The following is a 72,089-nucleotide window of genomic DNA, read 5'->3' on the forward strand; positions in this document are numbered from 1 at the left end:
CATGCATAATGCATGAACATATAATCTAATTACTAATAGTGGATGAAATGAAAATATTTTCTATGGTATGGGGTTCTACTAATGTTATCAATGAGTGGTGGTGGTGGTACATTTACATTTTTGCAAAATTGTTAAAATAGTTATCTCTCTTATGTAGAAAGTTGTTTTTGAAATTGGCATGTTATTGTTATTGACTTATTGATGACTTTTTAATACTTCTTTACATCTTCTCCCATGATTAAATTACAAAATTTTCAATGTTATTTACATGATTTTGGATTTAGATAAGCATGAAGACTGAGAGTGTTGTTATTTGACTAGGTGGTGCTGGTCTATTACGTACACAAGGTCTTATAGACGGGAAATCGATTGATACATATCATAGGAAGAAAATTCAGGTATACTAAACCCCTTTATTGTATATGAGCCAGTTTCTATGTTAAACAAATTTAAGCACGTGCCTGTTGCCTGATGCCCATGTGTAAATGTTTTTTTTTGGCTCGTGTGCTAGAATTACTTAAAGTTATTGATGAATGCAAATTATCAGGAAAAAATAAAAGAGTTTCCAGTGTATGAGAAATGAGAAAAGGTATGAAAGCAACAACAACTTGTGATATAATCATGTATGTTATTCTGTTAAAAATTTGGTTAGGTGAGTTCTTTTTTATTTTTTGCTGATTTCAACATTTGGCAAAATTTCAGTGCAGTCCTATCGAGTTGAGCATTGATCGAGTCGAGCTCGAATAGTTTGCGAACTACCAAGGCTCATTAACACCCCTAGCCATAGCTAATAAAATGTCCACCAATTCTCTTCAAGGTTATGGATTATATCAAATTGAAACTTCACAACTATTTCTCCATATTTGTTTGGTTGTTTCAATCTATTTCTCTATATTTGGCTTTTCTGTTTCTATCCACATTAACACTAGAAATAAAATCTTAAGAAGGTTATGGATTATATCATGAAGAACTATGTGACTATTTCTTAATATTTTAAGCATGTATCCACAACTACGTTTTATATCCTCGTATAGAGATGTTTGTTCTTTTAACAATTGTTAATTTATATTCAGAATATATGTATTCATTCGCCATGCTAATTAATTTCATCATCTGTATCGTCTGCACCACAATATGATTTCCCTGTGCTGAATTTACACACATAGTACCTTCCAAGATTACGGGAAATGTGTTCCGCTGTGATATTTGAGAGGACAAAAAGATGTTGCATTTTTGTTTGTAGGCAGTAAAAGAGTTAAACATCATGACATGTGAGCCATTCAGTAAAGATGACTTGATAACAATTCAGGTATGTTGTCAAATTCATTTCCTAGCCTGCAACGTGCTACTAATTTCAAGTTATTTTTGTCCACTACCATAATATATATGACTGGTTATTATATTACTAACTTGTTATATTGTTTGTGGTGAAGCTCTTAGCCTGTTGGTTGAGAGTTTACCTATGATCCTAGAGGTCATGGGTTCGAATCACATTGGTGGGGTGTTTTTCTTTGTCTTTAATGTAATTCTCATTTGTTTAATGTAAGTGCATTACGCACAACTTTTAAAAAAAAAACTTGTTATATTGTTTATTTAAATTTATTGTAGGAAACTTTTGAACATGTTATCCAAGTTGAAGTTGAATAAACTTTGAGGAAATTATTGTTTCCATTGATGAATTATGAACAACAAGAACGTTTGGCTGAAGAGGTAGACATATCTAGAGACACAAATCGGTCCATCTATGTTTTTTACTTAACTTATTAGGTTAACTTAGGTTTGAATGTGATATTTATATATTTTGATATATTCAAATTTTATATATAAATTTATATTTATAGTTTCAGGAACATAATTATGTTAATTTTTGTGTAGTTTATTTGTAATTGTAATTATAGTCGTAACTGTTATTATAAAATAAAAAATTTGGTCCATTGCATTCTTGATGGAATTTATAATTTGGCAATAATATTTTTTTTATAAATTACAACAGAATATAGTATCGCAGCCCGTAGGTATATCTAATTTCAACAATTATCCAAAATATTACCGACAACAATTCTGTTTAAAGTCCGTCAGTATATTGGCCAGAGCATTGCTCTAGTTTTCTTCTTAGCAATGGAAAGTGGTCGCAAAAAATGATCGCTAAAAATGGTCAAAAAAATCCGATTGGTGAATTTACCAACATGCTACTTAGAGACCAAACGTGTTCGGTCGCTAAATGGCAAATTTCGGGCGCTAAACAGAGTTAGCGACCGAATATTCGGTCACTAACTCATTGTTTTCTTGTAGTGGACACACGTCTGTCATCCCAAGAAAACGCGATTTTAATCGAAAAGTTGCGTAATCACCATATGAGACGGCGCATATATAACTGTTATTATTGTCTGGAAACAAAAAAGTGGCAAATGAAATAAGTTACGCGACCGACTAAAACCTATTCCAAATTTAACGCGCTCAAACGTTTTATTAGCATTTCAGGTCGTATATAAACCAAAACCTACAGAGTAAATTAGGTTTCTTTGAGCTCGTCATTCATTTTAAAGTTGTTTAGCTCGATGATTCATGGTTTAGCTCTCTCATCCATCTCTTTGGCTAACTCAATGGAAGCTTTCTACATTCAAATCTTTGTTTCTGAAAATCGAAACATAGAAATGGTAAGCTCTATTTGTTCTTTCCCTCGATGTATTAGGGTTTTATTATTCCTTAATCTAGTTTTTCCTTATCAAACCTGTAATAATCAGTAGATTTACTCTTGTGGTAAGTGTTCAGCTGCTGAAATAAGGATGTATTAATTGTCAAAAGGTTGGGTATTTCTCTTAGATACACTGATTTCACTGTATTAGTTGTCAGATTTTTTTCTAATCAAACCTGTAATAATCATCAGTTTTACTAATGAAAATGATGAGTCTTTATCTTAGATACACTTATTTCACATTTTAAATTCATGTTACATGTGGGTCTTTCTCTTAGATACACTTGAAATTTCTTGATGTTGGCAATATACTTTTTGAAGCTATTGTTGGTGCTACTGAGATAGGTAGATCTTGCTCTTTTTATTTGCAAATATTACTAACATTAGGGATTATGTTTTCACTTGAATAATATGAACTGATCTATCTCTGTCTCTATGAATTTGTAGGGGTATTAACAATGCTTATGTACATAATAAGATTGATTAAAGAGTATAACATGAGAAGATTTCTCTAACTTATTGTTATTAATAGATATTCAATACTTTATGGATTATTATTTTCACTTGAATAGATATGAAAAATCAGAGTCTATATCCTTAAGAAATTTGCAGGGATTGTATAATGTTCGTTGATATTTTGTATTGAACATATATTGTTTATGTTGGGCTAAAACTTATATGTAGGATAACATGCTAAACAAGCATAGATTTTCATTGAGTATGTGTATGAATATAAATGTTGTTGATGTTGGTCTAAGTATTTTATTTGAGTTGAATTAGCAAGGTAAGAATCAATACATAGATGTTCAATACTTTATGAATTATTATTTTCACTTGAACAGGTATGAAAAATTAGAGTCTGTATCCTTATAAAATTAACAGGGATTGTAATGTTCATTGATATTTTGTATTGAACATATATTGTTCATGTTGGGCTAAAACCTGTTTGCAGCATAACATGCTAAACAAGCATAAATGTTCATTAAGTATGTGTATGAATATAAATGTTGCAACATATGAGTTATAGTGGTTGATTTTCTTGCTAAATGATCTTAATGTGGAGCATAAACAACAAATTCAGATGTTTTGTGACAATGTTTCTACAATGCATATAGCTAAAAACAATACCTTCTATGTAGATTTTATATTGTTATTTTATTCTAGAAAAACTGCAGTAAAGGGTTGTGAAGTTGCTTCATGTTCCTTTAGAAAGTCAATTAGCATGCTTTTTTTCTTACTAATCTAATGTCCTAGATATATGTCATCCAGATTATGAGTGTTGTTGAATTAATAAAATAGTACAAGGTTCATTTTGTAATTATCCTATATGATTAGTTAGGTAGTCGGTGTATGATTGCCTATATAAGCAATTGTTAGAGATCTTGTTTAACTTACTTCTTTTATTGTATTGCTTTATCAAGACATACATAAGAATTAATTAAGTAAAAACAAATGAAAATAGAGAAAATGGAATTTGGGTCCAATTGATAGCTAGAAATGCAAAACTCGACTTAGTTTCGCTGGTATTAAGAGGTTTTACTTCCAGCAACTGTTTTCGTGAAATTACCTTATTCGTATGCATTACTTAGCATCATATTTCATTAATGGTCTTTCTCATTTCTACCATTAAGCTTGTTTGTTTGTTTGTAAGGTATCATTTCTACCATTAAGGCATCTTTGATACCTTGGCTATTATCCACATCCCAATCTATGTTCAATATTTTGGATTGTGTTGTTTTGACTTGAATATGTATGAACTGATTAGTATGCTCTTATACTTTAGATGTCTACTTCAAATCAGGAAGTATATAAATTTTTATTCCAAAATAGGATTAAGTTGTGCATTACATAAAATCTACAAAAAAAAAACCTATTTCCACAAGTTAGACAAACAAGTTAGGCCTCACACACTTGAAAACCAAGGGGAACTTAATCTTCGAGTTGTGGAACTGCTTAGTGCTCTCCCTTTTACATATCATGCCCCTAGTGCGTGATCTTCTCCATCTCCTAGCAATTGCATCATATTCTGTTGCTATTGCATTGCTCAACAACTTGTTCCTGTCCTGGAAATGGACCCTCAATGCACGGCTCTATCAGCAATGCATATATATTCCACAATAGCTAAAAATGCATAGATAAATTAGACAAAAACATGAATAATTGTGTAGTAAAGAAATAGATAAAAAAAATGCATATATATGCCACAACAATTCTTTTCAATGTGCATTACATCTAGATTATGTCTTACTGAATAAAACTTCCAATATTCAAGTTCGTAAAAAACAGACTTCATCTTCCAACACGGTCTACACTCAGGGTGATGTGATATTGGTTATGAAAGAGAAATAATAACCAAATCAACAAGTTTTCCCGATCTATCTTAAGGAATTAACACCATCAAATAACAAGCATAAATTGGTGATAACAAACCAATCCCAAAGAATTAAAGACAATGAAAGGAGATCTAACCTTACACATTCGAATAATTAAATTGGAACCTGCACTAGTACATAATTGGCCTACAGCTACGCCTTATTAGCTACGGTTGTTGTGAACCCCGTAGCTAAAGGTTATTAGAGTCGGTTATTTCAAAAAACCGACTCTAATAAAGCCTTATTAGCCTCGGGTAAATATAATAACCGACTCTAAATGTTATTTTTAAGAGAACACGTGTTTTTTAGAGTCATTGGCGTCGGTTTTTGGTAAGAACCGACGCCAATGATCCAAATAATAGGGCCGGTTGTTTTGAACCGATGCCCAAACAAATGCCAATGGGTGCATAAAAAAAGGTCATTGGCATCGGTTATATGTCTAACCGACGCCAATGAATCTTTAGAGTCGGTTATTTGAAAAACCGACTCTAAAGACCTGATTTATTATATTGTAAAAATTAGAGTGTAAAAATTAGACCTGATTTATTCATGCCCTAAACACTATATCGACACTCCCGTCAGTCCTCCCTTTTCGACTTCTTTTCTTTCTCTCTTTTCTCCTCTCTTTCACACTCGGTATGTGTCGCGTTCGAACAAAGACTCTGAAGAAATCTTCATGCCAAGTGATTGAATGATACTATTCGAAAATGACTCTCGATTTCCACACCAATAAGAAGATTCTCGAGGAGTTTTCAATCATCCCATCCAAGCGCCTCTACAATAATATTGCTGGGTTCTCTACTCATCTCATGAAGTGGATCCAGAAAACACCGGTTCGCGGGATCTCACTCAAGCTTCAGGAGGAAGAGCGGGAGCGCCATATAGAGGTTTTAAATTTAGGGCTTTTTTGTGCTTTTGATTATTTGAATATGGAGATTTTAAATTAGTTGTTTAATTATGTTGAATGTTTTGGTACTGTGCCATTTTCGTGTAAGATTGTTTTTTGTTTTTGGATAATCTATTGCTGAACTTTTGAGGACAAAAAGAATTGCCGAAGATCCCAATTGGCATAGTAAAAATGTTAGAGACATCAAATATAGTATAATTTTTTATTATCATTTTTAATTTACCATGAATTAATCAAGTGCACATGTTAGTGTTTAATGAATATGTTCTGCTAAATCAATTTGGAGTAATGTAGAGTTTTCATTATTGCAGATAACAGATGTTATTGTTGCAGCTTATATTTTAAATGCTGCCCTTGTTGTTCCAAATCTGGATCAGAAATCTTTCTAGAAATATACTAGGTATTATTAAACATATTCAGTTTTAAGTTAGCATTTCAAATTCTATTTACTTTCAAGTATGTTTATACTAATCGTGTTGTATGTTGCAGTGATTTTGATAAAATATTTGATTTTAATTGGTTTATTTCATTCCTCTCAAAAGATGTTAAAATCATCAAACAACTTCCATTAAAAGGAGGGAAAGCAGTGACACCCTATTACATACAGGTCCCAAGGAAGTGCACTCCAAAATGCTATCAAAATCGTGTTTTAGCTGTTTTTAAGAGACAGCATGTAAGTGCTCAATTTTAGACACAAAAATGCCTATATTGCCAAAACATATTTTTTGTTGTGCTTCTCTGAGTTAAGGTGTTGAAATTTTAGTTTCACTCTAGCTTGAATGTGAAAGTTGTGCCATTAATTGTATCCAAATTCATGAAATGAACTTGATTTGACACTCTTCATTTGTAGTTTGTTCTAGTAGTTTTGTGCACAAGCTCATAGAATTTAGTTTACCATTAAGGCCTTCTCTAGATGAGTAAAATAAACCTACATCTAGTTCAAGAAACATAGACAAGTTAATTTGTCCTTCCTTTAGTCATGAACAAACCTAAAATCAAGAAACTGTTAACTTCAACCTTAACATAGAATATGGCATTAAATTATGGAAATTGAGAAGTATGAATGAGGCAAGATATGCTCAGTGAAAGTCAAATATCATCGGCTTAAGGAACCTTGACTACTAACATGTATAGCCATAAAGCTTAAATTTCTTAGATTTTAAGTTATTTGGGTAACCTAATGTTCATGAAAGAACTGGAAATTGTCAACAATTTGTTTGTTTTGCAGGCTATTTAGCTTGGTAAATTTGATTGCAGAATCTTAAATAAGCTGGACATGGATTTACAAAAGCTAAGATGCAGAGTCAACTATCATGCTTTGACATTTAGTGATCTGATCCTTCAAATGGGTAAAGATACTAGTTGTAAGAATGAAAATGAAAAGCAAACATTTCATTGCTCTGCACTTGAGGTAAGGTCCTTGTCATATTGTTCTGGAAGTAGTATGGTTCTCTGTTCTTTCACTAGGATTGTAAATTAGCTCTTGAATCTGTTAATACACATGGAGAAGTTAGGCAGTTGATTGTGTTGGAGGTAGATGAAATAATTATTATTTTTAACAGATTGAACTAAATTCGTTTGTTATACATTATAAGGTTAGGATATTCCTCTCCCCTCCCTCTTAAAACCATTTCCATCACATAAGAGAAACTCATATAGACTCTTGAATATATCATGTTCTAGGTTTGAATCTGATATGCTTGCATTCTCTGGATTCTATTACGGTTGAGGAGAAGAAGAACGGATAGAATTTGGTTTTATCAGCATTCAAAAGAGACGTTAGCGAGCAAGGAAGAGTTGGCACCCTCTTTGCAATTTTCTTCTCACATGGTTGCACTGGACTTCATTATTTGTAATGAAATTGATATTTTTTTTCACCAACAACAATGGTAAATGTTAGCTGGATGAAGGTATGCTTACTCAATCATTTCCAACAAAGCTTCATATTGCAATTTTGTTTTCTGTCGCATATGGTGTTGATATGTTGAATACAATTGGCTACATCTATGCAAAACAGGCAATGAAAGAGCTTGGAAAAAACAATATATTTGGGCGTGCCAATTGTTCCTGAATGGTTTAGAAATAAAGACCACTTCATTAAATCCCAAGTAACTGTAGTAACATGTTAGTAGACACGACTGGTTTTGTTGGCCAATGATCATGTGTATGGTTAATCTTTTGCAATTCACAATGAACTGTTGGTTACTAAATTTATGTTCCTATAATGGATGATTGAATGGTTAAATTACTAATAAATGCAACATGAATACGCACTAACTTAGCATTAGTATATTCTAAATGGAAGTGAAGAAGAATACTTAAATCTTTCTGCTAAATTGAGCATTCTTTCATAATAATCTATTTATAATTCTTGTATTTGTTTATTTATTCTAATTTTGGAATGGAAATCATTTCAAGCTCGGCATATTCTAAATGGAAAACAGCAATGTGCAAATTGTTAATCAAGAAGCACTACCCATCAGAGAAGAGAGACTTTAGAAAGAGAACTAGAAATGGTAAGAAACTCCAACCATAACTAACAGAGTCATGACACTCTTTTCTTAGTTCAGCATTATGATCCTATCTTATTAAAAAAAACAAAGCTTATAAAGGAGAGCTCTTTTTAGTCAATTCATCAAATTATATGATTACATAAATAGAAGTGAAATTATTTGTCCATTGAATTAATGATGCATATTGACAATTTTAACGCAATGAAAGAGACTTGCCCACTTTGTCTACTAGGAAAATGGGGTCATGTATTTCTTTAAAAGAGGTCAAAATATCTTAGGTACAATTAGGATTTGGGTACATGGCATTATAAATTAAAAGTATCCAATTATGTTGGTTTGGTGCAATGATTGTGTATCCATGCCTAGTTCTTGCATTGCAGGTATAAAGAAAGTATTTTATGTTGAGTTGTAGATTTTCTGAAGTGTTTCTGTAGATTTCAATTTTGAGCATGCTATTATTTTACAATTTGAAGTGCTTCTACTTACAAGTGTTTCTACCGATTGGACTAAATTGATTGTAATATTGTTTTACTCATCGATTGGAATATTGTTTTACTTATAAGTAACAAGGTGTTCATGAAATGAATGTTCAGGTTTAACATGAAGCTACATGTTTAACATGAATCTATAGACAGTAGGAATGATAGCAGCATCATTTGGAATGGCAAACCTTATAGCTCGGTCGTTCGGAGGATATTCATTTGATTTAGCAGCAAGATACTTTGGAATGAGAGGAAGACTTTGAGTTCTATGGACTCTTCAAACAATGGGAGGAGTATTCTGCATACGGTTAGGACGTGCTAATTCACTTCCACTAGCTATACTCTCTATGATGCTTTTCTCAGTAGGAATGCTCTTTTTCTCAGGACTATCTATTCTGTAAATGGCTCATGTCCTTATCATCTTCATAAGGTGTTCTGGCAGGATTTTGATTATTGATCAACGTTTGAAGCGCTCATTGAAATTTATTTTGATTAGGCCTGGTTATGTTTAACATCCTGTTGTAGTATGATAGAGTAGTAATGAGTATATCTCAGTTTTTTGTGTTCGCAGTAATATACAGCTGATTAAATACTCGAAAATACTGTGGATTTATGAATTTTGAATCAAAGATTGTATATATATATAACAGGTTAATTAATTACCCTATATTTGCGTACATTTTTTTATTGATTTTGCATTTAATTTCAGTAATACATCAGGATCAATTTCGATTACGCTAAACGACTGAGGATAACAAATCTTGTTTACCGACTCTAATATAATTGACATTAGCCACGGTTGTGGAACAACCGACTCTAATGATTAGAGCATTGGAGTCAATTGTTACAACAACCAACTCCAATGCTCTTATCATTAGCCACGGTTCTTCTACAACCGACTCTAATGATCAGAGCGTTAGAGTTGGTTGTTAAGAAAGACTGTGGCTAAAGACCCCTTTAGCCACAGTTTTTCGTAACAACCGTGGCCAAAACATAGGGCATTAGAGTTGGTTATACATAAAAACTGACTCTAATGCCCCTTTGGCCACGGTCCAACAACTGTGGCTAAAGACGCCAAGCATTTGCCACACCCCCTAACGATCGTGAGCATAGGCCATTTCTGTACTAGTGTTGAGTGTTTGGCGATTCACAAGTACCTTACCAAAATACTTATTCACCATCAAGATAATATTGCAAGAATGATGACTCGGTCTCTCAAGCTCAAAATAAAGAATTCAATCCTAGATTGAAAATAATTCCCAAAGGAAAAGAAGAACTTTTGTTCATAAAAAATATTGATGTTCGATTGATTAAAAATAATGAAGAATACAAGCCTTTATATAGGTTACAAAAGAAACCTAAACCTGAACTAAAAAGGAAGTTGAATCCTAGTGCACTTAGCTAAAAGAAATCCTAATTAGACAAGGAAAAAACATGAAATTCGTTTGTCTTTTAGAGTCCAATTTCAGCCCACTAAATAACATTATTTGGGCCTTCAATTAGCTAGAAATAAGCCCAATCAAACCTATAAGGCTATAACATTAATTTTAATGAGTCCCAATGGATTTTGCACATGCCAAACACATGCAAGTCTAAAGCTTCTCTTAAAATATGATCAACCTTTTTACATATCACTATTATGGGCTTGAGTTTGGGTTTGGATACAACACAAAAATACACCATCTCTAATGACTGTGCTAGAATCCATTCCTTGCTTAAAGAAGCTCAAGACGAGTCCATTAAGCATTTGTTGGTCTTTCTTTGCACGATTCTTCATCATAGCTCCAATTGACATCTCCAATGGATCCTCCATGCTTCTACTGGGCTCCTTAACTCCAAGCTCATTTGTTCCATGCTCTTATGCTTTTGATATCACATCACAGGGTCACCCTTATACGGAACAAGTTTCTCTCCCTTCCCATTAGCTTTGGGTAATAATTGAACTTTTTCGTATATCTGCTCTCCCGTTGATGGTGTAGGAGGATCATCCTTTTCTATAGTGTTATCAAAAGTAGAAGCTTGCTTTTGATAAGGATGATTCCTTGCAGTCCACCTATGAGCCCTTATATACCATCTTTTTAGAATACCTTAACGGTTTGGTTTAGCTAATACATATAGGACATGCATTGTGCCCTTTAACAATGCTCCCTGATAAGTTTCCATATGCGGGAAAATCATTAATCCTCCATAACAAGACCCCTTTCAACCTAAAGTATTCTCATCTAACTGAACCATACACTCGCTCAATTCCATCATTCCACAACACTTTGAGGTCGTCAATTAAAAGCTACAAGTACATATCAATATCATTTCTAGGCTGTTTGTGTCTAGAAATTAACAAAGTTAACATCATGTACTTATGTTTCATGCATAGCCATGGCGGAAGGTTATAAATAACCATGATCACTGGCCAACATGAGTACGTGCTGCTAAGAGTGCCAAATGGGTTAAACCCATCTGAAGATAGTCATATTTTAAGGTTCCTATGTTCTCTCATAAAATCTGGCCACTTTGTGTCAATCATTTGCCAAGTTAGAGAATCGGTTGGATGTCTCATCAATCCATCCTTTTTCCTACCAGTCGAATGCCAAGTAAGTAACTTAACCGTAGACTGAAACATTCTTCTAAACTTTGAGATCGGTGGAAAATATCATAAAGTCTTAGATGCTACCCTTACTTTCTCTGTATTGTCCCTAGATAGTTTCCACCTAGAGGCATTACATTATGGGCATCATGTAGTGCTCTCATTAACATCTCTATACAAAATGTAGTCATTAAGACATTCATCAATCTTCTCATGTTTTGCTTTCAGATGAAAGGTTTGTATTAAACCATTCATCTTGGTTGATTTAGTACAACCGGGATACAAAGGGTTGTCTCCATCATGTACGAAATGCATAAATTCATGTGACCCTACTAAGCACTCATCTTCTTCTAAATTTGTCCCTAAGTCATGGTTCATTTCGAACTGTTCCAGAACCCTCACTTATATGATTTAAGCCTGCAATAGAACATTCACCGTGCCATATCCAATTTTTGTAAGTTTTCATAATTCCATTACAGATTAAATGCTCCTTAATGAACTCAATACTACCACCTCTAATGTTACAACATTTGACGTAAGGACAAAAAATATAGTCTGAATTCGGAGCATTATCATATGCAAATTTCAGAAACTCTTGTAAGCCTGTCCTAAACTGTTGTGATCTTCTATCAGCCACCATCCATGATTTATCCATCTTGAACAAACACAAATCTATAATCAGTTATATTCTGACTAATTACTAACACTGAATATTCCACTGTATATGACTAACTATATAGGCAATGACATCCTTATATGTCAGTAATACATATAGATTGAAATATAAGAAGTATATAAACAATCGATAAAAACAGATACATTACCAAACAAACAAATAAACAAATTCTTAGTACCACTTTGCTAACTATGTTCTACAGGCACAATTTTAATAAATTTGTTTCTTAGAATAGAATGGAAAAAGCCTAGTTTCTGACAGAATGCATCCTAATGTATTCCATAATAATCATATTCTCATGTTTGAAGAAACTACTTCTCTTTGAACTATTAGAATAAGAAATGCTTTGTTCAAATTCAAAGCTATTTTGACCGGTAGGTTGCAGTTTGAGGTAAGTTCATTAAGTTAACATTTATCAATTCCCTCATCTGACATCAACTTCAAATCTTATAAATACATGCTTAAGGTAGTTTTCATGTAGTATGAATGAATCTGATATTCTGTCAAAATTGATTTCTAAATGGTGTCCAAAAATTTAAAACTTGTTTGCGCTTTTGGTATGAAAAACTTTCTAATCAAAACTATGTATGCATATCACTTGAAAAGCAAAACTGTAAGAAACATACATGCCTTATATGCATAATCTATTTTTTCTGTAAAGTTTAGAATGTGTTTTTTCAAAGTCCAGTAGCACTAAAATTGAGCTTATAAAGGTTTGAAGACATGAATGTCAAAAAGCTCAACATACAGATTTATTGTATTTGCAATATTATGCAAAACTGTCTTTTACAAGTTTGATAAAATTTGTATTTGTAAATCTGAACTGTTCTGATAAAATGATTTACCATCTTCTATGTTCAGATTAAAATGGAGCTTCCCTTAATTAGATTTAAAATGTGCTACATTTCAAGGAGAGCTCTTGAACTTGTTTTTCAAATATACTGAAAAATATAGTCAATAACTATTTTTTTATAACAGTTCTATGGTTCATGGGGACTTATCAAAGTATCTTTAAAATTTCTATTTTAAATCTTTTGAAAGATAATATCTAGCTCAAAGGAGCTTATATTTATGAATTTGGTTATTTGATTATAAAAACCTGTAAATTTTGCTGATCATAAAAAATGTGAGAATATTAAATATCCGGTTTTAATAATTAGACGATTATTTTTTTTTTTTTTTTGAAGAGAAAATAACCACTTTATTGATGAATAGCCGAGCCATCTTGAAATAGGATGTCTCAGATGAATACAGGACTAAATCTATGCAAAAAAGAATTAGCATAGGAACGCGCATTACGTGCCAGAGCATTAGCTGCACGGTTCGCTAACCTTGAAACAAATTTCACCCGATACCTAGGGTGATTTGAAATTAATTCCCTAACATTACTTATCACTTGACCATATTCTGTTAGATCCGTTTGATTGGTGCTTACTGAGTCAACAACCACTTTTGCGTCTGATTCGAATATAACATCTCTATAACCAAGTGTTAAAATCCAACCGATACTCTCTTTCAGTGCAATCGCCTCAGCAATTTTTGCCGAGACGATTCCTGACATATGCATTGAGTATCCGTAAAGAAACGTATCTGTGCAATCTTTTAGTACCGCCCCTGCACTGATAGTTTCATCACCTTCAAACATAGCTGCGTCAATGTTTCATTTTATGTAACCAATCGGTGGAGGTTGCCAGATCTGTCCCGAATGTTGTTGTTCCCATTGTCTTGTATGTAAAGCTCTACTCAAAGGCCCATTTGATATGTGATTTGGCCGTTCAAGAGCTGTTGAGGACCGGCTTCGCTGATCCTCCGAGTTCCGCACGTTTTGATAGGGCTGAATCTGATCCACCACGTCGACGCCAATCAAGGAGCTGCTGCTATTTTCGTCGATGCTGCGTATTCTGCTGCAGTTCTGATTCTGCTGGGGTTGGGCAGCCTCGCACCCTGCATTTTCCTGCTGTTCACGACTCATACTTCCGCCACTATGTTCTGTGTTGTACCCTTGAGCTGGGCCTTCATCGGTTCGGCTGTATGGTTCTTGATTCGTGTTAATATGCTGCTCATTATTTACCCCGCTCGATGTACCTGCAAGAGAACAAACGTTAGTAAAACATCTCATCTCCCTTCGCCTCCTCTCCTCTCCACTCATATCTCCATCATTCTCATCCAGATAAACAACACTTTCAACAGTATGTGTACTACTACTCATATCTCTCCCCTCCCTTCTCTTTCTCCCCACCTGTGCCTATACCCATTCATTGACATATTTATCTGCCTGTGCAATAACTTCTGTTGGCCTACTAACTTTTTGATTCCACAGGACCCCATTCCTCCCCTGCCATATTGCCTATAACGCTGTAATGCTTTTCTGTATTACATGATTTGAGCACGTTGTTAACATGTCAAAAGCCCAATCCTCCACATACTCCCACTCCTCGCCCGAGGGTGGTAATCTAACACCTTGCCAGCAAGCTCTTGCAAACGCACAGCCCGCAAACAAATGCCACCCATGCTCAATATTGTTTGGACATAGCAGACAACTTATTGGTACAGGAACTCTTCTATTTGCTAATCTGGGTCTGAGAGGCAAAATCTTTTTCATCAGTTTCCACATAAAAAGTTTCAACTTGGGTGGGATCTCCAGTTTCCATAATTTTTTCCACTCTTCCTCCTCATTTCGAGTTCTCCGGGTCTCAGTCTGTAGCCTGTAGCTAGATTTCAAAGAATATACACCATCTCTTGTAAAATGCCAGATTAGTCTATCATCCCTTGTGGAAAACGGTATCACCATCCTCTTGATCTTTTCAGCATTATCCCCACTAAAATATGCATCCAGTTTTCCTCGGTCCCAAATTCTGGTTCCTGGAATAAACAATTCGCCAACCAACACATGTCGATCACCCAAGTTATCCACTGGCCCAAATTTCACTCCTTCCTGATTCCAAATCCAGGTATCCTGATGGGCCACCACTTGATCTCCTCTTCCAATACACCACCTTAACCCTTCCTTCAGTAGATTAATCGAACTCCACACACTTCTCCAAACAAAACTGGGGTTATTGCCCAATTTGGAAGACAGGAAAGTACCTCTGGGATAATGTTTAGCTTTGAATATACGACTCACCAAAGTGTCAGGCTCATTAATTAACTTCCACCCTTGCTTCCCTAATAGGGCAAGGTTAAAATCCCTTAGCCCCCGAAAGCCCAATCCACCTCTACTTTTCCTTTCACACATTCTACTCCAATCAAACTAATGGATCCTATTACTGCCATCTTCCTTCGTACCCCACCAGAACGAATTCATCATCTTCTGCAGCTCATCACAGGTAGATTTAGGCAACAGGAATGTGCTCATACAGAAGGTTGGTAGAGCCTAAGCTACAGATTTCAATAAGACCTCTTTCCCAGCAGCTGAGAGAAACCGATAGGTCCAATTACTCAGCCGCTTCATCAGTTTTTCCTTAAGAAAACCAAAGATAGACCGTTTAGACCTACCAATCAGGGACGGTAACCCTATGTATCGACCTGTATCCAATGGTGTCTCACCTTGAAGGATTGAACTGATATTTGCCCGAACATCACTTTTCATATTTGCGCTGAAAAAGATGCCAGATTTACTGAGATTCACTGCCTGCCCCGAGACCCTCTCAAACTCAGTAAGAAGTCTTTTTATCCTGGTCCCTTCTCTTCAGTTGCATCAAAAAACAAGAAGCTATCATCTGCAAAGAACAGGTGAGTGACACTAGTCGCCCCAACACAAATTTTGCATCCTGTTAAATTCCCATCTGCTTCTGCTTTACTGATCATTTATGATAAGACTTCTGCACACATAAGGAATAGATACGAGGAAAGTGGATCTCCCTGTCTGAGGCCTCTACCCGGTGTAATAGGGCCCACCAGTTCAGCATTAACTGAGATGGAATACTTCACAGTGCTAATGCAGAGCATAATCCACTTAACCCATTTATCATAAAAACCAAACCTAATCAAGGTTTCCTTTAGGAAATCCTAATCCACCCTATCATAGGCTTTGCTGATATCAATCTTAAGGGAAATCTCCCCCTTAGCCCCTCTATTCTTTCTCTTCATGTAATGAATTAATTCAAAAGCCACCTGCACACTATCAATTAGGGACCTGCCTGGAACAAAAGCCGATTGGCTTTCAGAAATCACCTCAGGAAGGATTAATTTAAGCCTGTTTGCAAGTACCTTAGCAATTATTTTGTACAGGACATTACACAGAGAAATTGGCATCAGCTCCCCATCCTGCGCGGGTTCTCACACTTGGGAATCAAAGTGACAATTGTATCATTGAGGTGGGTAGGGAATTCCCCTTTGTTGAGCCAATTTTCACAAGCCGTGAAGATGTCTCTCCCAATCAACGACCAATAGTGCTGAAAGAAACCCGGATTTAGTCCATATGGTCCAGGTGATTTATCAGGGTGCATCTGGTGTACTGCCCTTGTAAATTCTTCAAAGGTGAAAGCCTGAATCAGAGTTTCATTCATCGCCTCGGAAACTTTTACAGGTAAAAAATTCAGCGCCTCATAATTAACTTCCTCTTCACCCTTAAACACTTGTTCAAAGTACAATTTTACCACCCTTCTCATCCTATCTGTCTCGGTGATTTCAATTCCGTCGTTGTTGATTAGGCTAGAGATCCTATTAGATAGTTTCCTAGCCTTCACACTAGCATGGAAAAACTTAGAATTGCAATCCCCTTCCTTCAGCTAGAACACTTTCGCCCTCTGATACCAATAATTCTCATCATGTTCCAGTAATATGTTTAAATTGTTCCTCGCCTTCATGTATTTCTCTACTCCCGCCACATCTGTTTTATCACGTGTTTATTCCAGGATCTTTTTACAATGTTGGAGTTTTCTGTCAAATCTGATCTTGAAATGATTCCCCCACTTTTCCATAGCCTCACAATATAGATCCAGCCTTCTGGTTACTATCTCCTGCCCGTTTTGCCTCCAAACCCCAGAGACTAGGCCATCAAACTCTTCCTTCTTCGTCCAGGCTTTGTCAAATCTAAATCAGTTTCTTGTCTTTTTCCTTACCAGACCGCCCGGTTCAAGCAGAACTGGCGAATGATCCGAGTAGCCTGAAATCAGGTTGGTAACAACATACTGAGAAAAACGGCTACACCAATCCACGGACCCAAATGCTCTATCTAGTCTTTCTCAGATCCATGCACTCATTCCTTTTCCTTTCTCCCAATTGAAACAGCTTCCCTTCATATTTAGCTCTGTCAGTGTGGAAGTGTGGAAGTGCAAGCAAGGCTTCCCTTCTCCCTCTGATCCAGAATACAGTTAAAATCTCCCATCACAACCCAAGGCAGTGTGGAAGTGCAAGCAAGACTTCCCAGTAAGTCCCATGATTCCTTCTGCCTATTCCTATCCGCATACCCATAGAACCCTACTAACCTCCAATCCTCCCTTGTTTCCCCTCCATGCACAACGGCTTCAATATGATGATTGGAATAGGACTTCATTGTTACTTCTTTTTCAGATTTCCATAGAAGGGCAAGGCCCCTACTATGTCCCCTAGCATCAACTGACAGACAACCCTCAAAACCAAATTTTTTCCGAATTACTTCCATTCTAGCAGTATTGACAAGTGTTTCAATTAGAAACACCAATCTTGGGGTGTGAGCTCTCAACAGCTCACCCAACGATCTAACTGCCCGGGGGTTCCACTTCGAAAACATGTTAATCAAATTAAGCTTTGGATAAAGGGTGTGTTTGGTTGCTCTTTTTCATGTTTCTGTTTGCCTTTTTACTTCAAAATAAAGAGGGTTTTTTGAAAGAATAAAGAATATTATTAACTTAAATCGGAGCTTAAAACATCGATAAGAAAAGGTGGTGGATATGCCCACTCACCCCAATCAGTCCTAGATCTAACAGCTTTTGCTAAAGAATGGGTTGCGAGATTCGCTGAACGCTTAATGAATGAGATCGAAACAAAGTTCAGATCTTGAAGAATACCTTTACAGTCTTGAATAACATCAGATAAGTATGAAAGGTTAGATACCTTAGAATGTATATCCTGTACCACGTTTAAACAATATGATTGAATCATTACTTGAGATAAATTTAGAGCTTTGATCCAACTGAGAGCTTCTCTTATTGTCATTGCTTCCGCAAGGGTGGGGTCACTCGACTCTGCCATCCCCGCATTCCTGGCATGAATATAGTCCCCTCTATTATCCCGAATAAGCATTCCGTATGTACAAAATGTCTCCTCTGCGTTGATGCCTGCATCCACGTTGCATATCAGATGACCCAAGGGCGGTTTTTGCCATTTCGCCTGTGTTTCTACTATTGCAGGAGTTGAAGCTTTGAACTTTGCTTGGGCGTTCTTCCATCCTAAAGAATCTGTTATAGCTGCTGCAAGGACTGTCGACGGAAGGCTGTATTTCTTTTCCCATACCACCTTGTCGCGGTATTTCCATAAATTCCACAGTATCCCGACAACGGATTCCGCAACAGCAAAATGAAGAGTTTTAGGTGTTTGATTAGTGTTTACCTTTTAGACCTGAAAAGTAACATTTTACAGAAGTTAATAATTTTTACTTTTTGAAAAAACAGTTTTTTTTCCAACAGCAAACGATAGATCTTAAAATGCTTACAATAAATAAATTATTTTTGAGTCAAACAAGATTAAAATATTTCTAAAAGCTTTTTATTTCTTTTGATTAATTAAATTTTGTGTGAAAGAATAGAATATTTAAACGCACTAACCAGAAATTTCATTAATAATAATCTGATATACTTAAAAATTGGTGATGAGCAAATCTTGCAAATGCAAATTGGATGATTGAGTTGAGTGAGTAAAAGTTTGTTACTATTTTAATAAACAACTTATCATTATTCTCGTATTAAGAAACCAAGCCATGATTCATTAGGAAGTAGCAATATCCCACGAGATAAAAGGCGCGTGAAAATAAGGAAAGAACAACATTCCAAATATTGACACGTGTCAAGCACCCAACAACATATTTGACACTCTCTCTCCCACTTTACCTCTTCGATTTCCTCTCCCACTCTCTCAGTCGCCCAATCTCTCCTTTTTGTTCGCTTCCTCTTCAAATTCATTCGTGTTCATATATTAATTCCCCAATTTACCAAACCCTAGACAACAAATCTTCCTACTTTAATCCTTTTACGCTCTGGGGATCTCAATTTTCTACTTTTAACAATGGCCGACTTGCACCCACCGGAGGCCCTTCTCAACGGTGGCTTAGTTGCTGCTGATAGACTAGGAGGAGCTGGACCAACCATTGTAACGTCATCGGAAACCGTCGGCTCCAAGCGGCAGAGAAGGCCCAGTGTTCGATTAGGTGAAATCGGCGGCGACCAGTTCTACGAAACTCATCCTCGGAGGATTAATGGTAATAAGCAATGGAAGCATCATCAATTTCTTCCTCTTGATTCCAAAAAGGACCCTAACACCTCCACTAAAAGCTCCAAGACTCGGGCTTTAACCAATTTAACCACTACCGGAGAGTTCGTCGGAACCCTAGATGATGATAAAGAGGTGAATTTAGATACCGTAGCAATTGGGAGCTGGAAAGTTAAGGATTCGAAAAAGAGGGCTTCCAATGCTACAACAAAGCGAGTCCGATCAAATTGGGTCTCCAAGATTGACGATGCAGGCGGTGGCAGTGGCAATACCAACGCCGAGGGAGATGAGAAGTACAGCGGTGGTGAGGATATGGATGAGACTTACCGTGAATTCGATATGGAAAATTCAGAAAGTCCGTTGAAGGAACAGAGTCCAATTCATTCTCTTGAGAATTTGGGAGATGGGAATGAGAGAAACGAGAGGGAAACGTATTACAACAGGTCAATTAGGGGTAGGAATAATCACAGTCATAGCAATCACCACCATGATGGGGTTGAATTGTCGGGGCCGTCGGAAACAGATTATAGGAATAATGGAAGGTGTGGTGTAGGAGAAGATGGGGTGAGAATTTGGCTGAATAGTATAGGTTTAGGGAGGTATGCACCTGTTTTTGAAATCCATGAAGTGGATGATGAAGTTTTGCCAATGTTGACTCTTGAAGATTTGAAAGATATGGGGATTAATGCAGTTGGTTCAAGAAGAAAGATGTTCTGTGCTATTCAAAAGCTCGGGAAAGGTTTTTCTTGACTGTTATTATTAGCTGAGTTTTGTAGTTTTGGTTTTGCAACTGCGGATTGGATTCAATTATGTCTCTCAGTCATGGTATTGAAAAAAATGCTATCATGTCTGAATCTAACTTGAGTTGAGTCTTTTTGCTTCTTCTATCAACAACTAGAAGTAGTAATAATTTTTGAAATGAGTAGGATCTTTTTTAGTAGCATCTCTTCTTGCACAATGTGAATGCATTTTTAATTCGGTGCAGATTGTGTCTACTACATGGTTTTGTGCTCATGAGATTTTGGATGTAATGCTCTCTGTTTTATTGGCGAGACGAAATTATTGAATAAGATTAAGAAAATCATTGAAAACAGTAGATAGAGCGAGTCTTGAATAGTTCTGTTTTGCAAATTTCTCAAGATGCATCACTTGTTGATGTTTATATATTGGGATAAGGTACCAAAACAGTACTGTGGTTTTTGGGGAAATATCAATTTAGGCTCTACGTACAAAATAAAAAAGGTACCAATTTAGGCATCGATAACGGGACGTGACATGTCATTTATATTACTCCGTTGAGTTTTGATTTCTCTCTCCACCTACAATTGATAGAACTTAACGGAGTAATATGAATGACGTGTCACGTTCCTAAATTGATAAACGTTAAGTCTATATTGGTGTTGTTTTGTACGTGGAGCCTGAATTGATATTTTTTTCAAAAACCATAAGCTCATTTTAGTATCTTATCCCTTATATGTATTGTGGTTGCCTTCATAATAGAGGAATGATTTCTATGTGAACCTTATCTTGTGAAGCTCAAGATGGAGTAATGATTTCTGAGATATGAGAAGTCATTGTTCACTAGATCAACTACAATGTTTGTTCATATTTTATTTAAGATATATGCTTTTCCTTTTCCGGGTGTTGGAGAATGATTGAGCTGGGTTATTCTGAAGAGGAAAATTGGTGATCTGTATATGTTTGGTTTGCAGAAAGTGGAAGCTATCTTATTGTGAAGAATTTGTATCCCAACTTGTTATGGTATTGTTATCAGATATATTGCGTATTCTTTTTGGTGTGAATCACAGGTACCCTTCGACAAGGGGTGGCAATTCGGGTTATTACTCCAAAATCATGTTATGAATGTGTGTTTTATATGATTGTATATGATATAAATGGAAGAAAAAATGATAATGGTATCAATTGGATTTCGTGTGATTGTGTCAGAAATTGATGGAATCATGTACGGATTTAGTTATTGTTTGCACCAAAAATAAAGTTTTCTTGGTTTACACTTTTCATGTGATAAACTTTTTTTTTAGGAAACTTTTTCTTAAAAGAACATTTTAGGAAACTTTTTCTTAAAAGGCCTGCTTAAAAACATTTTACGAAACTTTTTCTTAAAAGGTTTGTTTAGGAAACTTTTCATATTTTCCTGGTACATCGTTCGCTTAGAATTTCCTAGAGTGAACCTCAGTTTCCCTCATGGAAACATCTCATGTAGTGTACCTTAGGGGAAACCATATAGTGTACCTTAGGAGAAACCATGTAGTGTACCTCATAGGAAACCAACTTCCTAGAGTGGACATCGGGGGGACTTAAAGTGTGGAAGTCAAAGCGGAGGTTACTCAATATGGTGGAGAATGTGGATTAGTGGAAAGAAGCAGGAAGTTACCTCCAACATCTATAAAATGAAGAAATCATGCACAACTCAACACACCCAAGCAAAACTTTAGCAAATTATCCTTAGATTTCAACATTTTATATTTCTTAGTTATTCCCTTAGTTTCAATTTTCAAATTCAAAGTTCATTCATCATTTCCTTTCAATTTTATTTTGTTTGTTCTTAATCATTTCTGTAAGGTCGGTATCGTTTTGATAATTGAATCCTTTGGAATTTTAGGTCTCTTTATTCCTTACAGTCGTTTGATATTTAGAAGTTAGAAAGTGCACTTAATTTCATTCCATAGTTCGAGAATACTATAATTCTCTGGCACGCCCGCATTTTTCCCAAGAAAGAGCCAAACAGTTATGTTGTGCAAATATGTGTAGTGTACAAGTTGAGTTGCTGCTGAAAGTCATTCCCCAGGTGAGCTTTCTATTTTTCTTCTATTTTGAGCTTTGATGGATTGTATGCGTACAAGCTATTAGGTGGATAGAAGGTGTGGTGCTTGGAGTAGGATAAGTTGAAAACTTGACAGGAGTTTGGAAATTTTGGAAACCCTTTTTATATCATTTATTTGGGTGTAATGTTAGTTGATTGTGTGAATTTGTGTTAGTCAAAGTTGCATCATTTACTATGTTTGTTATGGGCCAGAGAGAGTTACTGGAAGTGATGAAGGTTGAATCTTTGTTAGAATAAGAAGACTCATGATTGCTTTCAAAACAAGAAAAAAGAAGAGTGATGATTGAAGTGGATGCCAGGAATTTAAGCTGTCAGATGTACTCTTTCTCAATGGAAGTTGATTATATGTTTGATGGGGAATTGGGTGAAAGAAAGTGAATGATGCATACCATTTTTGTAGGATTCAAAGGACAGGACACTATTGATTTCCTTTTTATACTCTCACTCCTCTAACTAGAAGAATTTATCATGTAATTTCTTCGAGTCTTCTCTTAATTAGAGTTTATTAGAACTCCAACTTTGAAATTTTAAATTTTAACAAGTGGAAGCAGGGGGGCGGGGAGGGTTGGCCGATCTTCCAGTCTATCGGAACACCCTTGAAGAACAATAGTTCAGTCCCGAACAGCTCCCAAGATAGTTAAAAGTAGTACTTATTATATAGGGTGTGATTATATAACATAAAATTAAACTTGCACAGTTAGTCTTAGTGGTAATTAACGGTCCAATTGATCTCATGTTCTTCATATTAAAATCAACCCCTCCGAGTGTGGAGTCCTGACTCCGCCATTAAATGGAAGTGGAGGTAACTACTCAAGTTAATTTAAGTATGCCTTTTATGGTTACTTTATTTTTGACAAAGTAAGCATTATTTTGTTTGTTTTCACCAATGGATTAATTTTACACTTCATCATCCAATGGTGAAAACAAACAAAGTAATACTTATTTTGTCAAAAACAAAGTAATTACCCAAAATATTTGTAATAGGATATCTCTAATTGTATAGCATTTTTATTTTGAATAATTACATCCGGATGAATTCATATTCTTTGAAATCATAGTAAAGGTGGAGGAAAGACCTTTTACTATTGGTAATTATGTAGGCATTACTATTTACTTGAATTTCTATGGTTTTTTTAGAGAAAGAAAAATTCTATTAAGGATAAAATAAAATAAAAAATATACTTACATAGTTTTTATAATTTAACTAGGAGTAGAATAAGAAACAAAATTGCTAGTATTGGAATGGATATTTCGAGCGGTAAGACGTTTTACATTGTTTGCTACTTATACTCTTTGATAATCTTCTCATATTTGAATGGATTTTCTTTGTTTAAGTTGATGTCATCTACTGTACTTTTTGCATAAGTCACGAATCTAATACTCCTCAATCCTATACTACCACTTTGCATTAGTCTCAGAGCTAATACTCCTCAATTCCATGGAGAACACACAGATGATACTCTCCCTCGTAGTAATGGCTTCAGCAAATTTTGCAGCAACTGGGAGATTAAGAACACTATTGAATATGGCATGACACTTCCAATCCCATTGCCTAACAATAGATCCAAGCCACAACCTCCATTCTTTCAAAGATCATTGCGTCCATATTACATTTTAGTCGTTATTGAGCTTGTCTCTGCCTAGAATCTCTCATTACTGACCTCGACGAAATAGGCGAAGCAATAATATGATCATGGTTGTGAATCACTTGAGCAGCTTTCTAATTAGTGATAAAGTTACACAAAACAATCATTGCAGCAGTTGGTGGGAGATGCATGTTGTTCCAAATCTCATTGTTTTGTTGATTCCAGTACCAACCTTACTACTCTGCTCATTTTCAAAATAGTGGATGAAACACTTTTCAGTAGTTTCCCATTCCATGCCTCGTCTTGGTAAATCCACTACTTCCTAAAACGATATGTGCATGGGCGAATGCATGATAAATTTATAGAGGGGCAAAATGTTAAAGGAGGTTGCTAACTAGGGGGACAATCGGAGATTTTAACGAGGTCGAAATCCTTCACCCACCAACTAAAATGTATTTTTGAGCTCGCTAGAGGGGCCAAGGCTCCTCCCAACCATAGTGTCGGTACACCCCTAGAGATGTGTAATGGTAGCTTAAGCTGCCACCCATGTTCAATGTCCACATCACAAGGCAAACCCTATAGAAACAATGGCGTGTTTAGCTTAAAGGTGAACACGAGTAGATAAAGCTCTAATATAGACTTCCCAAAGGAAGTAATTTTGGGAGGGAGATGAAGCTCCCAAAGTATTTTCCAACCTCTTGAGCTAAGTTGAGAGCCTACTTAAGAAGTTAGTTTGTTCTATGGAGTCTAACAACGCTTAGGAACCATCATCCAATGACCATAATCCTCTTCTCACTCACTATAATGGTCCCTTGGAGCCTCACTATTTCCCAAAGCAACGGAAGAATCTTTAGCAATATTTTGTCCATCCAAACTACATTTAGAGGCAGCTTCTTTAATAATACTCGACTGAGTGCAATTTATTTAGAATGAATATATCAGTCATATTTGGTGCAAGCTACATGAGGACCTTCATACTCAATCCAATACATCTTATCCTTGTTCCAAAATTGAACTAGTAAAGAGATAGAGAGATTAATCTCCACGCACACACAAGCAAAATGACCACGTTCTCCAGTCGAAGTCTTTTTTTCCACCCTCACGGCTCTTCCAAACATATTACCAATGGTCAGTAGGATGTCTTTATCTTAGTATTTCACTAGGGATCTAGGGAACCAGACCCAAACCATAGCATAGTCCACCACCATCTTAGAGGGGCAAAATTTTGAAAATCGGGTCCTTACAGTTAAATAGTGTCTCTGGATCAACCAGGGACCTTCCTTCATCATACATTCCCTTCCTTCCCATTAGTCAGATTTGACAAGATGAAATCCATGACCTATGTCCATAATATCAACTTTGCACTTAGGATTTCATGGCTCAAGAGCATACTTACGTAAAGCCATGTAACCAATATTTCTACCAAGGAGTTTGATAATTAAAGCATATTCTTAGGTTTTAGCCAACTTCTCTTTCAATTGTGGAGAAAACTCATTTCGCTTTCAATCTACATGTATACGTTCAACACTCATCTCTATATTTCCCACTACAGTCTCTTTGAAGGATCGATGAGATCCTCTAAATTGAGAAGAACAGTGTCACTCTGGTCTAGTGGTTCCGGCAGTGTGCCTGAAGGCAGAGGTGCAAAAGGGAATGGGCAGCATTGCCGCAAACATTAGGGTTGCGATTACATGTTATATTATTGAATAACATGTAATTAACTTTAAAAAACATGTACTTAATTAAAAAAATTTTAAAAATTAAATTATCAAAATATTATAAAATATTAAAATAACTTTATGATTTATATATATATATATATATATATATATATATATATATATATATATATATATATATAATTTGCGCACAATGCGCTTACATTAAGAAGAAAGAAAAATCTTCATCCCACTCGGATGTGATTCGAACCCATGACCTCCCTAGTCATAGGTAGACCTGGGCATGGGCCAACAAGCCCGCCCAGGCCTAGTTAACCGGGCTTGGACACATAAAAATACTGGCAAGCTTGGTTCGGCCCAAGCCCGTATAAACCCGTAAAAAACTGGGCGGGCTTGGGCTTTACAAATTTTATATCGGGTCGGCCCGGCCCGATACGATATAACATATATATATATAAATAAATTATAAATTATTATATTATATTATATAAATATAAATTACAATATAATTTTATAAACATAAATATAAATATTTAAGGTTTGCTGAAGTTTTTCTTTTAACCTAATCTCCTCCATGCAAATCATGTCCTCTTTTTACTTATTTTTGCCTTAATTTTATTTTATATACATGGACTTTAAAAAACATATGTATTGAATATTTTTTTTATATTTAATAATGTTGTTCTGTATTTTTTTGATATTATATAAAGTGTAATAATTGTACAAATTTATAAAATAGTATGTATTTCGTTTTTTTTCATGTACAGTATTTTAAATTTAATTGTATTTTTTTAAATATATATGGGCTTGAACGGGCGGGCTTGGGATTCATATCTTAGGTCCGAACCCAGCCCGAATCGGACTAAATTTCCTGCGGATTGGACTGGGCTTGGGCTCATCATGTTTTATTAAAAGTCCAACAGGCCCGGCCCATACCCAGGTCTAGTCATAAGTAACCTCTCAACTACTAAATTATAATATATATGTTATATAATTAAAATTGATGAATGGTCAATATTTATATTAAAAAAACTAACATTATAGATAGAAGGATTATGTAACTAATTTTAACAAAACTTAAAGATTTTACAATGTACTTCAGAAAACTGTGGAGCTAACTAGTAAAATAATCACAAATTTAGAGATTAAAATGTTTTTTTTGAAAAAGTTATACAAACATTGCATTTGATACAATTAAGAAAGCATTTTGCATTACAAGGATTATTTATAAAAATTGATAAAATAATATCATAATTAAAACATCTTAAATATTTAATTTATGTCTATTTTTTATTGTTAAATGAAGTATATTATAATAGCTTTATCTATTGATAAGACTCATTGGAGTTAGTTTTAGATCAACACACCTTTTTGCTCTTTGAGAATGCTGTAAATGAGTTGAGCCACTCATGAACGTTTGAATCTTTAAGAGTTTGGTCGTGTTAGGATCGATTTATTATCGAGTCGAACTTGAGCACAACATGAAAATCGGTTCGACAGCTCTCGAGTAGGTTTGATTATAGATTCATAAACAAACTCGATTATAATTTTCATGAACATGCTCGTAAGCAAGCTTGGTTCAATAGTTTTTTTAGTAATAATTTTTCTATAAGATGTAAAACTTTGTAGTTGTGTAAACTTTAATTGTTCGCGAACAAAGTTCAAGAACATAATTAAAGAATTTGTAGTTGTGATAAAAAAAATTAAATGAACATAATTAATGAGTTGCTCCTGAGCAAAGTTCATAAACAGAATTAACGAGCTGCTCGAAAGCAAAGCCCGTGAACAAATAAATGAGTTGCTTGCGAATAGCTCACGAATAGGATATTGAGCTCAAGCTCATTAATTTTATGGCAATCCCAACATGAACAGGTCAAAGCTCAGCTCAACTCGATTACAACCCTACTCTTTAATGGAGATTCAATGGAAAATTTACATAAATGGCCCTTCAAAATTATATTTACTTTCATTATGTCTCGTGGCTCATGAATTTCAAACCCAAATATTAGTCAATGAGTTTTAAACTTTACTAACATAATTGTCTCTTTTACCATCGATGAAAAAAGTCCAAGATTTAAAGTTGTTTAAAATCATATTTCTCATAGAATGTCACATATGCACGTTGTAAGAAGTAAAATGACTAAAAAGGATATTTACCTATGTTAGTTAATTTTAGTTATTTAGTTATTATTTTTGTATTTTATTTTTAATGTCATCACATTCTTCCAGAGTGTTGAGGGCTAGATTTTATTACCCTCTTTTAAGTTGTTAGTTATTTTAGAATGTCATGTATGCACTACCAATTGCTTCATTCAAGCGTGATCACATGTTTTCCAGCTTCACTAATCACGTGGCTGGTGATATATGCTCTCACATATGAGAGTGGCAATCGTCGCACTTCACTGATGGTCCCTCAGCATGATTCAGAAGATACTTGTCTAATCCATACTTGGCACCAATTTACTGTCCCATTAGGCGATAATAAAAGCATATTATGTCTCACCTAGTTCTATAGCGAGTTTGGCCTAAGGACTGATCTATGAGCATTACATGAGAACCACATATGACACTAATACCCTGTAGTGTTCCCATAGTGGATCATCCGGGTTTTATTGGTTCATAAACTCTCATGCCCTTGGCCTGACATCTCATGTCTGTAACCAGTGAAACACCATCACAACCAAAGCATGTATTAGTCTTTTGTTTATCATTCTCATGACAACAACAACAACAACAACAACAACGGACTAGGTATATCTAGATTAGTATCTTATTGTCTCACGGTTTCACTTATCCGGCCATGACAGTCAAATATGAGTAGATCACTAATCAAGGATACTATGTCAAGTCAGTTCGCACAAGTGAATTAACAGAACATATTATTGCCTTACAATTAAGGGTACCGTTTAGATATAATGTCTCTTGACTAGGGCATACTCTAACATTTTTGTCCTAAAAAATGAGCTAGTTGTTTAAGTCTTGCAAAGTACTGGTATAACTCTATATACCATAGTCTCTGAAGATGAGCCTGTTTCAAGCTCTATATAGATAGGACCCAACCTTACATGTCTGTCACAACACTACTTCTAATGTAGCTGCAGTTGAAGAGGTCTTGGTTACTAGACATCAGATGAATCAGGCACTAGAAGCTTGCTTAGCCCAATGTCAAATTAGAATGAAATAGTTTGCAATAAACACATGACATATTGGTAATTTGAAATTAGTGATTGGGTATTTTTAAAGCTCCAACCCTACAAGCAATTCTCTCTTGCTCTGTGCAGTTCTCACAAAAAAATCCCAACTAAGTTTTTTAGTCCTTTTAAGATCATAACGAAGGTGGGCAAAGTTGCTTATAAGCTCAAGCTTCCTTCAACAAGTAAGGCGTATCCTGTTTTCCATGTTTCCCTTCTTAAAAAGAATCAAGGCCCCTCCTCCTTCTCACTCACTACCGTTCCTACCATTGAATTTGTTCAATCTATTAAGGTTTGTAATGTCCTGGTGAATGATAATACAATTCCTCAGTTGTTGATAAATGGGCAAGTTTATCATCTATGCAACCTGAAAAGACTATTCTATGTTGGCTAATCAGTTCCTGATTTCATCCATTCTTGGGATCAAGAATGTTTTGCATGGGGAGGTATTGTCATCTCTGCATGTTGAACGAAGTAAAAGGGCTAAAAAGAATATTTAAATATGTTAGCTTTGAGTTATTTAGTTATTATTATGTATTTTATTCATATTGCTATCATATTCTTTTAGACTGATAGAGGCTAGATATTATTACCTATTTTAAAACTCTTGGTGAGTTTGTTATGCCAATTGTAATGTAACCACTGCCGATATAGTTAATATACCGTCACGGTTTTGATCATATGGATCTTAATGACCATGTAATATTTGATCATTCACCGTTAGATCTAGGCTTATTAGAATCTTAGGGTGGAAATTTAAAACATCCTAAAGTTTAGATTTGATGAGCCTAAATCTAACGGTGAATGACCAAATTCATTTGGTCGTTAAGGTCCATGTGAACATGGCTAACCGTCATACCTAGAGCAGGAATATCTATCAATCAGAAATATTTAAACTATTATCTTCTTTTCTCATTCTCCTCTTTCTCTCTTCTTAATTGTTCTCATTCTTCTAATTCCTAAATCAATCGACACCTATTCTGGACATAGAATCATCATTTTTCTATTTCCTAAACTAACAAAAATCTATAAGATTTCAAAACTAAAAAGTTCAAAACTTGCTTAAAATAATATTTCCACAAACTCTGTGGTGAAGCTCTTAGCCTAGTGGTTGAGAGCTTACCTATGACTAGGGAGGTCATGTGTTCGAATCACATCCGGATATGGAGGTTTTTCTTTCTTCTTTATATTGTAAGCGCATTGTGCGTAAATTTTTTTTAAAAAAAAATATTTCCACAAACTCTAGTGAAAAAATGACTATTATACTAGTAAAATTGAAAGTTCAAAGTCCACAATATCTAATTTTAAAATTCAAGAATCACATTGAAAATAGGCTTAAAGTATTTTTTAGCCCCTGACCTATCCAAAATTTGTGCATTTGGCCCCTGATCTATTATTTGGTCACATTTGACCCATGACCTATCAAATTAGATAAAATTCAACCCATATTGAATGGAAAATTAATTTTCAACTAGAGATGGCAATAGTAACTATTTTACACAGTAAAAAAATCCTAAGAACTTTTTCTAGTGTTCCGATAGAGTGAAAATTAATTTTATTTATGTGTCATGTGTCATTTTTGTATTGGTTACTGCCGTTCATTTTCCAACACAGTTAATTTTTCATCCAATATGGATCGGATTTTATCTAATTTGATAGGTTACGGACCAAATATGACCAAATAATAGACCAGGGGTCAAATGGACAAATATTGGATAGGTCAAGGACCAAAAAAATGCTTTAAACCTTGAAAATAAGAGCAAATTGAGAGACTATGGATATAATTTACCCTCGAGAACAAATAATGGCAAGTTCCCTCAATCAATACATAGTAGCAAATGATTGCTTAGTGGATTTGATGAGATATGAATACAATACATGTGAGCCTAATTTCAAGTGTGCTGTCACTTACCTACCTTAAACCATTCACATGATAATTGAATACAATTTTTTATGATTCCCCACTTCTTTTTGTTAAGCCAATGACATGAAAGTAGCACAAGGGAAAGAATTGAATAAATTTCATCTATACACACAATTTTAAATCAGAAAAACCTGACAATGGATGAATTCAAGTTTGCCTATACACTCACTATTTTGGATCATCAAATACTCAACAATTACTAAATGCTACATATTACATGGAATGAAATAAAAACAATTCATTCCAACTTCAACGTGCTCTGCTCTTGCTGCTGTTTCTTTGGTTCCGCAGGGAAGTATTTTATGCCCACAAGATCACCCACCCTACTTATAACCTGCCAAAAACAATCATCGCCATTAAAACCATTGCTTTCCTGCTATTTAAAGCTACCTATCTCGCCTACATGAATTCACCTTCCACATTCAGATCATTAAAGGGCTATAAACAAAGGATTTAAGCTCGGGTAAATTACACCAATGGCCACTAAACTTTATTCCTATTGACGGTGTGACCACTGAACTTCAAAACATAACATAAAAGTCACTTAACTTTACATTTTCTAATATTATGGCCGCTAAACTTCAATTAACGTCTCAAAATGAGACCTCAAATAGAAATTCTATGAATTGGTGATATTTTAAGCAACTTTTAATAGGCCATTTAGGTGGTGTTTGGTTAGGAGAGACAAAGTGAATGTTTAGAAAGAGAAAGCTCCGGAAATGGTGATTTTAGAAAATAAAAAACATGGTTCCACGGTAAATGTGATTCTAAACAACTTCAATTTTTTGGATATTTCTGTTTTGAGGTCGTCAACGATTATTTTGAGGCGTTAATTTAAGTTTGGTGGCCAAAGTAAAGTTGAGTGACTTCTATGACAAAGTAATGACAGCAAGGTCTCTTTGTTTTTTTCTTTGGACGCTTTGGTCCAATCAAAACACCCTTGAAACTTATCATGATGGCCAATGTGTCCCAATTAAGTCAAATTGTTAAAAAAAAATAAAAATAATTTTAAGATACTGAATAAAAAGATATATTAAATCAAAAAAATCCAGAGCACAAATTCAGGGCTAACTTGTGCTTTTAGAGATATCCTTACCTCCAAGGCTTTGAGAAGGTCTTCCTTGGTATGAGATGCAGATATGCAAATGCGTGCCCTAGCTAAAAGTAGAGGGGTAGCAGGAAAAGCCACTGTAACCACAGCCACCTGCAAATCCATTCATAAATTGGTCACCATAACAGCCATAAAATGGAAAATAAGCAACTGATAAATCAGAAGAATCCATGATAAAATACGACAGACAATGAACTCACATTCTGATTTAAACACTCCCGAGAAAATGCAGGGATTTTAGCTGGATTGTAAAGCATTATGGGCATTACAGGAGAATCATTATCCCCAAGAACCTCAAAACCCATCTTCTGCAGCTCTGACCTGAAAAAGTTGCTGTTTTCACGTATTCTTGCTAACTTTTGAGCCCCTAGAGTGACATCAAAGATATTCAACTTATGACCAAATAAAAGCATCCAAACTCAAATCCAATTTATTAGCATTATATAGACACTGCACTAATTTTTCTTCTAGTACCTCTACTGGAACCGTCTTCACCAAGAATAACCTTTATAGCAGATATAATTTGTTGTGCAGCTGGAGGTGATATTGATGTTGCATACAGATGAGCTGGACAACTGTACTTGAGATACTGTATAAGCTCCTGAAAAATAAATATACTAAAATAAGCAATCTGCCGTCATCAATCAGACACATTATGAAATAACTCTAGTATCCACTCAATAGTATTAGTTGACATGCTTCACAGTTTCTAGAGGTCATGCAGATACAAACTTATGAACTTGGAAAACTTGTCAAGCCCAATAAGATCATGACAAGTCCTGAATAGATACAACCATCACCATGATACACATATACTGTGATTCCCACTTAACATACAAGGAAAACAATTTAAAATTATGGCAAGCTAGTGATCATCCAAATTGCCACCATGTCAAACTGCGTATTACTAGCGACAGTAATTCAATCCATCCATATTGTACACAAAGCAAACAAAAACAATGAAACCCATGAAGATAAATCCTTTAATTAAAGAATGTAGAGGCTCAACTCCCAAGTAGTACAAGTGCATGTGATTCTCCTTTGACCTTTCTCAGTACCACTTCTATACACAATCAAGAATATTTAAGAAAGGTGCATAAAAGAACCTTGGATCCAGCAATGTAACCACCAGATGATCCGAACGATTTCGTAAAAGTTCCCATCATAATGTCAACATCAGCAGTATCTACTCCTAAGAGTTCACAAACACCTCTTCCCGTTTTTCCAACAGCTCCAATGCTGTGAGCCTCATCCAAGTAAACATATGCCTAAAAAGCCAAAAAGAATAAATTATCTTTTGTTAATAGCAATAGAAACTTTTGTTAGAGTATGTCTGTTTGTAGGTTGAAAATTCGTTCATCAATATAATATAGGAATTTACCACTATATATATGCATCCAGGTGTAGCAATTAGCATTGATTTCTCAAAAGATAAACTGAAATTTAGCATGCACAAATGATAAAATGTATCACCTTATATTTCTTGCATATTGCCACAATCTCTGGAAGGTTGCAGAGTTCTCCTTCCATACTATATATCCCTTCAACAATTACCATTATCTTCTTCCAAGGCCTATGTGTCCTAGGTTGCCCGTTAGCAATTTGTTCTCGTAAAACTTTCTCCAAGTGTGACGGTGCTAAAACAAAGAGACATTATACTCAAACAGCACAACAGCGCTGAAATATTGAAAGGAACCATAGTAGGCAGGCAGCATCAGACAACTTACTATTATGTTGGAAAACTCTAATTGTTGCTCCTGAGCCTCGAGCACCATTGACAATAGAATTGTGGTTCAATGAATCACTGATTATCAATCCACCCTGTAATAATATGATTGAAATAAGCAACTCATACATGCACAACAGCCAAAAATAGTGATACTAATAACAGGATCTATGAGCGCACTTTCCCCATCAGGACAGGAAGGATGGCAGAGTTTGTCACATAGCCCATACCAAACACTATGGAAGCTGGCTTTCCAACGAAGCCTGCAACACATTCCTCCAATTCAGTGTGCAGTGCTGTTGTTCCTGATAAAATATCTGCTTCATTAAAACCAACTACCAGAACATAATAACAAAAGAACTGACTGCAGAATATCATGCATACCCCCATCAACACGAGTGCTACAAGTACTTGGAGAGAACTTTTTCAATGACTCAATAACACGTGGAGTGCAATATTCATCAGCAGCTGCAAAGCCAAGATAATTATATGATCCCAAATTAAGACACCTAGTTGTCTTTGTAGTTCGTCTGCACAAGATGTAAGGAAACAATTAATCCACAAATCACTTACAAGCAAGGAAGTTAGTAAAGTGTCTCTAAAGCATACAACTGCACAAGTTAAAATTGCTTTCTAATGGGGACTTTAGACTTCCAAGCAAAATGACGAAAGTACTCACTTTAATGTCTTATTATTGTCATTGGAGTAACGTTCAACCACATCAAACCAAGCATCAGGAGCACTTGATATAGGTCGTCCAAAACAGTCCTACACGGACAAAAAAACACAAGAAATGTCAACCCTTCAGCTATTTGCAGCACACCATTGCGTTGCACATTGTACTGAAGCAACTGCAACTACTACATTAATATCACATTTATAACCCCCAGATAAACATATACAGAAGAAAATAAACACAAAAAGAGCAAAAACTTATCCCATATACATAGAACAAGAATTTAGAGCATAGAAGTACATATTGACTGATGCTTAGATGAATGAATGACAGTCAAGACCCTTACTTCTTTTAACATATACCTAAGAACATTTTGCATCAATCAAACAGTTGTGGACCTTTTGGTAGTTCTCAACCACAAGCATTCGGATTGATGCTCATAATCAATGTAAAATTCAAATTCTTCCTAAAAAAAATTATATATAAAAATTCAAATAAAATCAAATACAATTGCTAGTTACTGGTTAATCGAAGATGTTTCTGCAAAAATGTTCCAATGGCTTCTCATACATCAATTCGAATTCAGGCCAGCCTTAAATATAAATCGAAGTGAAGCAGATGCAAGGAAAAACTCAAATTTAAAAAGGAAAAAGAGTAACCTGAATCCGGAGATACAGACGTCGAACATAGAAGTCTTCAAGCCCTAAACAGATCGGAGCATAACCCTAAATTCGAGACAGAAATAGACATAGTATAAAAGAGTTGAAGCATACCATAAATTACAAATTACAAAACGCAAAGGAAAATGAGAAACCTGAAGATTGCTGGCATGCCACCAATCAAAGATTTTCCTGAAAAAATCGCGGAATTGACCAAAAACGAAGAGTAAACCATAGCTAAAGTAAGTGGTCAAAGCGGTCAAATAAGGAATGGTAATCATGGCTGGATCGTACTTCCGTTTCTGAATTATATCAGTCGGCAAGATGAGGTGTAAATGAAGTGAATGTCAGATCTGGTAAGAGAAATCGAATATGGTGTGTTAGGAGTGGAAGATGATTGTATGCATGAAGAGGAAAAGATTGATGAAAATCAAATCCCCTCCCTTCTTCTGGGTTTGATAATTCAAAATCCAAATTATTTTCCTCCGACTCCAATTTTGACTGAACTTTCGTCATCTTATGTTTGAAATAACCAGGAAGAAAAGTAGCGGGTAAGGGCTGAAAGCTGCAAGTATGGGCCTTCATCTTCTCCATTTTAGATCTCCTTGATACCGACCCACCAACAGTCTTTTTACTTTTACTCAATTCATGCTGCTGCTTCTTTTTCTTTTAATTAATTCGATTAATCAAAACGTTTTACATATATCAGTTTTTCTGTTACTAGAATATTATTAGATGATTTTCTTTTCTAGTTGCTTTTTAATTCTAATCCAACAATTTTTAGATTGTAAATGAGTTGAGTCGCGGTTCGTTTTGCTCAATAAAAGTAATTATAATCTAGTCGAGCTTGAGCACAGTGAAGTTCGGTTCAAAAGCTCGTGAGCATATTTGGTAATAGGTTTACGATGAACAAGTACAAAAACAAGCTTGATTGTAATATTTATTAATACATCCATGAGCAAGCTTAGTTGGATTTTTTTTTTTTTTAATAATAGTAACTCTACAGAAGGAAAGAACATGTAAAACAATGTAGTAATATGTGAAAGAAATTTCAAATGAACATAATTAAAGAGTTGTTCGTGAGCGAAGTTTATAAACAAAATTAATGAGTTACTCAAGAGGAAAAATCGTGAACAAACTCACATGAACTCGAACTCGTTAATTTTTTGACATACCAAGCATCAGCAGATTAAAACTCCACTTGGTTTGACTCGATTACAATCTTACAATAAACCATACTCGGTGGAAAATCTAAACAATGAGCAATCCAAAACGACAGAACGAGTACCGTAAAAAGAAGAGATGTGGCCTAGAATGAAAGATGGGAGGGGTCAGAATAGCCAAAGGAGACTGCCTAGTATCCAATTAAGATCCAAATCTTAATTAATTAAGTTGAAATTAAGCCCAAAAGAGAGGACATAGGCAAGTCATCCTTGGCTATCAAACACACCCTCTTCATATTCATACAAGGCCTCTCTTCATGATCATTTTATTTTATGATTCATTAATGAACAAATTCCCACATATTTATACCTAAAATATAATTAAGAGAATATATTCTAAAATCTTATTACTTGGGTATGTGTTATATTTTGATATATAGCATCCATCCAAATTGACTTGTGAGGCCAAAAAAACAACAACTTGCATTCAATTTATTGGTTCATTTTCTTTTAAAATATTTTCTTTAAAGTGTTCCTATATATGTATATCCTAATCTATAAATGATTCTTTTCTTAATTACCTATCATTTGTTAATAATTCATGGTTTTCTTTTCTACCAAAACCAGGTGACAATCACATCCAATATTACACTCGCTTTTTCTTTGCTTTTGCATTATTTTACGTAAAAACAAATCATTAATTATTCAACCTCACCACTTCTCACGTGTTAATATTATTAGTGCACATCGGATTTAACAATTTACATCCGATATGTCACATATTTTACAACTAAGATTTTATATATCAGAATTTATATTTTATGTTCGTGAAACGACCTAAAATTTATAGATAGTGGAGTTAATGTGTTTTATAATTATTTTATATTTTGAAAATCTTGGATAATTTTTTATTAAATATTTCTCTTTTAATATATGCTATTAAACAATCATATTAAATGTATTTCCTAAATGGTTTTATAAGGGTGTTGTTAAATCCAGTTTCAATTTCCCACCTTTAGTTCCGTGGAAGGATGAAAATACCATTTGAGGCTTTGAGGTGGGAAATGGGAGAAAAATACCTCTCACAGCACGCGGGCGTGAGGTAATCACGCCTCACCACAGGGTGAGGCGTGAGGCTATCACGTTCGACCCTACGGTGAGGCTTGATAGCCTCACCCTGTGGTGAGGCGTGATAACCTCACGCTCGCATGAATAAATCAAAAAAAAAATTATTGATGATTGTGGTTAACTCGAATTATCCGTTTAGAAATAAAAATTACGGCATTTTAACTCGGATTACCCTTTAACAAATAAAATTTAACAACATAAATATTAAAATAAAAATTAATAAATATAAAAGAGTACATATAATATCAAAAGTGTTAAAATGTATAAAGTTCTACTAAAATAATTTAGTTCGCCCGACGTCACGCGTCCATAAACTCATCCATCTCCCTCTTAATGCGTGGAGCATCCTCGTCAGATCGGTGGGTAGCCGCTAGTTGGGTGACACGCCACAACCAGCTAACCCACTGCAAAAAAAATAAATAAATATTAAAAAATAAACACATATAAACTAATACTAAATAATAATATTAAATAATAATAAACTTACAAATTCGTTGTTGGCGCGAGCATACTGGACCGGTCCATCTTGTGGTGCATGAAGGAGATGAGGATGCGAATATCGCATATACCAGTCCATGTAAGCAGGATCACAGACAGTGGGATCGTATCCAACTGGCCGGCATCTCCTCCAATCAATGCCCCGAGCTGATGGAAATATCCGCCAGGTATCCTCAACTGTGACAGAGGAATGCGTGAGCCTGTACGATAAAGACCTACATAGTCGTACTGCTTTATCAAGTCTAATATGCTCAACTGGGATAGGCTGAGTATATCCGACCTGTCGCAACGCTCGATCCGGCATATACGGCTCGACGATGTCTCTATACCGTATCCAACCGGCGTAGGACACTCGAAGCCGATCATCATGGGGGATAGGACCATAAGGCAACCACGTCACCTGAACAAAAATAATACTCAATAATAAATAATAATATACTATAAATAATACTTAAATTAATTCTAAAATTTTATAAAATATCTCTGCTGCCGTCATACGGTCCAGCTGTCCGCGTATGGTATCTAGTCGGGCGGTCGTCTTGCCTGGTACCCCGACCTCCCATCTTAGTGCACGAGCATGGTCAGCTGGGATCACGTGAGCTAGTCTATGCGGCCGGAACCGGAAAATACTCGTATATCCACGCCTGTAGTAGGGTCAAACATCCGCATATACCAGAACAGTCTCCTCTGCTCGCTATTCCCAGCTGCCGGTACAACGTGGCAAGTGTAGCAGACCCCCATGAAAGTCCAGCTGTCCCTCTGACACCGCCGTAAACCTCAGCAAGATGGGCCGGCCTAATCCTATCTCCACTCTTGTCAACAAACAAAGTGGATCCGAGCATAAGCCACATCCACGCTGTGGCCCAAGTAGCGTCATCCCTACCCTCAATGACAAGCATGTGTACAGCATCAACAAATACACCTCCACCACTCCATAGATGTCGGGTCGACGATAGAAGCTGCTCCCGATCCACCCCGAACATCATCATGCACATGGCATGCAGTCGGTCAGTAGTGAGAGACTCGGACACCATCGCACCGTCGATCGGGATCCGAAGAATCTGCCATACATCATGCAGCTGGATAGTCATCTCCCCGAACGGCATGTGGAAGGAGTTCGTATCGGGCTGCCACCGCTCCACGAACGCAGTCAACAGCGGAGTGTCGAGGTTCCTAAACATGATATGTGGAAGGTGAGACAACCTAGTCTTCTCGATCATATCATTCAGTTGTAAAATGACACATATACAATTACTGAATGCTTTTTAGGTTTATAGTTAAAAATACAAATTACAATAAATATTGACAAACTAGATTATTCTTACCTCGGGTGACGCACCAAAAAACCACACCCACAAATCTCGGCATGCTGTTGATCTGTTGTAGCATGTCAGAAACGACCGAAGCTCTCCTCCCAGCATCCGTGAGGCAACATGTCCTAGAAAACTAGGAATCACGGAACCATCAACGGGGCCACCATCCACCGGTCTACTAACAATCCAGCTCTCGTCCTCACTAGCTTTGGGACGTTTGCTGGTCCCTGAAAGTTATAAAATTATACTAAAGTTATAAAATTATACTAAATTTATACTAAAATTATACTAAAACTATTAAATTATACTAAAATTATAGTAAAACTATTAAATTATACTAAATTTATACTAAATTTATAAAATTATACTAAACTATACTAAATTATAAAATTATACTAAACTATACTAAATTTAAAAAAAAAATATACTAAAGTTATAAAATTATACTAAAGTTATACTAAAATTATAATAAAACTATTAAATTATACTAAATTTATAAAATTATACTAAACTATACTAAATTTATAAAATTATACTAAACTATACTAAATTTAAAAAATTATACTAAACTATACTAAAGTTATAAAATTATACTAAACTATACTAAATTATAAAATTATACTAAAACTATTAAATTATACTAAAATTATACTAAAATTATGCACTTATTTATAAAATTATACTAAACTATACTAAATTTAAAAAATTATACTAAACTATACTAAAGTTATAAAATTATACTAAATTTAAAAAATTATACTAAATTATACTAAAGTTATAAAATTATACTAAAGTTATAAAATTATACTAAAGTTATACTAAAACTATTAAACTATACTAAATTTATAAAATTATACTAAAGTTATAAAATTATACTAAAAAATACATGTACTCGCAAAGCGACCTCCTATACGCTGGGTCGGCTGTCTAACCAGGGTCGGCTGCTCATCGACATCCTCACCCTCGCGATCACGTGCAGCTGCAGACTGTCGCAGTACTTGGGCTACCACATCAAGTAGTCCTCCACAGAATCGCTATCAGGCTCTCTGTCATCAAAATCAGTCGCCCCCTCTGATTCATGAATATCGGGCTGATCCACAATCGGACCCCTCCGCACCTGCTCCGTCGCAGCCCCTCTCCGCCTACGACCAGATATATCAATACCACGCAATCTCGTATGTCGTGGTGTATAATCATCGTCGTCCATATCTAGACGACGAGCAGATGACGGGATGGATTTCCCCCCTAGTAGGTCGCTCCGTCTACAAAAAATTACACTAAATTAACCTAAAATTGTAACATATAAATTATAAATTAAACTAAATTAATTTAAATGTAAATATAATTTTTTTAAAAAAATAACACCCTCGGACGTATGAACATCACGCCCGAACCACTGGTCGGGCGTACGAACATCACGTCCGACCTATGGTTCGGGCGTTTGAACATCACGACCGACCTATGGTGCGGGCATGTGGCTATCACGCCCGCACCACTGGTCGGGCGTGATGTTCTTACGCCGGAACCACAGGTCGGGCGTGATGTTCATACTGTTGAAACAACTTTCCACATGATTTTGATTTGACAAAATTATTTAAGTTAATCTCATAATTAAGACAATTAAATTTAAGTGCTTTGGTTTAATTGTACTAATGTGTTTATTCAATGTTGAGTATATTAACTAACGAGAACAGGAACTAAAAGTAAGACAGAAGCTGGGTGAAATACAAACTCAGTATTATAAAAGAAAAGTCTTCTACAGAATAACGCTTGAAGGCGAAGCTGAGTAGAACATAACTCAGCCCCGATAAAGGAAATCTCCAAGGCAAAGCCGAACAATCAAGCTGAGTATTCGTCAGGACAGCGCCAATGATCCGTTGACTAAAAGACAAGGCCCGACACAGATCTGCACTAATTCAGAAGCCTCGGAATTACACCAAGAGACCTTTTCGAGATGCATGGATCAACTGGCATTTGGCAAGAAGATAAACCTGGCGCTAAAAGATGAACCTGGCGCAAGAACACGAAACTGGCAAGCCTAACGCCTGCTAAATTCAGACGACATGATTGGCCTGCGATTCTGAATGCTGACCAATGAATGACGAAAGAAGACCGTTTGAATTCAACGGATATGTACGAATTCAAATCATTGAAGCTTTAGGTTTTGCTATAAAAAGACAAGTTCATCACTTGGATCCTTTGCCGAATAACAAAAAGAGAAAAGACAAGATCCAAAAGAGAAGCTGTCTGATTAGAAAAAGCAAGTTCTTACACCCAATTCCAATCATTGTGTAAAAGTCTAGAGTGAATTTATATTCATCTAAAGTGTTCTTCATTTAGAGAGAACAATCTTGTATCATTTGTAAAGGTTAGAATAGTGGAGCTGAGTACTCGGTTTTAGTACTCAGCGGTAGAGAAAATCTGAGTGTTCGGTTATAGTGCTCAGTAGGATTGAGTAGACGAATAGAGGACGGTACTCTTGCATACTCAATAGCTTTGTAAACGATTTGTGATCTACCTTTAAAGAGCTTAGTAGTGGATTGAAAAAGCCCGGAGGGATTCTGGGGACTGGACGTAGGCGGTGAGGCCGAACCAGGATAAGACTGCTGAGTAATCTCTAACCCTTTCTCTTGATTTATATGCATGTGTTGCTTGCTTAAATTACTCAGTATATAATTTGTATAAGCTGATGCTGAGTAATCAGAGTGCTGTGTTGGAAGCTAACCTAAAGTGTTGTCTCCCAACTCACAATTGAAACAGCTCTAGTCAGTGTCTGATTAAAGTTGTCTTACACTTCACTCAGCCTTGCTGACCTAAAGCTGAGTTAAATTGACAAACATTTAATTAAGTAAGCCTTATTTAGCGAAAAAGTTATATTAGTTCCTAACCCCCCCCCCCTTGGAACTAATCATATTAAGTTACACGGGACCAACAAGTGGTATCAGAGCTCCGTAGCTCACTATTCAAAACAAAACTATCTTGAGCTGATCCCTATAAATGGCTGAGAACAACACTCGTTTCCTTCCAGGAAATCAAACAACACATATACTCCCTGAGGGATTATCTATTAGTCGGCCTCCCTTGTTCTTCGGATCAAATTATACATTTTGGAAGAACAGGATTAAAAACTTCATTCAGGCAACAAACATGAGTGCATGGTTGGCAATAGTCCAAGGCTCGTTTGTTCCCTATGAAACTATTGACGGAGTAAAGTTTGTCAAGAGTGAGTCTAAGTGGTCAGAGGATGACCTTAAAAAATTGCAAAATAATGCTTCGGCTATCAATATGCTGGGTAAACTACACCGATGGTACCTGAACTTTACATAGTTTACACTTTGGTACCTAGATTACATTTTGTCCCAAAAATATACCTGAAGTAACGATGACCGGACAATTTAGTATATTTTTACCGGTTATGACCGGTCAACGCGAGTTTCATGAGTTAATTACATTAATGGTACCCGAACTTTACCATAATTCACACTTCGGTACCTAGATTTTATTTTATCCTTAAAACATAACAAAAGAAAAGGTGACTGAAAGGTTTAGTTCATTTGATCGGTTAGTGACCGGGTAACATGAACTAAATATTGGGACTCACTATACACTCAATTAACATAAAATTATAATATTGTCATTTATGAGCTATTATGTTAATTGAGTGTATGATTGGTCTCAATTTTTAATTTAAAATGGTCAAACTCAGGTTGATCAATCACTGATCGGTCAAATATACTAAAATATTGAGTCATCTTTACTTGAAGTGTATTTTTTGGACAAAATGAAATCTAGGTACCAAAATGTGAATTAGGGTAAAGTTCAGGTACCATCAGTATACTTTACTCGTCAAAATCGCATTGACCGGCCATTAACCGATAAAATATACTTAATTGTCCGGTCATTGTTACTTTGGGTATATTTTTGTGACAAAATGTAATCTAGGTACCAAAGTGTGAATTAGGGTAAAGTTCAGGTACCATTGATGTAATTTACTCTCAATATGCTTCACTTTGCGTTAGATGCTGCAGAGTACAACAAAATTTCAGGTTGTGAGTCAGCACAGGAAATCTGGAAGAAGCTGGAGGTGACCTATGAAGGAACAAGCAAGGTCAAGGAGTCCAAGGTGAATCAACAGATGAGACTATAGGAGCTGTTTGAGATGAACGAAAATGAAGACATCTCTGAGATGAACTCAAGGTTCACCAATATCATAAATGAGCTTAAGAGACTCGGCAAGAACTTCACAGAAGAAGAACAGGTGAAGAAAATCTTAAGAAGTCTCCCCAAGAGTTGGCAAGCTAAGAAGACAGCTGTGGAAGAAGCTCAGGACCTGACCACATACAAATATGATGAGCTTATTGGATCTCTGCTGACCCACGAGATCTCCATGAAGAATTTTGAGGCTAAAGAAAAGTCTGAGGACAAAAAGCAAAAATCTCTTGTCATGAAAGCTGACTCATCGGAATCTGACTCATCAGATGATGAGGAGATGGCCATGTTCACCAGAAAGATGAAGAATTGTTTAGAAAGAGTGACAAGAATAGCAAAAGGCCATTCAAAAGAAGCAATAAATACAAAGCTGAGTCCAGCAACAGCAGATACAAGAAGGACAGCTCGAAGCCTGTCACTTGCTTTGAATGCCATCAAACTGGGCACATTAAATCAAGTTGTCCCACTCTGAAGAAAGAAAAGAAAGGTAGCAGAAAAGCAATGGTGGCAACATGGAGTGATAGTGATGAGTCAACCTCATCAGAAGCTGATGTCACTGAGTCAGCAAACATATGTTTCATGGCTGACGAATCTGCTGACCACTGCCGATCTGAGCAAGCTGACCTCTCAGATGGATCTGACCAAGAAGAACACTCCAATGAGGTAACATCTCTTCTTTTGCTCAGAAATGAAATGGTTAATGCCCTGAGTGATCTCTATACACTGACCAAAAAGTGTAATAAGAAAATACGAGCACTCAGCAGGCGATGTGATGAGATTGAAGAGGTCAAACTCAGTGACCTCCGACATCTGCTCCAAGAAAACACTAGGCAAGATGAAAATCTAAAAATCATGCATCGGTTTGTCTCGGAAGTCCAATCAGATTCTAAGAAACTGAGAAAGGACATCACTTCAATACAGAACCAGCTGAGTACATCGGCTAAGAAAAGGTTCTATCCAAATGCTGAGTATCAAGGTACTAGTCAGCATAGACGGTACACTCAGCAAAACAGTCAGTGTGACTGTTGTGGAAAAAGAGGACACACCATAAATGTGTGTTGGTATGCTCAGCACCATCGTGCTGACCAAAAGTGGAAATACCCTCAAAGGGTAGTGTTTTGTGACTATTGTGGTAAAGATGGCCACACCATAAATGTATGCCGTCACAAAATAAAGTATGATGCTCACATGTTCACGCTAACCAATGAGGACCCAAAAAGAATTGGGTGCCTAAAGATGACTAGTTTAAATTGCAGGTGAGCCTGAGGTGCGCGGAGAAGTCAAAGTTATGGTACATTGACAGCGCATGCTCGAGGCATATGACTGGTGATGAAACTCAGTTCATCACACTTGTGCATAAACGAGGTGGAAGTATAAGTTTCGGAGACAACAAAAAGGGTAAGATAGTGGGATCAGGTACTATCGGAGGAAATCCCACTATTGAGTCAGTCTCCCTAGTCAGGGGCCTCAAGTATAACCTATTGAGCGTGGCTCAGCTGTGTGACAGCAGTAGAAAGGTTGTATTTGATGCCACTGAGTGTCGGATACTCGAGGGTAAAACAAATGATTTAATTTTAACTGCCCCTCGTGTTGACAATGTTTTTATGTTGAGTTTAGAAAAGAAGTTTTCGAAAAAAATATGCTTAGTGTCAAATAGACCTGTTCATGGGCCGGGCCGGGCCATACCGGGCTTTTCAATAAAAACTCATGTCCAAGCCCAGTCCAGCCCGTAGTAAATATGTCTCGGGCTCGGGCCGGGCTGGGATGAATTAGAAAACATTAATCCCAAGCCCGCCCATACTTTATTTTTTATAAATCTGAAACTTTATTTCCATTAATGATAAATTCAAATTAACAAATATTATTATCCATTATGAAATAGTTAAATTTTAAAGTATAAAACTAAAACAATTATTTTTACAACAACAAAACAATCAAATTAATATAACCTGTACATTTGAGAGGATGGAGGAAGGGAGGCCGCTAATTGAAATTGACATGGGATTAAATTAGGTACATATCATATATATATATATATATATATTAGGTTTACTTAAATTTTAGTTTCATTATTATATATTATTAATAAAACTGAATGTTTATATAATAAATATTAGTATATATAAATAAGTTACGGGTCGGGCCGGGCTGATACGGGCTTTAATAATAGATCCCAGGCCCAACCCATAAATCAATGGGTATTTTCGGGCTTGGGCCGGGCTGGGTTAACTGTAAATTTACACTGACCAAGCCCGTCCCATTGTCTACGGGTCTGGGCGGGTTGGGCGGGCCATCGGGTCTCTGAACAGGTCTAGTGTCAAAGGAAGATAATTCCTGGCTATGGCATAGGAGACTTGGTCATGTAAGCATGGACCTCCTTGCCAAATTAGCAAGAAAGCAATTAGTTGAGGGTTTGCCCAAACTTAGGTTTGAGAAGGATCAATTATGCAATGCCTGTCAGCAAGGTAAACAAACCAAAAAGTCTTTTCAAAGTAAAAATGTAGTCTCAACCAAGCGTCCATTGGAATTGCTACACTTGGATCTTTTCGGACCAGTCCAGCCGTTGAGCTTGGGTGGTAAGAGATTTTTCTTGGTCATTGTAGATGATTTCTCTCGGTATACTTGGGTCATCTTGCTGAGTAGCAAGGATGAAGCCTTTGAGATGTTTTCAACACTGATTAGAAAACTTGAAAATGACAAAGACCTAAAATTAGCTCACATCCGAAGTGATAATGGCGGAGAATTCAAAAACCAACAGTTCGATGAATTCTGTGAAGTCAGCAGCATTGATCACAATTTTTCTGCTCCTAGAACTCCTCAACAAAATGGGGTAGTTGAAAGGAAGAACAGAACCTTAGTCGAAATAGCTAGGACAATGCTGAGTGAGAATAGGCTTCCAAAGTATTTATGGGGTGAAGCTGTCAATACAGCTTGCTATATACTCAATAGGGCTTTAGTTAGACCTATACTTAAGAAAACCCCCTATGAACTTTGGAAAGGACGAAAACCCAACATCGGATATTTTCGTGCCTTTGGTTGTAAATGTTTTATTCTTAATACGAAAGACAACCTTGCTAAATTTGATTCCAAGGCTGACGAAGCTATCTTCTTAGGGTACTCAACAAACAGCAAAGCATATAGGGTGTTTAATAAACGAACTCAAGTCGTAGAAGAGTCTGTACATATTGAGTTCGATGAAACTGACCCTGCAGGGAAGATAAGTCAGCCTACCGAAGATGACCCATGCTCAGCTTTCGCTGACCAAAATGGAGCCGTTGAGTCATTACCACAAGGGCTGACCAAAGGTAAAAACGAACCTGAAATTACCTTTGCTGACCAATCGAAAACTCAACACTGCCCAAAGAGATCAAGATTCCAAGAAGACACTCAAAAAAGTCCATTCTTGATGCTTATGAGAACATCCTGATGACCAGAAATCAACTCAGGAGATATCTCAGTAATGTTACGTTCGTCTCAGTCCATGAACCAAAGAACTTCACCGAAGTTGAGCACGATGATTTCTGGATCAATGCGATGCAGGAAGAGCTTGATCAATTCAAGAGAAATGAGGTATGGGATTTAGTGCCAAAACTTAGGAATCAAAAGACCATAGGAACAAAGTGGGTTTTCCGCAATAAGCTAGATGAACAGGGTAATGTAGTCAGGAACAAAGCCAGACTTGTAGCTCAAGGCTACAGTCAGCAGGAAGGCATTGACTATGGTGAGACATTTTCTCCCGTAGCTAGGTTAGAAGCTATAAGAATATTATGTGCATATGCTAGTTTCATGAACTTTAAACTGTTCCAAATGGATGTTAAAAGTGCATTTCTTAATAGAGTCATAAATGAAGAGGTTTATGTTAGTCAGCCTCCAGGGTTTGAAGATCCAAAATTTCCAAACCACGTTTATAAACTCAAAAAGGCTCTGTATGGCCTGAAGCAAGCACCACGTGCTTGGTACGAAAGGCTGACCAGTTTCCTGTTGACCAGGAACTATATCAGAGGTAAAGCTGACACAACCTTATTCATTAAGAAAAAGGGTAAAGATACCCTGCTGGCACAAATATACGTAGATGATATTATCTTTGGTGCTACTAATGAATCTATATGCAAGGAATTTAGCAAACAGATGCAAATGAGTTTGAGATGTCAATGATGGGCGAACTCAACTTCTTCCTTGGACTTCAAATTAAACAAGGAAAGAATGGCATCTTCATTAGTCAGACCAAGTATGCCAAAGAAATATTGAAGAAATTTGATATGGAAGAATGTAAGCCCATATCTACCCCAATGGGTACTGACACTGTGCTTTGTGCTGATGAGAAAGGTAAGTCAGTAGACAGCAAGTTATATCGAGGTATGATTGGCTCTCTACTTTATCTAACTACGAGTAGGCCAGACATTCAATACTCAGTATGTTACTGTGCGAGATATCAAGCTGACCCCGGGGAATCTCACTATATAGCTGTGAAAAGAATTTTTAGATATTTGCAGAGCTCAGTAAATGCAGGATTATGGTATCCAAACACAAATGACTTCACACTCATTGGATACACTGACGCTGACTATGGACGAGACAAGCTGGAGCGTAAAAGCACTTCAGGAGGATGTCACTTCCTTGGAAGCTGTCTAGTGTCTTGGTTCAGTAAGAAGCAATCGTTAGTGGCCCTGTCAACAACTGAAGCTGAGTACATTATTGCTGGAAGCTGTGTGGCACACGTCCTATGGATTAAGCAACAGCTGGAGGATTATGGAGTACAAACAAAAACAATCGAAGTCAAATGCGACAACAAGAGTGCCATTGACTTATCCAAAAATCCAATCCAACACAGCAGGATGAAGCATGTCAGCACTAGGCATCACTTCATCAGAGACCATGTACTCAAGGGTGAGATCAAGCTGACCTATGTTCCAACAGATGAATAACTTGCGGATATCTTTACGAAGCCCTTGGCTCATGAGCAGTTTAACATACTAAGGGAAGCTATCGGTATGTCTAATCCTCTTTAATAAGTTTTCTGCACTAAATGAATGTTGAGTGATTATAATATGCCGAGTGATTATTGCTTAATAAGTAACTATCGTATGCTGAGCTAATATGAATGATATAAATTCACCTTATGCTGAGTAGACATACATATTGAGTGATTACTATGAGCTGAGTTACTAAGCGTGCTAAAATTCCTTCTACGCAAAACTGAGCACTCAGTACTTTAAACGTTTAGTATTCTAGATACTGAGTAAAGCCACTTGCACAATTAATGTGAGCACGCACATTTAAGTAGCCACATAGGATAACGTAAGCGTAATAATTAGAAAACCATGCGCCGAATGTGTCATTAATGCCAGAGATAACGTTTGACTGATCAACTCGAGGTGAAACCGCCATTCCGACCTATCAGATCAACTCAAAACGACTATAAATAGTGGATGATTTCCCACTAACTTCTCTTTACACTTGAAATCTTTGGCATTCGATTTCTCTCTTTCTAAATTCCCAAAACTTCTGCACTTCTCTAATCCTCAAGAAAACCATGTCTAGCGATTCCCAGAACAATTCCGGCAAAGAATACGACGACAATCGCTCCGACATTAATCCTCCTTCTCCTTCTAAGCAGGAATATCTGGAGACCTCCTTTGAGTCTCAGGGAGAAACCCATGGTCAGCATGACCAATCTACTCCCGAGGTCAGCATACCTCATAAAAACCCTAAAGCTGACCAAACAACTCCATCGAAAAAGAAGAAGGAGAAAACCAAGGAAAGGACGTTCTCCCCAGTCTTCAAAAACGTCAAAAATCTTAAAGTCTTCCGTTCCCGCTGGTTCTCCAAAGGATTCGTAGAAGCTGAGAAGCCCTTTTGCGAATGGATCTCAAAAAAATGGTTGGACCGAACTCTTCTCTCTCCCTGGAACCACTTATCCGCAGTTAGTGAGGGAGTTCTACACTAATCTCACAGCAGCCGATGATGACAACGACTACATGATTACAAAGGTCAAAAACAAGGATATCATCATCAATCCGTCTTATCTCACTAAACTGCTAAAGCTGAAGGCAAAAGGATCATAACTCAGATCCACGAACGATTATTTGGGCGTTGATTATGTCGTTGAGTTCAGTAAACCAAAGAACCACAAGGGAGAAATTACCAGTACTTGCATGGGTCAGCATAAAAAACAAGCCCACTATATCCTGACCAACTTCCTGTTCCCAAAGGTCAACTCCTCCTCCTCAGCTTCCAACTTTGAGCAGTGCTTTATCTGGCACATGCTAAACTACAAGCCGCTCAACATGCCCGTATTTCTCATCGGAGCATTTCAAAGAAGCACCGGGATCCTTAGGATGGGCTCTCTCATCACTAGAATACTTCAGGATCACCATGTCAGTCTAGTAGAGGAGATTGAGATTGAGGGCACTGAGATCACCTCAGCAGTACTGTTTGGCTTAGCTCACAGCCAACCCATCAAGCCCAAGAAAGGAAAGGGGGCTATAGAACCCGCTGAGGAAGATATGGAAGGGGATAATATGGTTGAAGGAGGACAGGATGAGCTGACCAAGAAAGGAAAGAAAGTTAGGGTTGAAGAAGCACCCGCTGAACGCACTAGGCAGGACAAAAAGAGGAAAGCTGACCAAGCCTCTACCAAAGACATAAACACAGCTCCAAAGAAGCTCAGGATTATATCCAGTGCAAAGAAAGATGCTCTTTCTGAGCAAGCGCAAATTAAGTCAGTTGAGAAACAGAAAAGGCAAGTTGAGCCTGAGGAAGAAAGTGAGGAAACACTTGATCAGCCTTTGAATAGGAAGAAAACCTCTGGGTTGAAGTCGATCGATGCTAACCCCCTTGACTTTGTGATTACCAAGGAATCACACTTCGTGCGAAGCCAAGAAATTGATCTGGAGAAGACTCCTTGTGACCAGGAGGAAGAACAGGGTGATACTGAGGGTCAGCCCCAAGCTAACAAGATGGGTTCTGCTGAGCCAAATAACACAGGTGCTGCTGAACAACCTGCTGAGAACCAAGCTGAGTCACCAGTGAAGGACAAGGTTGTGGAAGGCCTTGATGCTGACCTTGGACTCAACTCTTCCTCTGAGTCCCTTGACTCTATTGCTGCTGATCCTTCTCCTCAAACCCACTCTCAAAAGGACAGCACAGAAAAGCGGTTCAAACGCAAAGTTCTGAAACCCAAAATCATAGACTTATTGGATGAATCTCCGCTAAGGGACCCTATCACTGATCTCACTGGGCTTCAATTCCAGTTCTTCACAGACATCGTTGAACCCTCTCCCGACCAAGTGAAGGAAAAACAAGCCTCTGTTTCTCAAGCTGAGGAACAAGCCGACCCGAAAGCTTCTAAGGGTCCAATTTCTGCCGACACTTCTGCTCATCCTTCCACTGAGCAAGTGCTCAAAGTCCATGCTGCTCAACCCAACGAGTTAGCAAAGGAAACTCCTCCTGCTCAAGCCAGCTCTGAGTTGCCTCAACCTCCAAATTCTACTCAGCCTCAGACTGACACTGAGTAGGTTAATAACTCTACTGATCAACCTCTTCCTACTCCTACCAAACAGAAAGAAAACCAGTCAGCACCTGCTGCTGACCTGAATAAAAGTGCAGTTGCTGACCAAGCTGGCACCTCCGCTTCTGGGCAGCACCAAATACCTCCTCCATCCGATGCTGACAAGATTCCGGCCCCTGAGGATATCACTGATGAATCCTACACCTATCTAAATGCCTCTGAGTCAGGAAGGAAAATCATTGACTCCACTCAAGCTCTACTTCAAGATATTCATCAGTCTCATGCCGATGCTGCTGGGTCTGTTCCTGCTGAGCCAACCCAATTATCCTCTGTCACTCAACTTCTGATCGAACTTAAGGGTCTCAAAGAATTGATGAGTGTCATGACATCTTTCGTATCTCAACAACCTAAGCAAGAATCCATAGTGAAGCTGGATGAACTCCAGCTGATGATGGTGAATCACATGAACTCCATCCAAGGTCAACTTAATGCCTTATTAGCTGCGAACTCAACATCTGCAACCTCTGCTGAGGTCAATCACCTTTTCTCCCAGCTGTCCTCTGAGCTGACCGGAGCTCATGACCTTATCTCCTCCTCTTCTCAATGCTCCATAGAACAGATTGGTGAAGCCATTCGCCAACTCAACCTGAGCAAAGAGGAAATGGACACTGACCAAGTCAAGACCAATGAGATTCTGCAGTGCACTCAATCCACACTTGCGCATGTCCGGCACACAAATGTTCAACGTCAGTCATATGATACTGCGCTGCTCAGGATGTACTATCAATCCTATGCACGGATGACTGAATCAATAACTTGGATCGGGAAATCTTTAGAGTATTTACTCAGTATGCTCAGCGCCAACATCAAAATTCCCGCCTCCAGTATGGCCGATGGCGTGCAAGTCTTTAAAGGTCTAAGGGAGAGTACGAGTCAAATGCAACAGTATTCCTCAATACTGACTCGTGTTGTTCATCAAGGGACTTTCTATCCTCCTCCTCCATCTCATGATGCTGGCAAAACGGGGGAGAAAGATCAAACAAAGCAAGCTGTTGGAACTCAGCAAAAAACGGGGGAGAAAGGTAAAGCCAAAATGCCAGCTGCCGGAACTCAGTAGAAGCCTGGTTCAATGATAGGGGCATTTTGTCCCTATCTTTTAGCGTGATTTACGGTTTAGTTTTAGATGAAATAAATAAGTTTAATTGCAAAAATAAAGTGTTTTAATAAAATAACGAAATAAAAATAAATTCCGTACTTTCGGTAAATTTTTCTTATTTTTGATTAATTTAGAAAATAAAAACGTTAAGCTAACTCGGCTCTCGAGAATTGTATTTCAGGTACGAGCAAGGAGTAAAATTCCACCGACATACGCGGGGCGTATCTCCCTTTACGCGGGGCATGGAACATTTGGTCAGAAATAATTGTGCAATCCATAGGCACCACGTGGAATCTAGTCACCAATACGCAGGGCGTATCAACCACCACGCGGGGCGTGGAACATGTGTCAGAAATGATAAGCCTAATCCTGAAAGTCAGACTGCATGGTCTCTCTGAGTCAACTACCGTACGCGGGACGTACCACCTTACACGCGGGGCGTGTAAGGAAGTTCTTCAATCCAAAAAGCTCAGAAACTTATTTACGCGAGGCGTGCTTCAGCTACGCGGTGCGTAAAAGGCCCAATTTAAGCAATAAAATCTCAGAAACTCAAACACGCGAGGCGCACCCCCAGTCTACGCGCGGCGTGATTGAGACAACAAGATCTGGATTTGGTCCACATGCAGGAGATTTCTGACGGAATGGGCAATCACGCGGGGCGTACTCCACCATACGCGAGGCGTGTCATGGGAAATCTGCATAAAATCATGTTCCTCCATGCTTGTATCTTATGAAATTACAACTCTACCCTAGCTTGATGTGTATAAATAAGAGTGACTAGCACTCATTTAGATAGCTCTTGATATCTCTTAATCTTGTAACCTTACATCTTACACCTTAGACTTTTTTATTCTTGTTAGATAGTGTGAGAGTGTAGTTTATATAAGCAATTCTCTTCCACCTTGAGAGCTTGTTCATTAATCTCGGCATTCCATCAAAGTTCCGTTCCATCTCCGTCCACCAAGCTCGAAAGCTCCACCTCCAAGTCCTAAGAGACGGCCTTGAGTCCGGTTAACTAGTTCCGAGGGTGGATTCTTCCCTTTTCACTTGCTAATTAGCTTGTACTCTTCCTATGTACTAGGCTTGGTTGTATTTCATATTTACATTCTCCATATTTATAATTTATGATTCATAATCCCTTTCTCTATATTTTTGTTGATGTTTGCTACTTGTTTTGATACTCGTAATTGATTATTGTGTAGGAGAACGCGATTTCCGACGCCATTCGGGCTATCTTTAGGGATTCACATAGGTGTTGCCTTACCGGAAGTGACACTCCGGAAACCGTAGGGATTGACAAACCACGGAACTTACGGGCCCTAATTTCTGGTCCCAAGCATTAGACACGCCTTGACAAGGAACCACGTAGTCTAAGTACTTCACGGATCGGTCACACTACACGTAGTCATCGTTGCAAGAGCAAAACATTAACCGTTTATATATTGGGAGTCATTATTCGTCATATTTATAACTTATCGCTATCCATATCATCTCGTAGAGTTTTGCTATATAAACTTGTCTCACCCGTAGTTAGGAGTAGTTTGTAGTTGTTCCCCGCATCAACTCAAAGTATTCATCGCTTAGATAATGTATAAAACCAAGTCGTCTAATACTTGTAGTTATAAATCCCGTGGATTCGATACCCGGTCTTAACCGGATTATTACTTGATACGACAGGGTACACTTGCCCCTGAGTAGTGGCGTCTAGTAGAGTTAGAGCATTTAGAAAGATCACATCCATAGTTGTAACGCACTTATCGTAATATACATTTCGTCATTTAAAAGAGCTCTACCGCACGCCACGCCATCATTCAACTCCTGCTGTCCCGAGCACCCACACTCAGCAACACCGAACTGCCCAAACTAAACCCAAGTCAAATCAAGTTCAAGCCAACATTAAGAAGTAGTACTAGCAATAGTCTATAGTCTTTTGCTTGTAACGTATATTGTGTGGCATGTTCATGTTAAGCTGAGTACTCTTATATATAAGCATCTTTTATCCTAACTGCCTATATTTATGCGATGCTTACTTGCTGTGTTCATATGCTGATCTGTCATACTTAACTATTCATTGAACAACAAATTAAAACTTGTGAACATAAGGAATATACAAGTAAAACATACTCAGCATAAACTCTGACACATATATTTGAAACTGAGTAATAACTAAATATTCCAAGCATTCACCTACTTCTGAAGACTAACCTTAGACTCATCTGAATTAGATCTTGGAAGGTCAAGAATTGAGCTAAGTTAGTAAAGGCATGTATTAATTTCACTCGATTAGATCTTAGAAGGTTTAGAGTTGAATTAAGTCAATAGATGCAACCCTTACAGGGGAGTAATTTCAGAAGAATAAGAAAGGTAAACAATCATGAGGGATGCTTAACACTGAGTTCCTTAATTAAATATTTTTGCCAACATCAAAATGGGAGAGTTTGTTGAAACACCTTTCCACATGATTTTGATTTGACAAAATTATTTAAGTTAATCCCATGATTAAGACAATTAAATTTAAGTGCTTTGGTTTAATTGTACTAATATATTTATTCAATGTTGAGTATATTAACTAACGAGAACAGGAACTAAAAGTAAGAAAGAACGAAGTCAGCATAAGCCATAGAAGCTGAGTGAAATACAAACTCAGCATTATAAAAGAAAAGTCTTCTACAAAATAACGCTTGAAGGCGAAGCCGACCGAAGAAGTCGAGTAGAACGTAACTCAGCCCCGATAAAGGAAATCTCCAAGGCCAAGCCGAACAATCAAGCTGAGTATTCGTCAAGACAGTGCCAATGACCCGTTGACTAAAAGACAAGGCCCGACACAGATCTGCACTAATTCAGAAGCCTCGGAATTACACCAAGTGACCTTTTCGAGACGCATGGATCAACTGGCATTTTGCAAGAAGACAAACCTGGCGCTAAAAGACGAACCTGGCGCAAGAAGATGAAACTGGCAAGCCTGACGCCTGCTAAATTCAGACGACAGGATTGGCCTGCGATTCTGAATGCTGACCAACGAATGACGAAAGAAGACCGTTTGAACTCAACGGATATGTACGAATTCAAATCATTGAAGCTTCATGTTTTGCTATAAAAGAACAAGTTCATCACTTGGATCCTTTGCCGAATAACAAAAAGAGAAAAGACAAGCAAGATCTTCACTAAGTTAAAAGATCCAAAAGAGAAGCTGTTGATTAGAAAAAACAAGTTCTTACACCAAATTCCAATCATTGTGTTAAAGTCTAGAGTGAATTTGTATTCATCTAAAGTGTTCTTCATTTAGAGAGAACAATCTTGTATCATTTGTAAAGGTTAGAAGAGTGGAGCTGAGTACTCGGTTTTAGTACTCAGCGGTAGAGAAAATCTGAGTGTTCGGTTATAGCGCTCAGTAGGATTGAGTAGACGAATAGAGGACGGTACTCTTGCATACTCAATTGCTTTGTAAACGGTTTGTGCTCTACCTTTAAAGAGCTCAGTAGTGGATTGAAAAAGCCCGGAGGGATTCTGGGGACTGGACGTAGGCGATGAGGCCGAACCAGGATAAGACTGCTGAGTAATCTCTAACCCTTTCTCTTGATTTATATGCATGTGTTGCTTACTTAAATTACTCAGTATATAATTTGTATAAGCCGAAGCTGAGTAATCAGAGTGCTGAGTTGGAAGCTGACCTAAAGTGTTATCTCCCAACTCACAATTGAAACATCTCTAGTCAGTGTCTGATTAAAGCTGTCTCACACTTCACTCAGCCTTGCTGACCTAAAGCTGAGTTAAATTGAAAAACATTTAATTAAGTCAGCCTTATTTACCGAAAAAGTTATATTAGTTCCTAACCCCCCCCCCTTGGAACTAATCATATTAAGTTACACGGGACCAACACATACGTCCGACTGCGATTCCGGCGATTTTCAAAAATATCCCACAAATTTCAAATCGAAGCGTAAATCAACAAAATAAAACCGTAAATCTTACCATTCTCGCTTTCCCTTTACGGCCTCTGTCACCATCCATGATTTCGTTCAAAAATTAGTCCGGATTTGATCGAAGAGTGTATAGGGTTCTTGAGAGGTTTTGTCTTTTTTCAGTTTTTGTGCAAAGGGTAGTTCGGTCAATTCCCGAGGCTAGATGTAGGAATTTGTGGCTAGGTATAGTAATTCACTTTTATAATGGAGTTTTTACTAACTTTATAGTTGAAAATATTCTTTACATTAAAGTAGTTGCAACCGATAAAATTAAAGTTGACTTCACAAACAAATAAATAAGATGATACAAAACACTCTTTTTTGTCTTGACTAAGTTCTTAGCAAAATCTTCAAATTATTTAAGCTCAGAAAACCGTATGACAGATCTCACGTTAAAAATATAAATTTCCAATTGATCTTCAAGTACTGCATTGTACAAAAATTAGATGGATAAAAGTTGGCAAGTTTAATCTGCTTTTGCTTATCAAATACTACAAAATAAGTAGATTACTAAACCTAGCCATAAATTTCTACCTTTAGCCCCATGAAAAGACGAAACTGCTCTTTCAACAAATTCACTAATCATCTCAAATTCCCAAATCCTCTCAAAAACCCAAAACTCTCTAAAATCTAATCCGGACTAATTTGGTAAAGAAAAAACATGGGAAATGACTAATGATACGTAATTTTGTTCGAAATTATATTTTATTTACGGTTGTTTATAGTAAAATCGAATGATTTTTAAAAAATCAAATTTTCGGTGTCGGGGCATGTGAACAATAAGCCTCCACCATAGATGGGGCGTCTGAACATCACGCCCCACCACAGGTGGAGGCATGGAACAATATGCCTCCACCTGTGGTGGGGCGTGATGTTCATACGCCCCACCTATGGTGAAGGCATATTGTTCACATGTCCACGTGTGATTTTTTTTTCCAATTTTACATTTTAATTATTATTATTTTTTTTGGTAGGAACAGGAAATTAATTATTATTATAAAAAATTATAATTAATTATTATTATTACTAATTATTATTATTAATTATTATTATTATAATTATTCTAAAAAATTATAAATATTATAGTTATTAACATTATAATTTGAATTATAATTATTAACATTATAATTAAATAATATACATGAAGTATTAAATATGTATTAAAATGTGTTAAAAACAATAAGTTCTAAAGAATTCTAAATATTAAAAAATTACAACAAGTCAATTCGTCCGATCCATGGAATAATAATAATTAAAATGTAAAATTGAAAAAAAAAATTCACAAATGGGTATGTGAACAGTCTTTCTTAAATCTATCACACACCGATCCATGGAGGAATGGAGCCGGACGAATTGACTTGTTGTAATTTTTTAATATTTAGAATTCTTTAGAACTTATTGTTTTTAACACATTTTAATATATATTTCATACTTCGTGTATATTATTTAATTATAATGTTCATAATTATAATGTTAATAATTATAATATTTAGAACTTTTTAGAATAATTATAATATTTATAATTGTTTAGAATAAGAATAATTAAAATGTAAAATTGGAAAAAAAATCACACGTGGGCATGTGAACAGTCTTTCTTAAATCTATCACACACCGATCCATGGAGGAATGGAACCGGGCAAATTGACTTGTTGTAATTTTTTAATATTTAGAATTCTTTAGAATTCTAAATATTATTGTGTTATTTTGGAATTGTAGGGGCATCGGTAATGATCGCACTCAACGAGCCCTGAAGCTTTTGTGCCTACAACATCGTCCTGATTTTTTGTGCCTTGCAGAACCTCTTGTTTGTTTTAGTGACACCGCTGATAGGTTTTGGAGATCTCTGGGTCTTTCTCTATTTGCCTGGAATGATAAGGATTCGCCGACTCTTTAGCTTCTTACTATGGATGCTTCTTCTCTTTCTCTTCATTCTTCTCATGTCCAACATGTTACTGTTCAACACGAGCTGGGTGATAAATCTTTTCTACTCTCATTTGTCTATGGTAGTAACCTGGCTTTGGAAAGAAGGGAGTTGTGATCTTCTCTTTATAGTTGTGCCTTTCCAAATAATAATTGGTTGGTGTTTGGGGATTTCAATGTTATTACTGGCTCTCACGAGAAGCTTGGTTCCCCTCCTGCTGCTGGATCTTGTAGGGAATTCAGGAATTTTATTGATGATTGTGATCTTATTGATATTGATACTTTGGGTTAGAGGTTTACTTGGTCCAATGGTCGGCATGGGGCGGCTCATGTTGAATGTCGTCTGGATAGAGCTTTAGTGTCCGAGGGCTTTTTGGATTCCTGGGACTCTATCTCTTGCACGGCCTTGGTAAAGTATTATTCTGATCATTGCCCAATGCTCCTTCAATGCAGAATTGGGGAAACACAGATTGCTAGGTTCAGATTCCATGCAATGTGGACCACTAATGATTCTTTAAAGGGGGTAATTGCTAATCACTAGACTGCATCCCACATCTCTCTACCTCCTGCTCAACTATTATGTCATAAGCTTCACACTCCTCCATGGATCAGTTCCACATCTCTAGTCCCACATCTATGCCTATTATGCTAATCACTGGACTTGTTGTGGTCTGCTCAACTATTATGCTAATCACTGGACTGCATCCCACATCTCTCAGGGAGTAGAATAAAAACGTGTTTGGCAGAATTGATTCTAATATCCATCTGGCTGAAGCTCATCTTGCAAATATTCAAAAGCAAATTTCGGAGCATGGTGTTACTCCGGAGTTGAGTAGTGTCGTTTCTGCCGCCTGCTCCAACCTTGATTTACAACTTCTTCGGCAGGAGATGATGTACAGAGAGCAAAGCCGTGTTAAGTGGCTTAAAGAGGGGGATAGGAACAATAGTTTTTTCCAAAGGTCTGGTAGAGTTAGAAAGACTTGGGTCGGCATTAATCATTTAAGGATCGACGATGAGGCTCCTACTTCTGACACGGTAAGATTATCTGATCATGTAATTGAGTACTTCTCTAATCTCTTTCGTAGTTCTAGGGAGCATATTGATCTTTCTCCAATAAATGAGGTAATTCCCAACTTAGTAACTACTTTGGAAAATGAGGATTTAATTTGTAAACCCTCATTTGAAGCTATTAGAGACACGGTCTTTCCTATGGATCCTGACAGTACCCCTGGTCCTGATGGTTTTGGGGGAATTTTCTACTGTTCCTTTTGGGGATATTGTTGGGAAGGATGTTTGCAATATGGTTCAGGCTTTCTTTGATCATGGTTGCATCCTACCTGGTTTAAATTCTAGTATTATGGCTCTTATTCCTAAAGTTGTTGAAGCTGACAGAATTGAGAACTTTCGTCCAATTGTGATGAGTAACTTTGGTTTCAAAATCATCTCAAAAATTCTTGCTGATCGCCTTGCAGTTATTGCTGCAAGAATTGTTTCTCCCAACCAGTATGGTTTCCTTAAAGGTAGAAGCATTCATTAATGCATTGCCTTAGCTTCTAAGGGAGTTAATATGCTTGACAGAAAACATTTTGGTGGACACATGGCCTTAAAAATCGATATTCGTAAGGCTTTTGATACTTTATATTGGAACTTCCTCTTGGTTGTGTTGGATTCCTTTGGTTTTCCTCTCACTTTCAGGGATTGGATCTTTAACATTCTGGCATCTTTTCGTATTTCTGTGATGATTAATGGTTCTCTAAAGGGTTACTTTTCTTATTCTAGAGGGGTTAGACAAGGGGACCCCCTATCTCCTCTTCTATTTGACATTGTTGAGGATTTTTTCTCTCATTGGCTTGCTAAGTTGGTGAGGGAGGGTACTTATTCTCCCATGTATTATTCTGGAGGAAATACTTTTCCCTCTCATCTTCTTTTTGCTGATGACATGCTCACTTTTGGAGTGGCATCCTTGAGCAACTTGCATGCTCTCAAGGATTTCTTCATGCTCTATGGTCAGATCTCCGGTCAGCATGTTAGTTGGGACAAATCTGCTATCTTTTTTGGTTCTCAGGTGAGTCCTTCGAGGAGGATTTGTCTTGCTCACTGTCTTGGCATCCATTTGAAGTCTCTCTTTTTCAGTTACTTAGGAGTCCCCTTATTCAAAGGAGCTCCAAGGGCTCGTCATCTCAGCAGTCTTACTGACAAATTTCTCTCTCAATTTAGCAAGTGGAAAGGTAGCTCTCTCTCCTTTGCAGGGCGTTTAACTCTAATTAAGTCTACTATTACTGGTTTTGTGGTTCACTCATTCTTGATCTATAAGTGGCCAGTGGGATTGTTGAATAAGCTCAACAGAAGTGTTAGGAATTTCCTTTGGACGGGTTGTATTGATCAGAGGAAGCTAATCACGGTTCCCTGGCAGACTTGTTGCAAAAGTTTGGAAGGGGGTGGTTTGGACATTAAGGACTTTAGGATCTTTAACCAGGCTCTCTTGGGTAAGATGTGTTGGGAATCGATTCAAGGCACCCGTCTAGCTCTTTCTCTGATGAAGTCTAGATTTATGGTTGTCTCTGGTTTGCCTAAAGCTACCATTGCTCCTTCCTCAATCTGGTCTTCTTGTAAGTTTGTTTATGCTTCCATTTGGGACCAAACCTTTTGGTGGATTGGCTAGTCTTCATCGCTTAATTTCTGGACTGATAGGTGGATCGTACCATCAGTGGCGGACAGATTGGGTCTTGATCATCAGGATAAGCGTTCTCGCTATAATTCTGTTGATGATTTTTTGGTTAATTTGGAGTGGCTTGACTTAGGCACTCTCCCTGCGGTTGTTCAAGACAGTATTCGATCCATTCACCGGGGTAGAGATGTTATTGACTTCTGCGTTTGGCAGCCCTCTACGAAGGGTATTTTCTCTGCCAAAGAGTACAACTCGGTTCTCAGTCCTAGGTCCTCCTCGGTGGACTGGTATAAATTTGTTTGCAATGCTCACACTCCCCCTTCTCGTTCCTTCACTTTCTGGAGAGTTTTGCATGGTCGGGTTCCAACTCATGACCTCCTACAGCATCTTGGATTATCCATTGCCTCTCATTGTGCTCTATATGGTAGGGATGTTGAGTCTATTAACCATTTATTCATTAGCTGTTCTTTTGCAGATTCTCTTTGGAGGGCCATTGAGATTCATTTTCACTGCTCATTACCTCGTCATTCCCAATTCATCCACTTCTTCAGCAATCTTCGTAGCATTCATTTTAGCTCTCAGGTGTTGATGATCTGGCGTGTTGCCACTGTCACTTGCATCTGGTTAATCTGGCATTGCAGGAATGAAGCAATCTTTAAAGAAGTCTCTCCTTCTATTCAGCACTCGAAGATCACCCTCTTTCGTATGATTCGAGAGTCCTTGGCCACTTCTAAAGGCTTTTGCTCTTCTCAGAGAGACGCTTCTATTTTATCACGCCTTCTAGCTTCTCCTCGGCCGCCTCCTGCTCCCAACATTATTTCGGTCCATTGGCTTAAACCTCCTCCGGGCTGGGTTAAAGTCAATGTGGACGACTCTACTTTTGACACTCTTGGCGAGGCAGGAGCAGGAGGCATTTTTCGCAACTTTGGTGGCTTTCCCAAAGGTTGTTTTGCTTTTTCTACCCCTCCTTCTTTCGCTTATATGGCTGAATTGAGAGCCGCTATTTTCGTAATTGAACTTGCTTGGGAGAAAAATTGGCATCAGCTTTGGGTTGAATCCGACTCAATGTACGTAGTTAATCTGCTTAGACACCGCTCCATGGATGTTCCTTGGAGTATTCGACAAGAGTGGTTGCATTGCCTCAGCATTTGCTCTAGAATGAACATTATCTTTTCACACATCTTTAGGGAAGGTAATAGAGTTGCTGATGCATTGGTAAAGTTTGGAGTCTCTTCCTCCGTGATCAATTGGTGGCCTTCAGCTCCTACTTTTTACCACAGGTTTATCAATGATGACATTTGTAGTATTTCACAATTGCATTTTTCTTGACCTTTCCTATCTTTTCTCCTCCCCCCTTCTTTTGTTTGTTCTCCTTCCTCTTCTCTTGTTCAAACACTTATTTTTCTTTTATTTATATATTGCGGGTTTGACAGTTCTTGGGCCATGGTTGCTCACCCGCCCTAGTTCTGTCTCGTCCTAATTTCTATCAAAAAAAATATTATTTAATTATAATGTTAATAATTATAATATTTAGAACTTTTTAGAATAATTATAATATTTAAAATTGTTTAGAATAATAATAATTAAAATGTAAAATTGAAAAAAAAAATTCACATGTGAACACTTTTTCTTAAATCTATCACACACTGATCCATGGAGGAATGGAACCAGACGAATTGACTTGTTGTAATTTTTTAATATTTAGAATTCTTTAGAACTTATTGTTTTTAACACATTTTTATATATATTTGATACTTAATATGTAGAATTTTTTAGAATAATCATAATATTTATAATTGTTTAGAATAATAATAATTAAAATATAAAATTGATTGAAAAAAATCACACGTGGTAGGCATGTGAACATTACGTCTCACCACGTGGTGAGACATGTAGCTATTAGGAAGACGACGCCCTAAAATCCTAATAGGAACTATAAAAACCTATAAATATAAGGTTTAAAAGAATCTTTTAAGTATATTCAAAATTCTAACCTTTTTTCTTTCACTATTTTGAAAAGTGATATTAACGTAGTTATCGATGCCGAGTAGTCGGCACCTCCATGATCTTGCAAGAAAGCATTTGAATGGCGTGGCGCTTTTAAAGATCCGTGTGTCAGAAAATTACACAAAACGCGTCATATGTATATATATATATATATATAATTCTTATTGATAATTTAGAGCGTGATTATTCCCTAAAATAGTGTTTGACTTGAAGTGAAGTTATTTTCAATTGAACAACATCCAAATGTCAAAGAGTTGATAGCAGAAATACTCGAAGCTTGTTGAGTGTGAAAGTAGAAGAATAAAAGCACTTCAATTTGTCAAGCAATTTTCCTACATGCATCAATTATTTTGATTCCATTAGAGAACTTGTCAAACCCACATAACTGGAATCTAACACCCATTTTCTAACCACAAATCTCCATTCTTTATCCATATTCATTTTCAGAGCTTCTCCTTCTCCACATGTAATATAGCATCTTCTAATCTTATTTTTTTTTTTGAACAGCATCTTCTAATCTTATTAACCTCTTCATTATCCAATTTCACCTAATTCTAATAAATCTACTTACCAATTTCTAAGTGCTCCATTTCTAGAAATAACTACAAGTGTTATTTCTAATGTTAGTGAAATTATAGTAGACGCATATAGTACAAGGACGGGTGGACGGGATAAAGGAGCTTGAACATCCACTGATTACTGGAAAATATCAGAAATTGTTCGTAAAAATGGAGTGGCTAGTTTTAGTAATTTCTTAAAAATGAGTTCAAAAGTGTTATGAAAATAAAAACTCTACTTTTTGGTACAAAGCAATAATTAACTTATGTCTGAGTCCGGGTTTGAACCAGGGACCTCTAGTGTATGAGACTAATGTGATAACCAACTACACCACCCAAACATTGTTGAAGATAGTTAATAACGATAATATAATTTATAATTATTTGAAAAATAAAGTCCAAATAAATAAAAAGTCTATAAAATAAAATAAGATTAATGAAATTTGAACTCATGAACCTCTTATTATAAAGCATGCATTTTAAATCAACTCAACCACTTTAAAACATTAAAATAATACTACATAAAGTTAATATAAATCAATATTGAGAGCTACATGGGTGGAACTAATCATTATTCAATGGTAGAGCTAGGAATCGATGATCGGGGGCTCCCGCCCCCAAACTCTGGCTTAGCTCCGTCCATGCCTTAAGGAATCATATGTTGTGTATACTAGAACTAAAAGTTAATTTCGATGAGAGAGGAGAAAGCAACGCCAAAATTAATGATCTTTTTTCTTTTTTAATCTTTTGATTTTAGATATTAAACTCTCAATTTATAGCGTAATTTATACATTTAGTCCATCAATACAAAATTGTTTTTGACAAGTGAATTAATTAATTTTTCATTTTATTCGGTTTCATATAAAACCTATTTTCAATTGATGGCACATTAAGGAGGTGTTTGGTTACTCATTTTTCTCCTCATGTTTACCTTTTCACTCTAAAAGTAAGAGGTACCGCTTCTGATTGCCTTTTATAGCTGAAAAGTAGTTTTTATAAAAGGAGAGAATCTCTGTTTTTTCAAAAGATATCATTTCTCAAGTAAAGAACATAATACATCAAAATGTCCGCACAAAAATCACAAATCCAATTCCTATTTATATAAGATTTGAGTTTGTGATGCATCACAACAAGTAATGTAACTGTAATTATACTTTTTTTATAACAATTATAAATATACAAACAATAACAAAATTTACAAAGCAAACTCAATTGATTTTTGGGTAAAATTCAAATAAAACCCCTGTGGTTTTACTAATTTTCAGATAAATGATTGTGGTTTATTTTTTATCAAAATGATGATTGAGGTTTTTAACTTTAACAAAATAAGGACTTTTTCGATTGATACTATTAAAATCACCTTTGACGACTTCAAAAATGACATATTTTAAGAACTACTAATATTTTAAGCAACTTTAATTCTTCAATTTTTTTATTTTGAGATTGTTTAGGTGATGTTTGGTAAAGAGAGAGAAAGTTAATGTTTAGAGAGAGAAAGTTCTAAAAAAGATGATTTTTGAAAATCGAAAATGCAGTTCCATAGAAAATATGACATTGAACAACTTTAATTCTTGAAAATTTTCATTTTCAAGTCGTTAAAGATGGTTTTAATAGCATTAATCCAAATTTGAAACCTCAATCCTTGTTTTGACAAAAAGTAAACCACAGTCCTTTATCTGAAAATTAGTGAAACCACGTGGGTTTTATTTGAACTTTACCCTTGATTTTTTTATACATTCATATCATATGAACAAAACATAATAATTTAATTGTACTTCTCAATTTATATTAGTTAAGATTGTAATTAATCCATAAATTATCGAATTCAAAGATTGAATTGAAAGATTGAAAGTTTAATCAGGAAAAAGAAAGTGTGAAGGCTTAAATTTTAATAAAACTATTCAAACTTTTACTATTTCCTTAGTAGCCTAAGTAAAAATTGGACCAAAAAAGGTAGGGTCAAATACATGAATATTATAATTAAGTACAAAATTACAATTAAATTATATCACTAAATTTAATTCTTAATATGCCATTATTTTTTATATATTATGATGCAACATGCTTTGCTGTCGAAGGCGAGGGAGGCATGGGAGCAGTTGTTCGTAATTACAAAGGGGGATTCGTAATGGGGAGAACGTCAAAATGGACATGCTGTCCGACACCGAGGGAAAGCGAGGCAGAGGCATTGCTGCAAGCGATGATTTGGCTGGACTCGCAACATATCAAGAACGTTATCTTCGAGACGGATGCCAAAAACGTAGTAGACGCTATCAACTCCTCCACCGACGACGACTCCGAATTTGGTAATCGGATTACAGAAATTCGATTACTGCTTGATTTAAATGACATGTTACCAACTGAAAGAGCATATATAACAAATAAATATGAAGTATTACAATATAACTTTAATTTTATTTTATACAAAGTAACTATAGCCTAACCCATAGACAATAACACAATTGTCAAAAGCGTACATTTATATTATATATAATATGAATATATAAATGATAAAACATAATCGGTTTATCTAACCTTTGCCTCATGGCACAGGTTTATCTTTAGGGCTAATTACAAATCTAGCCCAATTAAAAGGGTCCATTTACATATCTAACCCACTTTGCTTCAATATCACCAAATTAGACATTTTCATCCACTTTGGACAAGAATACCCATGATGAATGATTAACTTGACATAGTCAGCCATTCTCACAACCTACACGAAAATGAACAATAATCATATGATCACAACTCAGCAACAATAAGTACAAATTGATCATAACTCATCATATGATCACAAGTCAACAACAATGACTAAACAATTATCACAACTCATTCTTTCAAACATGAGTAAACAATAAACCAGCAACAATAAACCAGGGCAACAATAAACCGGAGCAACAATAAATAAATGATTATCATAAACCAGAGCATTCTTCCAAACAAAAAGAATCATTTGCAGCAACCCATCATAACTACAACATTAATTATCATAACTTAGCAACAATAAGTAAATAATTATCACAAATACAACATTGATCACAATTACAACATAAGTAAACAATAAACCAGAGCAACAATAAACAAGAGCATTCTTTCAAACAAAAAGAATCATTTGCAGCAACTCAGCATGTGATCACATCAACAACAATCACTACGCCAAAACCCCCTTCAGACGACGGTTAGAAACCGTCGTCCCGCGAGATATAAATCTGTCACAGGGCTCACTGCCGTCTATTGCACCTTCAGACGACGGTTAGGTTCTGTCATTTGAAGATACTATACATGACATCAACCTAGTTTCGTACTATTATATGAACATTGTTACGATGCATCTTTTTATTTATTAACGTCACTTTTAATGTCATCACATGACATACTAATAATTAAAAATGTCAAGTCGCTATATGGGAAATTGGCATATTGGTATTCGCGGTGACAGTTTTTATAATAATTTTTGTCGTAGTAACTTGTATCAGATGGCATAGGTCTTAATCAATCATGTCAATAGATTTATTTTAGATGACAGATTCTTTTATTTTAATGTCTTTTTATTGTTGTTTAGATGATATTTTTTAAACGTAAATATCACTCATTGCCTTCTTCTTCGAATGATTCTGGAAATGAACAATAATCAAATGAACACGAATTTCTGTATATCAATGATTTTAATTTTATTGGAGACTAATACTCATAATCTGTTTACATTTGAACTACACAAATTTCTGAATGTAGTAAGGTAAAAAAAAATAAGCAATTAATGTACATCTCCAAATCTGTCAATATGTAGTCAATCTTTCAGAGGCGTGGTGGTGTTGATTGGAAAGCCAAATCCAACTTGAACTGAAGCATATCTAAGTCATCATCTCCTAGAATCCCCAAAGTCTTAATATCTGCAAAACCAATTGATGATGCTCATTAATTACGTACCGTATACAGATAGACCTAATTAATCTCCTTTTACCTTTTCTCCATTCTGAGACCCTTCACTTACCCACCCACATTATAAATAGGAAGCGTTTACCAATTCTCAATAGTCACCCAGGGCAACCTAACACTATACTTATAGTTTGTTATTTCGAGCATGGATATACTTGTAAGGAACCTCTATCGTAATGTTGAGTTTCAGATTGCCCTACTCCGATATGAGGCACCCAGGTGGCTTGTCAATATATATGGTCCTGACCGGCGGCAATGGACTGCCGTGATGCAGGGCCCTCCAAACACCCCTTATGAAGGAGGTGTATTCATAGTCCACATGGACTTCCCTGTCGATTCCCCTCCACACCTCCAGTTGTAAGAACATGCATAAACTTGTTAACACACATAAATCAGTTCATATATTTGTAAATACACTTATGATATTACTATTGTTCGCAGGTCATATTCAGGACCAAAATTTACCATCCTAATATCGGTCCCTTAGGGCATGTTTCTATGCCCCAGCTACTTGATTGCCCTGGCCATAGTATTGCCACGGTAAGATGATGCTATAAATCTATGTATTTTTTACCCGTAAATTTATCTATTCATGTTTGGGGTCTAGTTTATCTACTCATGTTTGGGGTCTAATTTAATTTATCTATGCATTTTATAACTGTTGTGGAATATTTATGGACTGCTGGTAGAGCCCTTCATTGAGGGGCCATTTCTTGGCCGAGAGCGAATTGTTGAACGATACATCAGCAATAGGGCAGGTTATGTAGCAACTGCCAGGAGATGGACTGAAGAGCATGCAGTGGATATATGATGTGCAAATAGCAAGCAAGGGGGGCATTATGATGTGATGTGCGAATAGCGTACAAGGGGGGGCGTGATGTGCGAATAGCAAGGAAATTTGGATGCTGGGCAACCATTGAGTTAGATGGTGTGGACTACTGGATGGGCATAGAGCCAATCTTGCAGAACAGAATGATTACTGATTACAAATGTACTTGGTAATCAATCTGATCTTCAATGTTGGCTCCATGCCCCTCCAGTATTCGACGCCATTTAACTCTAATGGTTCCCCATCATCCCGATATCCTTGGTTACCATCTGCACATTCTTAAAGAGAGGAGATTTGGATGCCAAAGAAACACTGAGCTGGATGGTGTGGACTACTGGATGGGCATAGAGCCATTCTTGAAGAACAGGATGATTAATGATTACTGTTGGTCCCGTGTAACGTGATAGAATTAGTTCCAAAGGGGGGGGGGTTAGGAACTATTTCAGCTTTTTTTTATAAACTTAATGCTGACTTATTTTGGAGTTTAAGATTTCAACTCAGTTTTTGGTTCAGCACCACTGAGTATGGTGTGAGACAGCTTTAGACAACGGTTGACTAGAGCTGTTTCAACTGTGAGTTAGGAAGTGACACTTAGGTGAGCTTCTAACTCAGCACTCAGACTACTCAGCTCAGTGTGTACAAGTTATTTTACTGAGTAATATTTAGCAAGCAATATATATATATATATATATATATCAAGAGATAAAGGGTTAGAAGTTACTCAGCAGACTTATCCTGGTTCGGCCTCTCCGCATACGTCCAGTCCCCAGAAATCCTTCCGAGCTTTTTGAATCCTCTACTGAGCTCTTTAAAGGTAGAGCACAAACCGTTTACAATAGCAACTGAGTATGCAAGAGTACCGTCCTGTATTCTTCTACTCAATCCTATCTCTACCACTGAGTACTATAACCGAGTACTCAGCTTTTCTCTACCACTGAGTACTATAACCGAGTACTCAGCCTTTCTTTTCTAACCTTTTACAAGTGATAAGAAATTGTTCTTAATACAACAAAGAACAATTTAGATGAATAAATCACTCTAGACTTTTACACAAAAATAGGAGTTTAGTGTAAGAGCTTGCTTTTTCTTTTCAGACAGCTTCTATTTTGGATTTTGCAAATGCATTGACTTGATGAAGATTTTGCTTCTCTGTCTTATATGTTTCCAATAATGAAGTGGCCTTTTTATAGTGATGTTTGAAGTGCCAATAATTTGAATCCTGACATAGCCGTTGTGGGGAAACATTCACTTTTCATCATCACTTGGTCAGCACTCAGTGCTGCAGGCCAATCATGTCTTCTATCTTCGTCAGACGCCGGGTTTGTCTTCTTGTTAATGTCAGATGGTCCATGCTCCTTTTCGAAAAGTCTTCCAGACAGATTTCTGTGGCTTCTGAATATTTCAGAAAATGGACAGACTTTGTCTTGCAAGCTGACCGATCATTGATGCTGACCTGACGACCACTCAGCTTGATACAGCGGCTTCGCCTTCAAGCTTTTCTGAATAAGACATTTTCTTTCTTAAAGCTGAGTTGCATTTTACTCAGCTCCGGCCGTGTGAACTGCATCTGCTGACATTGTCTTGACTTTCTCTTATTGATTATTAATTCCTGTTCTTACTAATAAACTTACTCAATATTGAACAAACTCATTAGCACAATTAAATCAAGGCAATTAAACTTAATTGTGTTGGAATATTTTTATCATAGAGATTTATTTAAATAATTTTGTCAAATCAAAATCATGTGGAAAGGTGTTTCAACAAACTCCCCCATTTTGATGTTGGCAAAAGTATTCAACAAGGAACTCAGTGTTGAGCTCTCCCATGATAATTGACCTTTTCTAAACTTCTGAAAATACTCCCCCGTAAGGGTTGAATCCACTGACTTAGCTCAACTCTAAACCTTTTAAGATTTAATCGAGTGAGTCTAAGGTTTGAATCCACTGACTTAGTTTAATTCTAAACCTTTTAAGATTTAATCGAAATGAGTCTAAGGTCAGCTTCAGAAGTAGGTCAGTACTTGGAACATTTTTTTCATTACTCAGTTTTAACACTTAGTTAAGTTAAAAGTGAGGTTCAGGTATCTGAGTTAAGGTAAGCTGAGTATGCTAATTTGGGGCTGAGTAGTTTTACTCAGTGGCCAAGTACTTGTATAATTTTTATGTTTACAAGTTTTAATTTAATGTGTTCAATGAGTAGTTATATGAGAAAGGTCAGCATTTAACACAGTATATAAAGCAACATAAATAGAGACATTATGTGTAATGATGCTTTTATAAATAGTCAGCTCAACAAAGAAACATGCCTATTACAACCAACTAAAAAACGCAAGTTATAAGTGAATTCTATTGCTAGTTTTATCTCTTGATGTTGGCTTGAACTTGGTTAGCTTTGGGTTTGGTTTGTTGGCTGAGCTTGGCTGTTCTTTGTTGGCTCGGGGCAGCAAAAGTAGAGCCAGGAGGCTTCTTCTGTTGAGTTTGAGTTTCTTCAGCTGGGTGCTTATCTTTCCCCCCCGTTTTGCCAGAATCACCAGGCTGAGGAGCAGAAGCATAGAACTGCCCCTTTTGAACAGCACGAGTTAAGAGGTTTGAATAGTGTTGCAATTGACTCGTACTGCCTTTGAGACCGTTAAAGACCTCGAGACCACCGGCCATGCTGGATGCAGGAATGTTCATGTGGGCACTAATGACACTGAGTATGAAGTCGAGTGACTTCCCCATCTAGGTGATTGAGTCGGTCATTCGTGCATATGACTGATGGTACATCTTGAGCATAGAGGCATCATACATGTGACGCTGAGCGTTCATGTGACATACGTGCTCAAGAGTTGATCGGGTGCAGTGCAGAATGTCGTTGGCCTTGACCTGGTCAGTTTCCATCTCCTCTCGGCTCAGGCTGAGTAGGCGCACAGCCTTAACAACTTGTTTGATTGTGCATTGAGAGGTGGAGGAGATGAGGTCTCGAGCTGCTATCAGTTTAGTGCTCAGCTGGGTGAAGTGCTGAGTAATTGCAGCAGAAGTGGCGGTTGATGAGTTCACGGCAGATAGAGCATCAATTTTGCCCTCAATTGAGTCCATATGGTGAACCATCATAAGCTAAAGATCAGCCAGCTTGACCATGAATGCTTGCTTGGGCTACTGAGAGACCAAGGAGGTCATGACATTCATCAGCTCCTTAAGACCTTTGAGTTTGGTCAAAAGTTGTGTGATGGAGGAGAGTTGAGTTGGCTCAGCAGGAGCGGACCCAGTAGCAACGGCTTGAGACTGATTGATCTATTGGAGAAGCGCATGAGCTGAGTAGATGATTCTACGGCCTGACTCAGAGGCATCTAGGAAGTTGTAGAGATCATTTTGAACATTTATTTGTGAAGTCTCAGGGGCTGTTTTCTAGTTAGCAGCAGGTGTTGGAGGATTTGGGTGCTGTCCAGAAGTAGAAGTGCCAGCTTGGTCAGGAGTGGCATTTTCAGCATTGAGTCCAGCAGCAGGAGCTGACTGGTTTACTAACTGCTCAGGTGGAGTAGGAGTGGATTGTGCAGCAGTAGTATTGACCTGCTCAGTGTTAACCTGGAGTTGAGTTGGGATTTGAGGTTGAGGTAACTCAAGGTTGTCTTTAGCAGAAGTATTTTCCGTTGCTTGCTCGTTGAGTTGAGCAGCAGGAACTTCGAGCACTTGCTCAGTAGAAGGTGGAGCAGCGGTGTCAACAGAAGTAGTTTCGGCATGTTCTTGAGCCTTAAGAACAGAGGCTTGATTTTCCTGGACCTAAGTTGGTTCAGTGATATTGGTGAAGAAATTGAATTCTAATCCAGTCAGGTCAGTAATTGGGTGCCTGAGCGGTGGGTCATCCAAGATGTCGATTAGCAGAGGCTTTTTCGACTTCTTTTTGAATCTCTTCCCACTGTGGTCTTTGGAGTTTTTGGACTTGGGGAAGAGGTCAGCAGTTTGTTGTTCAGGTGACTCAGGAGAGGCATTGAGTCCAAAGTCCGCATACAGGTCCTCAGCAACCTTGTTCTTCACTAGAGACTCAGCTCCCTGTTTATCAGTATGCTCAGCAACAATTGAGTTACTGGGTTCAGCGGAATTCATCTTGTCAGCTTCAGGCTGTTCTTCAGTAAAGTTTTCTTTCTCCTCTTGACCACAAGGAGTTTTCTCAAGATCGATCCTCTAAGCTCGCAGGAAGTGTGAATCCTTTGAAACGACG

General features: G+C 36.8%; 2 protein-coding genes and 1 non-coding gene across 3 annotated transcripts; 1 reads left to right on the top strand and 2 right to left on the bottom strand.

Moving 5' to 3' along the window:
- The first annotated feature begins 19,281 nt into the window (after positions 1–19,281).
- On the top strand, positions 19,282–20,729 carry LOC136227870 (uncharacterized). The gene has a single exon (XM_066016640.1). The coding sequence runs from the start codon at positions 19,433–19,435 to the stop codon at positions 20,384–20,386; it is 954 nt and encodes a 317-aa protein (XP_065872712.1). The 5' UTR covers positions 19,282–19,432; the 3' UTR covers positions 20,387–20,729.
- A 10,202-nt stretch (positions 20,730–30,931) lies between these two features.
- On the bottom strand, positions 30,932–35,541 carry LOC136227878 (long chain base biosynthesis protein 2a). The gene is made up of 12 exons (XM_066016648.1): positions 35,189–35,541; positions 35,034–35,099; positions 34,378–34,466; positions 34,083–34,228; positions 33,879–34,003; positions 33,700–33,793; positions 33,446–33,609; positions 33,079–33,240; positions 32,447–32,573; positions 32,173–32,339; positions 31,958–32,065; positions 30,932–31,195 (listed from the first exon to the last, which is right to left on the bottom strand). The coding sequence occupies exons 1-12, from the start codon at positions 35,312–35,314 to the stop codon at positions 31,100–31,102; spliced, it is 1,470 nt and encodes a 489-aa protein (XP_065872720.1). The 5' UTR covers positions 35,315–35,541; the 3' UTR covers positions 30,932–31,099.
- A 27,850-nt stretch (positions 35,542–63,391) lies between these two features.
- On the bottom strand, positions 63,392–63,465 carry TRNAM-CAU (transfer RNA methionine (anticodon CAU)). Its single transcript has one exon. It is a non-coding gene; the product is annotated as a tRNA-Met (tRNA).
- Positions 63,466–72,089: the final 8,624 nt, after the last annotated feature.

This window comes from Euphorbia lathyris, chromosome 1, assembly GCF_963576675.1.
Source record: "Euphorbia lathyris chromosome 1, ddEupLath1.1, whole genome shotgun sequence".
Taxonomy (NCBI): Eukaryota; Viridiplantae; Streptophyta; class Magnoliopsida; order Malpighiales; family Euphorbiaceae; genus Euphorbia; species Euphorbia lathyris.

What these genes read in the sequence shown, in the direction of transcription:
- LOC136227878 (XM_066016648.1), bottom strand. Translation starts at nt 35,314, where the DNA reads ATGATTACCATTCCTTATTTGACCGCTTTGACCACTTACTTTAGCTAT. An exon ending in GACAATAATAAGACATTAAA is followed by an intron (nt 34,229 to 34,377) that starts GTGAGTACTTTC and finishes CATCTTGTGCAG; the next exon opens with ACGAACTACAAAGACAACTA. An exon ending in GGGAGTGTTTAAATCAGAAT is followed by an intron (nt 32,066 to 32,172) that starts GTGAGTTCATTG and finishes ATGGATTTGCAG; the next exon opens with GTGGCTGTGGTTACAGTGGC.
- LOC136227870 (XM_066016640.1), top strand. Translation starts at nt 19,433, where the DNA reads ATGGCCGACTTGCACCCACCGGAGGCCCTTCTCAACGGTGGCTTAGTT.